Below are 72,089 nucleotides of genomic sequence, written 5' to 3'. Positions count from 1 at the left end.
TAATGTTTCACATTAGACAGTAAAATATCAGGTTTATAAGAATCAGGGTAATGTGAGATGTTATCTCATATTTGGCATTAACTTGGGTGAAAGTCAACCAGTGATCACCATTTCATACTGATAAGATTCTGCAAGAACTGGTGTTTAAACTCAGTAGCAGAACAAAAAAACCTTAATTGATTTGGTCTGCTTTATTGTTTCCCTTACTTCACTTCTGTTTAGTGCCTGATTCTGTCTCCGTTCTTGCTGAGACCTGTGCCCCGGGGAAGTGCGGTTTGGCTGTTACACACACAGGAGAGGAGAAAATGAAAGTCGAGGAAGTGCTCCTTGCACAGTTCCCTCCGGGATGCTGGTGTCTCTCACCAACCAGATAGGAAAACTCAGGAAGACCCAGCTCATCTCCGACAGCAGCAGCAGGAGGAGAAAGCTTATGGCCAGTTGGTTCAGGGGCACCTAATCTCACCAGCCTGGACTTGACTTCAAAGGTCCACTCTAGAACCTCCCTCCATCAAAGAGAAAAAGTAAATCAAGAAAGCAGGGGAATGTACAGTGGGTTTTAGAGCTCTGCTCATCTTGTACTACAGCCTGCTGAACCCCAGTAGGATTTGTTCCCCTTTAGGCTCGGCTGCTGTCTTAGCACCTGAACATTTAGTTTTAGAAAGTGTGGTCAGGACAAGAGTATGACTGAAACTCATGCCGGGCGACCTTGTCATCAAGAACAACTGATCTCCACCTTGCCACGAGCCTAGTCACCCCAGGTCTCAGTCCACAGCCCTTACTCACCGTTCGGAAATCCCCAAATCTTTGAAAACCATAAGATTTCACATAACTCACGTGGCAGCCAAGGCTGACCTGAACCAACGTGAGGTCTTCATTTCTCACGTGGAGACTTCTCAGACTTCCCTCCCACCTGAAGGTGTCATTCAAACACAGTTTCTGATCTGATAGGGCAGGGTTGGGTCAAGAATTTGCATTTCTAACCTGTTCCTAAGTGAGGTTGCTGCTGCTCATCCAGGGATCACATTTTGAAAACTGGTCTAAAGCAAGATCACTTATGAGACTATTGCAAAAATTTAGAACCTCGTTAGTAAACGTGTAGGCTGGGGACCGACAGCACAGGCATCACCGAGGAGCTTATTAGAAAGGCAGGATATTGGGTCCATCCTAGCGTTTTGGCAACCGAATATTCATTTAGATTCCCAGGTGATTCTTAGGATCATTAAAGTGTGAGAACAATGATCCGGAAAACACATCAGGATTTGAGCCAGGAGAATGGCAGGTGAAACAAAACGAATTTGAAATATTGCAGATGTAAAATCAGCAGCACTTGACGACTCCTGGGTGAATGGAGGAGGGACCTAAAAATTCCTCTGAAATGTGAAGCCTGGGTGACCAGAAACCCCACAGTGGAAAACTCATTCATAAGAAGGAAGAAGAATCTTCCTAGTAAGGGGGAAAAACACCTGATTTTGTACGTGTTAGTTAGAGATTCTGATGGGAAATCCAATGTTGTAGCAGGCAGCTGTAAATGCCAATGGGATCCTGAATTTGAGACATAAAATTGGTCTTCATCGTATTGGGGCTGACAGTTGAAAAGTAGATGTCCATGAAGATGTCCATGGAGAAGAGGATATAGAGAGAAGAGAGTCCTGGGATGGTGGAGGCCAAGGGGAGGCAACTGCTACAGAAGAGGAGACTGGAGGTGGAACTAAAGCAAGACCAGAAGAGAGCAAGACCAAGGTGCTGCCATGAAAAGCCAGGTGAGGAGTGAATTTCGCACAGGAAATGACAAGGAGGAAGACGTCTGAGAAAAAGACTTGGAACATAGAATGCGGAGACCGTTCAGGGCTTTGAGGATAGTTCCAATAGCAGGTGAGGGTGTGCCAACGAGGTGAGGAGAGTCTGCTCTCACAAGAAGCTCGATATTGGGCAGACTTGAGATGCATTCATGGCCCAAGACAATCACAAATAGAATGAAGAATTATTTTAGGGCAGCACAATAGACTTGTAAACCCAGAAGAACGTGCCACAAAGAGTTCAAAGACGATGCCTTCTATTTGTACAACATTTTATTGCTTTCATAGTGCTTTAACACTTGTTTTCCTTTTCCTGATCACTACTCCTTAGGCAGCTATTGTAATCAGTCACGTCCTTGAGATGAGAGAAATAAGGTACCATGAGATTGCATAGCTAGCAAATTTTGCTGCTGGAAGTAAAATTGAGTCTTTTCAACTCCAGACCATAATACTGGGATGCTTCCTGCAGAGATGCAGATGGTTGAGCAGTGTCTTTTGAGATGACTAGGAGTCTGCAAGCAAAGGGGCCAAGGGGGTAAGAAAAGCCTAGTTCCCAGGGTCCCACACTTTACTCTGCACCATGACATATAGGGCAGCATGGAACATATTGAATCCTTAGGTGATGGGACCTCAAACCCAGCAAGGATGGGTGTCTGTATGCTGGTTCTTCAGAGAAGTCTGCTTGCTCATTGAACATTCTATGTAACCAGTACTTGCCACATCAGTTGTTCTTGCCTGATTTCTCTTCTGCATTGTATTAGTTTCCTAGAGCTGCTGTAACAACATGCCACAAACTTGGTGGCTTGAAACAAGAGAAGTTGATTCTCTCATAGTCTAGAGGATAGAAGATCAAAATTAAGGCAGGGCCACATTCCCTCTGGAGGCATGCCTCTCTACCAACTTCTGGGAGCCTCAGGTGTTCCTTGGCTTGTAGACACATAACTCCAATCTCCTCATCTGTCTTCATATGGGCTTCACCCTTCTGTGTGTCTCTATTCTGTGTGTATCCTATAAGGACATTTATTGTTGGATATAGGGTCCACCTGGATAATTCGTATGAGCTCATCTTGAGACTTAATCACATGGGCACAGACTTTCCTTTCTAAGTAGGGTTGCACTCACAGTTTCCAGACATGGACATACCTTTCTGGGGGCCACCATTCGTCCTCAATACCCCATCATACCCCCATCGGCTCCAGGCTGCTTATCCTCGTTTCTTGTATGTCCATTGCACCCAAAGCCTGACCTCGAGGGAGCCAACATTGGGCTTCTGTTTGGGAAGTTCTTGGCCAGAGGCATGTCCACACCATTGCCACAGCCTCGCTTAGTTATGAGCTCAGCAGAGAAGCCATTTCCAAATAGGGCCAATGAGTCTTCACACTCTCAAAATTGAGAGCAGACATGTACGAGATCATCACACATTTAAGTTACAAAGTAGAGGAAAATGAACTGGACTTTTGGGGAGTTAAACCCAAATCACTGGCCATGTTAACTGTTGTATTTGAACCATCTGAGTTAGCCTGTCACCAATGAAAAGTTAATCACAATACCACTCTCTTCATGTATACAACTAACTCTAATTCTCAATGATAGAGTTGAAGTTCAGCCCAACAATTTTTTCTTAAATTAGACTCACTCTGATTACATATTGCTATGTAACAAACCACTTCAAAAGTTAGAGTTTTGTTGTGTTTTTTTTTTAAGTAATCTTTTGGCTCAAGAATTTGCAACCTGGGCTGGACCCTGCGCAGACTGTGAGCTCAGTTCTGCTCCACTCAGCATCAGCTGGGGAGACTCGAAGGGAGGCTGGAAGCTGGAGTCGGCTGAAGGATGGATCATTTCAAAGGGGCTGGGAAGACCCAACAAGCTGGGGCCTGGACCAGCCGGGAAACCTCAGGCGTCCTGGTGTGGGCTCTGCACACTTTCCAGTGGGGAGGCTTCGTGATGACTGAGCCTTTTATCCGTCATCTCAAGGCTGCCGAGTGTGCGTCAGAAGACAGGAACAAAGGTCCAGAGATGTTCTATTAGTCAAGGCTGTCACAAAATACCATTCAGTTTCGGGGGGTGGGGAATAGACTCCATTTCTCTCCATTCAAGATTCTGGAAGAGGCTGAGAGATTGGAAAAACTATCATTGGCCTTTTTTATTCTTTTTTAAATACAATCTACCACAACACCGATAACATTTTGCTCCAATAGGTTCAGATTCCTCTTTCAAACTTTTAGCCAACATTTCTTTTAAATGGCAAAAATGATGAGCTTTACTATAAGAAGTTTTAAAAGAACAAATAATACCACTAACAAAAACAAGAGAAAAGTGTGTGTTATGTCAGAAGGAAAGGCTTGGGGCCTTGGACTGTTTTCCCCCCAGCTGTATGTGAACAGGAAAGCATATTGTGACTGCGGTTCCTGACAGTCATTTTTTTTAAATTAAACTCAGTTTTACTGAGAAATATTCACATACCATACGTGTACATCCATGGTGTACAATCAACTGTTCATAGTACCGTCATATAGTTATGCATTCATCACCCCAATCTATTTTTGAACATTTTCCTTGCACCAGAAAGAATAAGAATAAAAAATGAAAGTAAAAAAGAGCACCCAAATCATTCACCCCTCCCACCCTATTTTTCATTTAGTTTCTTGTCCCCATTCTTCTACTCATCCATCCATACACTGGATAAAGGGAGGGTGATCCACAAGGTTTTCACAATCACACTGTCACCCCTTGTAAGCTACATTGTTATACTATCATCTTCAAGAATCAAGGCTACTGGATTGGAGTTTGGTAGTTTCGGGTATTTACTTCTAGCTATTCCAATACATTGAAACCTAAAAAGTGTTATCTATATAGTGCATAAGAATGCCCACCAGAGTGACCTCTCGACTCCATTTGGAATCTCTCAGCCACTGAAACTTTATTTCAGTTCATTTTACATCCACTGTTGGGCCAAGAAGATGTTCTCAATCCCATGATGCCAGGTCTAGGTTCATTCCTGGGAGTCATATCCTGTGTTGCCAGGGAGATTTACACTTCTGGGAGTCAGGTCCCATGTAGGGGGGAGGGCAGTGAGTTCACCCACTGAGTTGGCTTAGCTAGAGAGAGGGCCACATCTGAGCAACAAAGAGGTACTCAGGGGGAGACTCGTAAGCACAATTATAAGCAGGTTTAGCCTCTCCTTTGCAGTAATGGGCTTCATAAGAGCAAGTCCTATGATAGAGGGCTTGGCACATCAAACCACCAGTCCTCAATGTTTGTGAGAACATCTGCAACAATCCAGGTGAGGAAGCCCGACACCTCTGCACCTTCCCCCAGCTCCTCAGGGGGGTCCTGCATATGTATGTTTATTCTCTGCCCAAATTACTTTCGGATGTGTTACTATTTCACACCAACCTATATAAACCTACCATATCTCACTTCCCATTCAAAGTTCCACGTAATTGTGGTGCTTGAACAAACTGACTGTAGAAGTTATATTGTTTAGAAAATAAAGATCCTGCACCAAATAATTATCTCTTCCCTTGGTCTCACGTGGAAGGTGAAGTTTTAAAACACAGTCGGTTTCAACCTTTACCCTTCGGCCCATTTGCCCTAGTCTTAACCAGATCTGCTTCTTTCATATCTCTAATTGAAGTCTGGACTCTATTTCAGCTTTTTTTTTTTTTTTTTAACAGTTGCTGTATGTGCTAATACTGACATTCATATCAGCTGAGCTCTAGCTCTGAGTTTCAGGTGTCACACAGATACCCAGCTTTCCAGAGACCAATCAGGTTATACACAAAGGGATCAACAACTCAGATTTTGGGGACAGCCATTACAATTCAGGAATAGATTTGACTGCTGTTAAGAGCTTACAATCTAGGGACCATTACAATAATTGTTCTCCTGATAGGCTGTTCCTGGCAGTCATTTTATGACCATGATGTGGCCCAGAATAGACTGAAGCCAAAACTGAGGACAGCAGAGCAGAGAAAAAAAGAACCCAGGTCCTCAATGACTTTCTTTTTTTTTTATTTTGAAATAAATTCAAAGTTATAGGAAGAGTTGCAAAAACAATACTAACCCCATACACAGAATTCCATCATACCCTGACCCCCCTCCCCCGATAGCTCAATCCACCAACTTTAACATGCTGTCACATCGCTCTTTCTTTCCTTCCCTCCCTCCCCCCATCTATCATCCATCATCTATTGCTCTGTCTTCTGAACATATGAGAGCTAGCTGCACACATCCTTGAACATACACTATAATTCACATATACACTTCCCATGAACAAGAACATTCTTTTATGCAATCCCATTAAGTGCAGCTAAGAAGTACAAGAAATTCAACGATATGAAGGTTATGTTCTATATTTCCTTTTCCGTATGTCTCAACTGTGTCCCTTTGAGCCACCTGTCCTCTATCCTCCAATCCCATCCAAGTTCATCCTTGGCATTCAATTGTCATCTATTTAGACTATTTTTTTTTTTCAATTGTGGAGACATATATACAGCCTAAATCTTCCCATTCCACCCCCTCCCTAGCCTTCCATTAGTGGGATTAATCACCTTTAGAATGTTGTAATGCTCTTTCCCACCATCCATTACTAGAAATTTCCCTTCACCTCAGACAGCAACCCTACACTCATTTCTTAACTCCCCATTGCCCCTTCCCCCATTTCTCTTAATCCAAACTCTACTTTTCTACCTCTATGGTTATATTCTCTGATAATTTCTTTGTGTTTACTGTGGGGCTTAAAATTAACCTCTTAATCCATAACAATCTTGTTTTTCTTTGATACCACCTTCACTTCAATAGGACACATAAACTATGTTCCTATACTCCTCCATTCCCCCACCTTTATATAGTTGTATAAAATTACATATTTTACATTGAGTTAAAAACCACTGATTTGTCATTAGAGTTTGTGTATTTATATCATGTAGGAAGTAAATAGTGGAGTTACAGTTCAAAAATTATTGACTTCTATTTGTATTCCATTGTGGTTGGAGAATGTGCTTCAAGTATATTCCATTTTTTTTTTTTTATTCCTTGAGGCTTGTTTTATGTCCCAGCTTGTGGTCCTTTCTGGAGAAAGATCTGTGATCACTGGAGAAAAATGAGTGTCCTGGTGATTTGGGATGTAAGGTACTATATATGTCTGTTAAAATTCTCTATATCTCTTTCTCCTTTCTTTGTTTCTCTGTTGATAGGGCTCCCTTTAGAATCTGAAGTAGGGCAGGTCTTTTATTGGCAAAGTCTCTCAGCATTTGTTTGTCTGTGAAAAATTTAAGCTCTCCCTCGAATTTGAAGGAGAGTTTTGCTGGATAAAGTATCCTTGGTTGGAAATTTTTCTCTCTCAGAATTTTAAATATGTCATGCCACTGCCTTCTTGCCTCCATGGTGGCCGCTGAGTAGTCACAACTTAGTCTTATGTTGTTTCCTTTGTATGTGGTGAATTGCTTTTCTCTTGCTGCTTTCAGAACTTGCTCCTTCTCTTCAGTATTTGAGAGTCTGATCAGAATATGTCTTGGAGTGGGTTTATTTGGATTTATTCTATTTGGAGTTCGCTGGGCATTTATGTTTTGTGTATTTATATTGTGTAGAAGGTTGGGGAAGTTTTCCCCAACAATTTCTTTGAATACTCTTTCTAGACCTTTACCCTTCTCTTCCCCTTCTGGGACACCAATGAGTCTTAAGTTTGGACGTTTTATTTTATCTATCGTATCCCTGAGATCCATTTTGATTTTTTTGATTTTTTTCTCCATTCTTTCTTTTGTTCTTTTGTTTTCTTTTCTGTGGACTTCTAGGACACTGAGATGTTGTTCAGCTTCCTCTAGTCTTGTATTGTGGATATCCAGAGTCTTTTTAATTTGGCCAATAGTTTCTTTTATTTCCATAAGATATTCTATTTTTTTATTTACTCTTGCAATGTCTTCTTTATGCTCTTCTAGGGTCTTCTTTATGTCGCTTATATCCTGGGCCATAGTCTTCTTGATGTCCTTTAAATCCTTTGCCATGTTTTCATGCCTCGATTGTAGTTCTTTGATTAATTGTGCGAGGTACTTTGTCTCTTCTGATATCTTGATTTGTGTGTTTGGAGTTGGATTCTCCATGTTGTCTGGTTTTATCATACGCATTAAGATTTTCTGTTGTTTTTGGCCTCTTGGCATTTGCTTTGTTTGATAGTGTTCTTTCGAGTTGTCAAAAAAAAAACCTATCTAATTTTTCAGAAACACAGTTTGGTGGCGTACACTTTCTGTAACTACCCAGCAGATGGTGTCTGTGAGTCACCTATACCCCTCAAGTCAGTTCTCCACCTTGTCCCTGTGGTGTGTGGGGAAATGATTCTTGTGGGGTTCAGTTGGAGAACTCAGTTTGGGTGTGTTGCTGGAGCCGTCTGCCCTGAAGGTGGGGTGTGTGTATGGGTGGCCAGGGAGGAAGGACAGTTTTAATATTCAAATCCCCCAGGTTCCCAGGGATTCAAGGCCACTGCAAGAGTCTAAGCCTTCATTTCATTTCAGCCCCAGCCCTTCTCTCTCTCTGTCCCACAAACCACTGGACTTGGCGTAGTGTCCCTGGGTTCTCTGAGCAGGTCTCCCCGCCCAGCTGCGATCCTCCAGGACCTCTGCCTAGGGAATGCCGTGCTACGTCACCAGTGCATGCTGTCCCTCAAGGGAAGCCCCGGGCCGCTGGGCCGTGCTGGGGCACTTTCAGCCTGATGCAAAGATGGCCGAACGGGGCATCTCCACACCCCCCTCCTTGCACAGTTCCTCCTTCCCAGCTCCGGGACAACTGGTGGGGCTCTGGGCTGTGGGCACGGCCCCAGGCAGGAGTTTATCCAGCCCTCCGGGAGGCCAGCTGCTAGCCACAGGGTTTCTTTCTGCTTCCGGCTCTCCCCTCCATTCCCCCGGCCCCGAGGGTATCTGCAGCAGACTATCTTCCAGGCCAGACACCGAGAGGCCAGCCCAGCCCCCTCTTGCTGTGTTTTACTGCGTGGTTCCCACTATTGCAGCTGCAGCCATTCCTGGGTTTTTCCCTTTTTTTTTTTTTTTTTTAAAAGAGCCCATCGGTCTCCAAACACCAAACCCTGGCTTTCCCAGACCGCCACGCGGCTGCGGGTCTTCCAGCCAGCTTACTCACTCATTTCAGAATGCAGACTCTCGGTTTCACTAAGTATATGGCCTCTGTGGAACTAGAAGACCTCGCCCAGCTGGCACATTGCTGTAACCGGTATTCTGGGTCACTTTCTAGTTTCTATCTAGTGTTTTTCATGGAGGTGTATTTTTGCCCTGTCTCACCTAGCCACCATCTTTGTTTCTCTCCTCAGTGACTTTCTTGAGCTCAAAGCCAGCCTACTTCTTGACTTCCAGGGATGTGAAACCAAATCCCCTACTGTTCAAGATGTTCTAGGAATTTACTTTTACCAATGGCACTCAAAGAGCATCAAATCCTCCAGATTATTCCATAAGACACAACTGTTAAGTACTCACGCCACATTCTAGGCACTCCTTCTTCCCTCTCCTGGAAAGTAATAGACAATTATCAACTTGGCCAAACTGATGAAAGCAACCCCAAGGTAAAGAGTCAAATATTCACATCATCATTTCCTTATAACATGAGCATACTTTTATGAAGAGTTAGGAAAATAGAATTATTTCTTAAAATGCCAGTACCTATTTTGGTAAGCAAAAATAAGTTTCATATAAACTATAAACTTTTATATGGTCATAATTTTAATATACTAAATTCTTCCAACCACCGGTAACATCTGCTATGAATTCATAACTGAATGGGCCTGAAATTGTTTTACTGCCTCAATACACTATCAATCTGAGAGTAATTTTAGGTTCTTAAGCAATTCCCTTCTCTATGGTTCACAATGTATTACCAATGAGAACAAATTCAAGATGATTAAAGGATTGAAAAACCAAGAAGTTAACCAGGTCTGGAGTATTGAGCACTGATACAGCTTTCTTCTGAGTCAGGTCATTTTGGGGAATAAGTTTGTTCAGAATGAGAATGTCTCCAAATTACATGGCCCTCTATTGCTCTCTCTTCTGCTAACATGCAGCACCTAAATTTTCAATGTAAGGCAATTACTGATGTCTCTGTTTCCACAACTTCCAGCCCCACACCTTCCACAGATACTAGAAGCCTCTGGCCACTGTTCCCTGGGGCCCGTCAAGACGAAGGGCATTTGCAGCCATGGAGCATTGCTACAAGCAGAAGCCACCAGCTTCCAATCGCCAGATACCCAAAGACTAGCACTGTCATCATCCTGCAAAAAACTGCTTTCCTGGTCCACACTCATTCCAGAGCAACATTCAAAAAATATTACAACCAGATTTTTTGCTCACCCAAGACCCAAATTGACTCTGAAAGGCAGCTTGTCTTACTTTCCTAAGAATTTTATACATTCAAAAAATAAAGGTCATTGGCAAAGACAGAACTGCTACCAGAGCATGCTGGTGACATTGAGTGGATGCTATTAGGGCCATTTCTAGCTACCTGGGAGAAAAATGACTATGGTCAACTGCATGCAAAAGTGGACACGAAAGGACAAGGAAAACTGCTTTAAATGGTTCCAATTTTTTTTATTTTGGTAACATAGACATAAAGTTTCCCATTTTAACCATTCTAAAGTGTACAATTCAGTGGCATTAATTATATTCTCAGTGTTGTGCTACCATCAGCACATCCATTACCAAAACTTTTTATCACCCCAAACAATTTCTGTACCAATTAAGCAAATAACTCCCCATTCTCCCCACCCCACAGCCCCTGGTAACTTCTAATCTGCTTTCTGTCTCAATCAAGTTGCCTATACTAGAGGTTACATAAAAGTGGAATCATTCAATGTCTTTCATTTTGTCTGACTTATTTCACTTGGCACAATGTTTTCAAGGTTCACCCATGTGGTAGCATGCATCAGAACTTCATTGTTACTTACAGCTGAATCATATCCTATTGTCTGTATACCCCACATGTGTTTAGCCATTCATCTATTTAAATGGTTCTGTTTTGTCTTATACTTTTTCAGAGAAGTCTAGAAAGTCAGAGGGGGCTTGGCAGTCCCCTTTAAGTAGAAGCTTAGTCAGCTCAAAGTCACTAGCCCAGTCTACTAGGTAATGGTAAGCAATAGTATGCAATTAATTTTGACCCTAGCAAAGGTTTGTAAGAAAGAACTTAGTAGAATAAGTGGGGGGGCGGGGGGAGAGTTCCTTCCGGAATCAACAGAAAAGAAGCAGTGGAGCCAAAGGGAGAGATGGGAAAAGACATGGAAAATGAAACAATTAAAAAAAGGAATTTCAAGTTTTCTTCAAGTAAAATAAAATGTGTAAGAAATACAAGCAAATAGATAAAAATTTAAGTGAGCAATTAAGGCCACTAGAACAATTCACAAAGCAGTAACTACATGATACCACTGGGTTCTTAAGCAATTACCTTCAGCTGCAGTCCCTAGAAACTGCAGGAAAGCAATGCAGAAAGGAACAAACTTAAGGTTTACCCTAAACAACTAGTAAATCTGAGTCAGCCTACAGGTGTGCAGTCTCCCCATCGTCTCTCCTTAACTTCTTTCTACCTCAATAAATGCCTTCCCCCTCTTTTCCCCAGACGTCCACCCCTCCTGGATGAAGCCCTGTGATTGACACAAAACTGAACCATCCCAGGAAGTGGATCCTGACTAGTCAAATCTAAACCAATCCTCACAATACTTGTCCTCTAGCCAGTATCAGTTAGGAAAGGGATGTAATCCTGGTCAGTGGGACACAGGGGAAAGCTTCCATAACTTAAAAAAAAAAAAAAAAAAAAAGATATTTCCTCTGGAGGTTGTCATTCTGGAGTGTGTCTGAATGAGGCCAGAGATGCAGCAGCCATTTTGTGACCATGAGGTAAATGAGCCGAAAGATGAAGCTGACACAGAACGGACCACAGAGCAGAGAAATGAAAAGAATTTGGATCCTTGATCATGTCATAGAGCCAAAGAGGTTTCCAACCGTGAAGCTTCTCTGCCTCTGAACTCCACAGTGTGATAATAAATTTCCTTATTTTTGAGTAGGATTTTCTGTTACTTGTAGCTGGAGACATCCTAATGAATAAAGTGATAAATAACACTTCAAATATATGGAGCAGCATCTATCTATGCTAAGCATTAATTTTCAAAAACTTTTGAGTAAACAAATTTAGTAGGAGTATAGTAGGAAATCTCTTTTGTCAATTTGTGTCAATTTGTAAGCAATATGTCAAATTTTTTGAAAATTTTTTCAATTTGTGTTTAATTAAGGTTGCTAGATTCAGAAAAAAAAATTCAGGTAAAAAACAAAAACGGTGGAACAACCAGTAACTTTTTAGTATAAATATGTCCCATGCAATATTAAGTACATACTTACACTAAAAAATTATTCATGCTTTATCTGAAATTCAAATTTAACTGAGTGGCCTGTATTTTGTCTAGCAGCCCTAAATTAATTTATATTTCTGCTATTATTTTTCTAAAGAGTAATGCCTTACAGAAAAAAATAAAAATAAGTTCTAGACAATTGTGTTAATTCATCACATATTATTAATCACAATTACTCTCAATTATCTATTAAAGATGTGGCAAAAATATAATGGTGGAATGTGGAGGTAGGACTCAGAAGCTCTCTTAGGGTAAGCTATTTAACTTCCAGGTATCTATTTCCTTATTAGTAAAATGGAGGTAATAATGTCCTGCTTCCACCTTAGAGTTTTTGTGATGATCAAATGAGGCTTACAACTGGTGACATGCTGGTGAATGTTTACCAGCTGGCTCTGCATCATCATCATCATCATCATCATCATCATTGTCATCCCAATGCAGCACTTGCTGACTTCCATGACACATGTGGACCCACCAAGACCAAGTGCAAGCTGCCAATAAGAAGTCACTGAACACAGAGTTGGGAAAAGATGCTCAGTGGCAGAGCAGACCATTTTATTATCACCAGGAGACAGATAAGGCAGATGCAAATAATCTCAAGAGTACAGATAACAGAGATAGTAAAATAATTAGGGTGATGGGTTCTGCGTATTTATTACCTTTGTCTTTAATATAATCCATTAAATTATAAGTTTGCATAATTCAATATTTTTAAGTGGCTCTATTTAACAACTGGCTTGTAAAATTCTTGAAAACCTAACAGTCGGCGCTTGTGAGCCAGCAAGAGCCGGCTACAGCACGCCACAGCTATGACAGTGTAAAGCGCTTTACAAATACGTTACTATCATTCATTCATTCCACCACTATATACTGATGTCCCTGGGTAAGGGGCACTACACGCAAATTCTTGGCAAACAGATGTAACAAGGCACAAAAGCTGTTAACAGCCTCCCACCCCTAGCTTTCTAAGATGGTCCGGACACCTGAAGTTGCTTGTGCTTTCTGAGGGGTGGACAGGGGGACATCTCTCGCTGATGGAGCAGTGCAGGGAGCACCAAGTGGCTCTGCCAGAGGCATAGATGGATGTCAGAGGGATGAAAGGCGGGAGATCTTGGAGTGGGGAAAAGAGCAGTCAGCAGGGTTGTAGGGGGTGTGGAGGAAGGGGGCAGGCAGGGGGCCAGGTTGGAGCCTGTAAGAGAGTTTGGAAAAGGAGACTTGAGAAGAGGGTTTATCAAGTGGGAGATGACACCACATCCTCCAGCCTCTCCCCACCCAGATCCAGACCAGGGCCATCAGCTGCTAGAACCAAGACAGATTAAGAACCCGACCTGCCCCTTTCTCTGTAAACCTCGGACAAAAATGACAGGTATTGCATTTCTCGCTTCAGAAAAATAGATATGACGTTGTTTGCATGTTGGGCATGTTGAAGCAACTGTACTCATTACCCTCTGATAATATTGCTGTTACTTCTGGCTGCTTGAGATACGAAAAATTAATTACCCTGGCTTTTTCTATAGCATCACTGATGGAATTCCATGCACTTAAGAGCCTTAAAATAGCTTCTTGCTATTTCAGTAACTAAATTGCTAAAATAGTCTAGCTGGTTTTAAATTCAGCTCAGTCACTAGAGGTCCCTCATATTTTAAGTCCCATACCCAGAAACAGGCTTACTTACAACCTGAGCTGCCAACTGCAGAGTCAGATGAAAGTTTCGGTGTCGCTGGAAGTCAGGGTGTAAATGCTCTGAAGGGGGTCCCTGAAGACTGGGATTCTCTAAGGAAAGATGGAAAGCAGCTGTCATTGCAGTGTCCAGCTGTTACCCCTCAGCAGACCTGCAAGTCCACGCAGACTCTGAATTGAATCAAAATTTTGAGGTCTCAGCCTGACTTTGCGTCCGGACCCTGCCACTAAAGTCTTAATGCTTCCTTGAAAAAGGATCATAAGTCTCGGGGAGAGAAATGTACCTGCAAAGACTTCTAGTTCCCAGAGTCAAAGGACCCCCTGATAAAGAAAAAGCTTCCAATTTCTTCTTATCCTTCAAACCCGAAGGGCACAAAAATGTAAAAGGATCAAAGGCCACTGAAGTCATCCACCTTGTTGAAACATTTTAAATCAAACATTGCCTCAAGCATCCAATCTTAGTCTTGGATGAGGTTCTGGCCTTGCAAAGTGTATTTACAAGTAGTACGGAGGTCACTCGGGAGGCAAGAAGCAGCTCTCCCACTTTCCCAAACTCTGCTTCCAGATGCTTCCCCAAATGTCACAGCATTTCCTGGTTCCAGCAAGTGATCCCAGCTAGGAAAGAGGCCACTGCAGGTCACCGATGTCCTCCAGCTCCAGCCAGGGCCCACCCCAAGTGGGTGCTGAGCAGTCGGAACCCCTTTCTCTTCTGTTCACCCTCCGCTCGGCCTTGAGCAAACCCTGCGAGCAGGCCTCAGCCTCATTACACTTGTGCATTCCCTGGGGACCCCACCTCTCTCTGCAGGTTCTCTCCAGTCCCATTTGGGAAGGCAATAAACCAGTAAAGTGATCAATGGCGTAAGGAATGTGATTTTTTAAATATGATAAAGAAGTGCCTTAACTTGGTTTAGGTGAGATTAGATCCACAGGGGGAAAAATCTCCTCTGGGAAAATGCCCATATTGAATAACTGACATCTACAGAAACAAATAAGATCTTAAAGCCTTCCTCAGCCTCTTGATCACCAACGCCTGCATTTGAGTCAATGGGCAGACTAAGCTGTCTCCCGGCTTCCGAGTTCACCAGAAGAATCTCCAGAGGCCACTCAGACAGCGGCCGCCAGAAAGAGCCAGAAAGGAGACTCCAGTGATTTTGTTCAGTGATGGCACCATAGGTTCAGTGTCATTTAGCTTCAGCCTTAGCCCAACTGTGTAGCAGGTTTTCACAAGGTTAACTTAATTAACAAGCGATGATGGCACAATGTGACCTAAAAAAGGAGGATGTGCTCTGTAAATCTACAATGTAGACTGTCCATTGTGGCTAAGCATTTGTCATCTTTTCTGGTTCTCTTCCAACTCTTTTGCTTGCCGTGAGACCCAGGCATGGCTCTCACCCCCACAGGACAGATGCTGAATTAAATTTGGAGGCATTTTTGGTATACGTTACTGATTAGGCACTGGGCACCTAGAGGGGGCTCTGAAGAAGAAGCAGCTGTGGTTTTAAAAGTGTAGTCTCTAAGCTGGATGTTGCCAAAACTAACAAGTAAATTTTCAGATCACCATATTATTGAAGTAGGAAAGCTGCAGCTACCCTAGGCTCTAAGCATAGATGGAAAAGTTTAGAAGCCAGGCGGGCTTCAGGCACAGCTTGATTCAGGGACCAAGTCATCTCCGGCTGTCCTAGCTTTCATCTCTGGGCTCAGCTGTACAGACACCTCCAAGAAGTATATTCTGTCAGCCTGAAGACCATCAAACAAAAGTAAGTCCAAGAAGCCTCAACAAAAGTCTCAGGCACCTCATTCTTTGTTATGAGTTACATGCTCATCATTGAATGAGTTATTACAGATGGAAGAATGGAAAGATCTGAAGACAAGTGTTTTTTTAAAAAACTATCATGTTATCCCTTTTTAGTCTTTAGTGTATTAGAATAGCAAGAAGGAAATACCTGAAACTGTTGAACTGAAACCCAGTAACCTTGATTCTTGAAGATGATTGTATAACTATATAGCTTATACTGTGTGACCGTGTGATGGTGAAAACCTTGTGGCTCACACTCCCTTTATCCAGGGAATGGAGAGATGAGTGGGAAAATGGAGACAAAAAGTTAATGAATAGTAGGAAAGGATGGGGGGTATGGGATGTTCTGGATGTTCTTTTTTACTTTTCTTTTTATTCTCTTTTTTTTGGAGTAATGAATGTATTCAAGGGCTGGTTGTGGTGATGAATGCATAACTATATGATGATACTGTGAACAACTGATTGTACACTGTGGATGATTGTATGGTATGTGAATATATCTCAGTAAAATTTGGGGGAGGGGGGAACTATCATGTGCCAAACACCATAGTGAAAACTTTGATGTTCATTTGTTAAATTGATTTTTAAAATTACCCTGAGAGATATAGTTGATCTTCCTGATCTTATAGCCAAGGAAAGAGAGGCTCAGAGAGGTGAAATAACTTGCCTAAGGTTGCACAGTAAGTGGTGGGATTTGGAGAGTGATGCTGGGCTTTGGACTCAGACACACAATGCTGGAGCGGAGCTTAGGGCCAGCTAGTCCCAAGCAGAGGCACGTCCGCAGCATCCCCGCAGAGGCTCCCCCAGGCTGTTTGTGACTTCCCAGGGATACCCACCACGTTAAAGCATCCCAGTCTGGTACTTACAATAAGTAGCAAGGCAGTTCCCTCGTATACTGAACTGGCATTTCTTGCCCCTACAAGCTCCTCTCATAGGTCTCTTGGGCACTGTGTTAGATTGCTGTGGCCGCCATAACAAATTACCGTAAACTGGGTGGCTTAAAACCACAGAAATGTATTCTTTTGCCATTCATGAGGCCAGAAGTCTGAAATTGAGGTGTTGGCAGGGTTGGCTTCTTCTGGGGGGTGTGGGGGCAAATCCGTCCCCTGCCTCTCTCCTAGCTTCTGGTGTTTGCCAGCATTCCTTGTTGTTCCTTGGCTTGTAGACGCGTCACTCCAGTCTCTGCTCCTGTCATCACACAGCCTGCTTCTCTGTGTGTCTGTCTCCAAATCTCCCCTCCTTCTGAGGACACCAGTCACTGGATTTAGCCCCATATCCCCAGTCCAGGATGACCTCATCTTAACTGGATTCCATCTGCGAGGGCCCCCCTTTTTCCAAATAAGGTCATGTTCACAGGTATCTGGGGTTAGGACTTCAATTTATCTTTTTTAGAGGTTACGGGGGGAAACACAATTCAACCAACTACAGACACCACGCTTGGACACCGTATGATTATTCAGCCTAGACTTCTTTTAATTTGCTCGACAGTCGCATCACATTCTTGGTGCCTCCCGAGCCCCAGTCAACTAGATCTTTTTGTTGCTTTTGTTTGGTTGGTTGTTTTTGCTTTTGAATTGCTTTCTCATGCTCCTCTCCTCTTGCATCTATGCATTTGATCTTTTCAGTTGCACTTGAATTGCATCTTGTGTGTTTCACCCCTGCCTTCTTGACTTTTTGCATCTCGATTCAGCATCGAGGTATTGCCGAAGAATAACCAGACCTCTGTAGAGCTTCATTCGTGCCCTGTGTTGAATAGGAGAGTACCTATTCAGGGACATAGAAACTCAGGAAACTTCTCAAACAATTTAATCAGCAGGTACTGCAACTCAGTATGCTGCTTGCAGCATGAAGAAGCCCAGGAGTCAGGGATGAGGGAGCTCCTTGGCTCGAAAATAGCCCCCAGATTTGTAATCATCACAATGGCCACATTAGACAGGTATTAACATCTCCGTCTTAAAATTGTCACAGTATTCTCTCCTCTTTGGGGCAGCCCTCTAAAGTTGCACTCTCTTGCTGTCTGTAAGAGTGGCCTTAGGCAGGTCATTTTCTCATGTGGGTCTCAGTTTCCCCCATTGGCAAATGGGAGTGTTGGACCAGATGGTCATCCAAGGTCCTCCAACAACATTTGTCTTCTGAGATCTACAGTTTCACTGCTCACACAGCAAAGAGCTCAAAGAAGCTTTCACTTCTTCTTCTAAGAGCTTGATTTTTTTAAATTAAACTCAGTTTTATTGAAATATATTCACATACCATACAATCATCCATGGTGTACAATCAACTGTTCACAGTACCATCATATAGTTGTGCATTCATCACCCCTATCTATTTTTGAAAATTTTCCTTACACCGGAAAGAATAAAAAAATAAAAGTAAAGAAGAACACCCAAATCATCCCCAATCCCACCCTATTTTTCATTTAGGTTTTGTCCCCATTTTTCTACTCATCCATCCATACACTGGATAAAGGGAGTGCAATCCACAGGGTTTTCACAATCACACTCTCACCCCTTGTAATCTACATTGTTATACAATCATCTTCAAGAGTCAAGGCTACTGGGTTGGAGTTTGATGGTTTCAGGTATTTATTTCTACCTATACCAATGCATTAAATCCTAAAAAGTGTTATGTATATAGTACGTAAGAAAGTCCACCAGAGTGACCTCTCGACTCCATTTGAAATCTCTCAGCCAGTGGTAATTTCTTGCCTTTCCATAAATTCTCAACAAGGAATTACAGTCATGAGTGAAGACTATCCCATGAACATTTGGATGCACACTTCTCTAAACAAGTCCCACCAGAAACTCCAAGTAATAAGCTTTCAATTACAGGCCAGGAAGAGGTTATTTTCTGTCAAAAAGACAAGTCACTGGTACTCTATTAAAACAGCATTTCCTATCTTCCATGACCTCATCTTGTCTAGTTTGGTTCCTGGGAGCTGTTTCCTCTACTAGTGTCAAGGTTCAGCTGGACAGACTTAAGAGTCTGTCAAGATTCCCACTATAACCCACCAGCACCCATCCTGCTTTGAAAGGTTGTACATTTACCCATAAAAGAGGCCCTGGTCTCTACCTATTCAAAAGAATGAATTACAAATATAGTGGGTACATGTTTGCCTTAGGAATGTAAAAGAACAAAAAGTCATAAAATTAATAAAACAAGATGCTATTTCCAAATCTCCTATCAGAGAAATCATTTTTCAACTTAATGCATCCTATACCTTGATCACAGATGCCTTTCTACGGAAATACTGATAAAGCCTGGAAAATGGTTCAGAAAATATTTGATGTATAGTGCTGACCCAGGTCATTAAACACCCAAACGCAATCACTAAACTAACAGAAGATTTTATTTGAAAAGAAAAAATATTATAGTTGACAATAAGGAGAGATAAGACCTGAAATAATTAATGGTTTGTGTGTGTGTGTGTGTGTGTGTGTGTGTGTGTGTGTGTGTGTGTTTCAGATCTTCAGCCTCAGTCCATGCCATACATAGAGGGCATATAAGAATTTACTAGGAAGATGTTTAAGTTTAGCTTGTATTTGATAAAGTTATACCCTATTTTTCAGTTACATCTTTGGTTATTATCTGCTAGTCAGTCAAATAATAACACAATCACTTTCCATCTGCAATACACTCGATTCTCATTATCCACAGTAGTTATGTTCTATAAAGTCACTGTGATGCTGAATTAGGAAATTCTGAACTGTTGCTTCTAAGGGAAATGCAGTTAGTCTCCTGCCAGCCTTTTGTCACAACTCTTTGCCAACAGATCAATACCTGACCTTGTTTTATGAATGTTTCTGTTTAAAGATGCCTTATTTAATATATATTATTGATTCATTAACATTAAACTCACAGCCAACAGCGGTGTAAACCCTGCCTGAATGAAGCTTGTCTGACACACGTATTTTCTCTATAAAGCACATCACAGCCTCTTGGGCTTGGGAAGGCACCAGACAGCACCACATGTGGGGGTCATTTTAAACAGCAAAATCACCAGCAAAAAAGCACAAAAGCATGTAAAACATGGCAGTAAGTATGCCGCGAAAAGGCCCCTTGTCTGCAGTCCGAGAGCTGCAACGAGAAAGCAAGAGTGTCACCTTCTTGGACCTGGGAACGTGTACGTCGAGTGACTCAAATCTTTCACTCTTCTTTCCTTCCCCGTGATTAGCCACAAAAATGCCACGAGTATTAATTTGGGGGTTACAAATAAGTTTTAGGAAGTAGGTGAATTCACAAATATGGAATCTGCAAGTAATGAGGATGGAGCATACCTCGTGGCAGAGCCTGATTGGTCAAGCCCAGGTCACGTGCCTGCATCCTCACCGTGAAGGATGGAGATGGGAATATCTGGTTTCTTCCTCAGGAAGGCTGGACTTAGAGCATATCAGAGCCAAGATGTCTTAATGGTGCCACATCCCCAGAAAACACAGCAAACATCCTCAGGAATTGAAGTCACATTTCACCCACCAACATTCCCCAGAGAACAAACAGCAGCAGGCGGGGAGACCCCCAGCAGTTTGGACTCTGTAGCCCAGCAGATTCTCCTGCTTCTTCTACCCAACTGGTAGCTCCTCCAGGGCCTCTCTCCAATCCAAACCGATCAATTCATTATCAAGTTCTACTGGGGATGTCAGACACGCCTAGGGGCCATCTCCCAGCCCTCCTGCCTCCTTTCCTATTGTGTGCGGGTGTTTCAGTCTGTTTCCACTCTACACCTTGGGGTAGATGGTAGGTCTAATGAAAAGGCTTGACCATACCTCCAGCTGCTTAGGAGGACAGGAATTGTCAATGTCAGGACCCCTCCCCCTGGGTGGTATAAAGACCCTGAACGCAGACAGCTCGGATTTGTCTCTCCTCTCCCACAGACCGCAAAGTGGGGTTTGGGGAGCTGCCATCCCCAGCCCTAACCCCAGACCAGCCACAGTGGGATCTCCTCCCCTGCCCCTTTGGACCTTAAATGCTGTGTAAGTAATAAAGCGGGCATTGGCTGAAAGATTTTCTGTGCCTGAGCCTGTGATCCCACAATGCACCACACCATATAGCTACTCGTGCCACAATGTCCAGCGCCAATATGGCATAATGGAGGCCAGATTTGCCCTTCCACCTTGAACAATTAGAAAACTGGACAAAATATCTGCAACAAGCTATGGCAAGGGCTGCGCGGGTTTATGATCCTTGAGAGGAAGGAAACATTGGCAGGGAGGGGCCCCCAAACAGATCCTGGCTGACTTGAATGGACAAGGCTCAAAGTTTGAGGAGGCCAAGGAGGCTTGCATTTGTGGGACAGAGGCCTGAGAGGAGGAAGCTGCACAGAGGGAAGCCGAACAGGTCCCTTCTCTCATCGACACCGAAAAGTTCTTGCCCTTCGTCCTCCATCCTAGACTCCGCCTAGATCAACATCCTTATTTTCACAGCTTATTAGATACAGATTATTAGGCTGCAAATTACTTGGTTAGCACCATCTGGTCCAAATACAGTGCACCTTTTTAAATTTGAATAAGGGTGTTTCCCAAGCATCCTAAGATATATATTAAAAAGGATCATCCCTTGAGTTACTTCTGCAAAGTTATACATTTAAACTAAAATGGTTTACTAACCAGCTCTTCTGCACCAAATATTGTGCTAACTGATGAAGACGCTGAGAGCAAGTTTTTGTCCTTAAGGAAAATCATCTAATGAAGAACAGAGGGTTTATTCACACCCTATGAGGTGAGTTTTTGCAGGACAAATTTTCAGAGTGTAACCTTCACACCATGTCCTGGGGGCATTTACTGTCTGTAGCATTTGCTATAATAACTACAGATATCTTGACTAGCTGCCTCACTAATCCATGTAGAATTTTCTATAACAACTTTGTACTCATCTATAAAATAAAATTTCTTTAAATATATGGAGACCAAGACACATCTGAATGATTTCCTCTCAGCTGCAGAGGACGTTTGTTGTGTTCTGGTCATAAAGCACCTAATCACTCTGCTTCTGGTAATAATGCCACAGTTTTACTTGTGTGAACCACAAAGCCACCTGAATGAGTGGAGTTGGCCCTATCCCCCCACCCTCACCTCAGGAATAAGTTTATGACTCAGATTTGACCAATCAGAGGCCAGCCTTCCCCTGGTCACTGTGATTGGTTCAGGGATGATCACGCCAGCCAGTCAGAATCAGGGAAATACAGGAAGGTTTTTCTGACATTTTCCTAACTTTTCCCTAGCAGTAATGAGCTGGCTAGTACCACTTGGTAGAGTCCTGAGAGTGAAGCCAAAGAAGCAGAAGGTGAAACCATGCCCTGATGACTATGTTAGAGTTCTAGGCTAAGCCTCATTTTGAGTATTTCAGTAAATGAACCAACAATTCCTTTTTCTGCTTACATTTGAGTTTTCTATAACTTGTGTTTGAAGGACTGAGCACCACCTGAAGCAGATCTACTCTTGAATTTTGACAAATGAACCAATAATTTCCCTTCTGCCTAAGTTTTAGTGGAATTTTCTCACACTTGCTATTGAAAGCCTCCTAAATGATACTCCAGCTGAGTAATTGCTTTCTTTCACTGTTTGCAGACTCTCTCCCCGAGATGCTTTATGGCCTGCCCGTCACTGAGGAAGACAGCTCATCTTTAAAGATCTTTCCTTTTCAGTGTGGTCTCAGGATGCCCAGATTCTCTGAACAATATGAAGGGAAATACTGCATTAAGCAATATTAGACAAGTTATTTGGGGTATTTTGTTTCCACATATGCCAATGTGCATTACACATTTCCAATGGTTATTTGGCAACTGAATATATATTTCATGTGGCAATGATTAACATACTTGGAAACTTGTGCTCTAGAGGCTATACTTTGGAAAATTCTAGTTAAAGCATTGTGTTTCCACTCATCCCAGAGAAGATAGCAGAATAAGGTACTTTAGCAACAACCAATTATTAGATTTAGGATAACTGACAGGAACCTGATGACATTCCTTTCAAGAAAAGATCTTTGGGGCTTCATGGAAGATGCTGGAATCAAGTAGCAGGGTAAGGAGGGTATGCCCAAGTGAGGCTCTGCATGAGGGGTCTCTAAAGAGTCTGGAAACTAGATAACAGCATTGGGCACAAGGTAAAGTGAGGATTGTGGATGAGAAAAGAGGAAGGAAAGGTGAGGATCAGAAACACTTCATAATTGGGCTTAGAACAAGCTTTGGGATAACAGATGAGTGGAGACCTAAATGTTCTTTAAAAAATGTTCTTGGTAATGAGACAAGTGTCTCTCTATTTGCATATAATGATTTTTTCAAACTTTTATTAATGGAGGTCTTTTTCCTACCAATAGAAACTCTCACAAATGAATTGATATCTTCAAGCAATCACCAGGGGAAGAAATTTTCCCAGCACCAGGCATTTGTAGGATTTCAGAAGTGATTGTTGTTCAACTGGGCCAGAACATTTATACAATTCACCAAAAGATGCGAGAAACAAGAAGGATAACTGAGAAGTCAGTTAATTTATCAATAAACTTGCAGATAGTTACACAATTTGCTATCGCTTTTTCAATATATTTGTAGGACTCATTTGCCTGTTGGAATTATAACTTTTTTTGGTTTTACTTGTAACATTAAATACACTATTTGAATAGATGCAACTTTTAAACATAAAAATCAATGAAATGCATTTGCTCTGGGACTGTGATGGAGACACTGTGTTGTGTTACTTATCGTGGCTGCTCCCAAGTGTGCAATGGGGTGTTTCTCAGGCTGCCACAATCACTTTTATCCTCCCCTGTGTTGCATCATGACTCATCTAGAAATGCAAATTCATGTCATCATATACAGACTCTACAATTCCTTGATATATTAAAAGTCTCATTATTACTGCTTCATTCCTTTTAAAATGACTAGGAACAGGGTATACGGAAAAGAAAAGCTGGGGGTGGAGAGACATGCAAAATGTGGAACATCAGGGAAAACAGGATGGAATGTGAGAATAAAGTAAGTCGGGCCTTCTGGACACAGAAAACAGAGCCCGAAGGCCTCCTTCCAGTTGGGTACCCTTTGTCCCAAAGACACTGTGGGTGGCTAAGTAATGGTCCTCAAAAATGCCTACATCCTAGTGCCCAGAACCTGTAAATATGTTATCTTACACATGGTAGATGTGAGTATATTCAGGATCTTGAGATGGGGAGATTTATCCTGGATTACCCAGAAGGACTAAATGTAATCACAAGCATCATTATAAGGAGGGCCAGGGTCGGAGAAGGAGAAGTGAACACGGAGGCAGAGTTCAGAGTGATGCAGTTGCTGGCTGGAAGGGGCCACGAGCCAAGGAATGGAGGCAGCCTCTTGATGCTGCAAAAAGAAGGACAGAATTTTCCCCAAAGCCTCCAGGAAGGAACACAGCCCTGCCACCACCATGATTTTAGTCCTGTAAGATTCACTTGAGACTTCTGACCCCAGAACTGTGAGAATAAAACTGTGTTATTTTAAGTCACTGTGGTAATTAGTGGTAATTTGTTACAGCAGCAAGAGGGAACTAATACAGATGCCATCCCATCTAGGCCCATTAGACTACCTTCTCTCATGTGTGCCTATTTTAATTAATTATTTGCTGAGAGGATACTAAAACACACTAAATAATAATGGGAAATGTTTTAACATCTCTATTTCAAATACCCACTATGTTTGGGTTAGATAGTTTAAAGGGTAAGCTTTCTGAAAAGGATGGCACTATCTCTAAAATAAGACCTCTGAAGCCAGCTAGTTTACATATCAAAAAATGATGCATTACAATGATGAGAGATGACATTATGCATTTTTTAATATATCCAATAGGAGAGAGAACTTTATAACAATAAGTGAAATTTGTGTGAGACTCCTTTCTTACTGCAAAAATACCCTTACAGAATGTTCATATAAACCAGCATATCTTAGCTTATGATTTTATTTTCCAATTTCTGTTGGGTTTGAAGATGAACCAGTGGGCAGAGAAAAAGTTCAAATCTTGGGCGAGCCAATAAGCCATTTCCCTGAGAAGTCATAAGCAATCAGCTTGTCAATATATATTTATTGGTCATTTCCCATTGAGAGGGTTTTGTAAGCACATAGTAGTAAAAGAATAGTTCTTGCTCTGAAGAAGTTTTAAACATAATGAAATCAGAGCTCCCTGATATAGTAAAGGTTGAGGCAAAGGAAAGCAAAAGGAATATTACAAGGATACAGACACTGGAAAAGCTGGTTTAGGGTAGTTCGATAAAAGACAAGTGCTGAGGGGTAAGATCATTTCAGGGTGAATTGATTCTTCTTAAACTTGTGTGAAAACAGGTATCATGTTGAACAGTGATTGAGAAAAGTTATATGTTGAGTAGAAAAGGTATCTAACTGTACCTGAGTGTTTTATTTATTCACATTTCTCTAAAATGTGCACAATGCCTTTTTAAAAAAAAAAAAGTATTGATGATCAGAAATTTGCCCCCGTAGAAGGTAATTTTAACTATTTCCAAAGCCTGAGAAGAAAGAGTCTTTCTTCAGGATGTAGAACCAAAAGACATATGTTGTCTGGCTCCGTCTAATCATTATGTCTCTAGGGGGAAGAGTCCCTCTTTACAGGGAATGTTAACCAAATTAGAGACTGGTACAGGGGAAGGAAATATTTCATTCTTCTTGAGGTACTGGCATGAGAAAAGGAGATGAAGCTGGCAGCAGTGGGAAGAGGGGATGGATCTGGGGTGTAAAGTGAGGATTCTGGAACAATTGTGGTCCTCCCTCCATCTCCCTGACGACTCCTTTCATGGTGCTGCCTTGGAGTCATCTCTCTCTGTTCATTCCCTAGACTTGATCTTCCTCTGTCCTCTCTTCTCGTTCTCTGCTCTTCCCTCACGCAATCAATGGCTCTTTGCTGAGTACCCGCAAGTCCTTATATGCAGTTCTACACCTTCTTCTTCTTCCCACTGGCTCTGCATTATTCAGACGCTTATTCTCACCTGGATTACCACAACAGAATCCTCAATGGCTTCCTTTTCTCTAGAATGATCCCTCTCCATGCTAGCTTGCACACTTCTGCAAGATCTATGCCTCTGCAACATAAATCCAATCATATCGGTGCCCTGCTTCAATTCCTACCCAAGAATGTTTAAGGATAAAATTTAAACCTCTAAACCCTTCACCACCAAGATGTGTCCCCACAGTATCTCCTGCAACTTCCTGCCCCTCCATCCATCCCTGACTATTGGTCATTACGCAAAGTCTTCATGAACTGCTAGCCTCTCATCTGGAATGCACACCTCCCCCAATTTAACTCCTAAACATCTCTCAAGATTCAGGCTGTGTACCGTTTTGTGCCCTGATCACACTGTACTGTAATCACTTATTGGTTTGCTTTGCAGTCTTCTCAAAGAGAACAATAACCTGAGAGCCACCTGCAGCATCTTCATGTCTCAAGCTCATTGAACAAGTCCTGGCACACAATGGGTGCTCAATAAATGTGGGAGCATAAGCACGTGCTGTGTAATTATGGGGAGGGGTTGTAGTAATTGAAATAATGGTCTGGCGACACAAGAATAACGAGGTCCATTGATGTTCAGAAATTATCTCACACTTGGGAAAGACTTGTGCATTTCAAAGGATCAAATGAGCAAAGAATTTTATTATTGTACTGAGAGGGGATTTTTGTAGGATTTGGGGAAGAGAAGCAGCATTTGGAAATTCTTCCAGGAAAAAGTCAGGTGACAGTTCTTGGGACCCTAAAATAGGAGAGACTTTAAATGAGGTAAATGGTCTGAAACAATGATGACTTAATTACTTCGGTTAATTTCTTTTGGCGCATTCTTCATTTTACTCAGACCATCTATCAGAAATCATATGCAGAGGAAGCACCAGTAAAAATGGCCTCTATTCTATGAATTGGATGTTTTATAAGAGTCAATAAAGTAATAAATAAATCTTACATAAAGTGTCCTCAAATAAGTCCAAAATATTACTATGGAGGACACAAACTTCTTCAAAGACACAAAATCCTATTTAGTATAGACCATTGAACACTTCCATTTTTTTAGTTTCCCAATTTATAAGCTCTTGTCATCCATAAAATCAGTACTTGCTCTTACATAAGCACTCACTCAAGAATATCTCAATACCTGAACTTTGAAGAGACCGAAAAACACGATGGATTGTGGGTTCCTATACAAGTTCAGCGGTTTAACTGTTTCTCACTTAATAAAAAACTCACAAACCTTTCATCCTTAAGGGACATTTTTCAAACTCCAATAACCACCAGGATGTCAAAGCCATTTCCTTAATCAACTGGGTAACCTCACTCATAAGAACAGAAGTGTTCAGACATTAAAACACCATTAAGATGACTTTGGTTGCAAGATTCCCACAGGTCAGCACATCTGGCTTAATTACTGCTGCCTTGAAAAGATGATCTTCTGAAGTTGCTTACAGGAAGGTCTTGCACAATTTAAAAAAGAAAATCAACAGTGAGACAGTGAACGACTTGAACTTAATTAAAAAATAGCTCCTGGTAAGAAAAGTAAAATGTTCTCAGGACTGCTGATATTAGAAGCATTGAAATTATCAGGTGGCCTGATAATTAAACAATCAAAACTCTTCAGAAACCCCGTCTTCTTTCCCTACAATACTGGAGAGTTATGAACTTCCCTTAAAAGAAAAATAAAAAAGAAAGAAAGAACATGACCACATGGAAACGAGTCTGGGACAGGAGGAGTGGCCAGAGAAAGGACCCATGGAAGAAATGTGTGGCACTTTTCCGAGGAAACCCCAACAATTTAGTTCCCCTTAAACCAATGGCTCTTCATCTTGGGTCTCTGTCAGTCCCAGAAGCTCTCTCTTCTCTTTCTTTCCATCCTCTTTCTACCCTTCACTTTTGTACCCATCTATCCCTTGATTCATTCTTCATTCTCTTCCTTCTTCCAACACTGTCTGTGACACAAATTAGAAGTTTGGGGGATGTGGTGCAGCAGACACTGAATGTACATTTCTGAACATAAAGGTCTCTTGAGTAGAACAGTGTTGAGAGAGTCCTGATAGAAGCAATTCCATCTCCTTGTACTTGAAGTTCATTAGCACTTTGACCTGAAATTACATTGGCTGTAGAAAAACAGTCCAAAAGACATTTTAATATTTATTATTTCAAACCACCATGAACCCACATCTACCAAATGCCTCTCATTTAATTAAGGGCTAGGAGAGCTTACAGATTTGGGAGAACACACAACCCTTGTGTGATGATCGGTTGCTGGGCCCCTCCTTCTCCCTTTCTCAAGGGGTAGTCTTCACTAAAGAAAGTTTCCCATCTTCTTTCTCTAGCCCCTGAGCCTCCTCCAGATCTCCCCTGTGGTGGATCTCAGAGCTGTTGCAATAGCCACGTGAGTTCACAGTGTAACCCACCCAAGAGGCCAGCACCCTCCAGTCCGTTCTCTCCTAGAACCAGGAAGGACAGTGCATTGTAGAAGGCCTGTTCCTCCATGAGCCACCCAACTCCCAAAGCCAACACACCAGACTACCAAGTGCCTAGAGAAGGGATGTCATTAATCCATAAGCTCAGGTACTCAAAACTGTACCTGTTTTTCTACATCCAACCTAATTTCAGTTCAAAGTGCTTGTGCCAGTTTGGATTATTTTGTTCCCCAAAATGCCATTATCTTTGATATGGCAGATATAATAGTGTTGATTAGATTTTAATTGTTTGATTGAGTCTTTCCATGGAGATGTGACCCACCCAACTGTAGGTGATAACTCTGATTAGATAATTTCCATGGAGGTGTGGCCCTGCCCATTCAGTGTGGGCCTTCATTAGTTATTGGAGCCCTATATAAGCTCAGACAGGAGAAGTGAGCTTGCTACAGCCAAGAGGGACACTTTGAAGAATCCACAGGAGCTGAGAGAGGAACTGCAGTTTACAGAGACATTTTGGAGACAGCCTTTGAAAGCAGACTCTCGCTCCGGAGAAGCCAAGAGAAGACAAACTCCCCAAGAGCAATTAAGAGTGACATTTTGAAGAGAAGCTGAAGCATAGAGAGGAATGTGCTTGGAGAAAGCCATTTTGAAACCAGAACTCTGGTGCAGATGCCAGCCACGTGCCTTCGCAGCTAACAGAGGTTTTCTGGACACCATTAACCATCCTCCAGTGAAGGTACTCAATTGTTGCATTGCCTTAGACAGTTTATGGCCTTAAGACTGTAACTGTGTAACCAAATAAACCCCCTTTTATAACAGCCAATCCATTTCTGGTGTTTCGCATTCCGGCAGCATTAGCAAACTAGAACAGTGCCCTTAGTTCCTCATTGCCAAGGGAGCTACGGAGCTTGGGGTGGGGGTGGCGGGGTGAATGGAGAAGAAGTTCAGAATTCAGGCTGCAGAATGACTCTGTTCTCTGCTCCATCCTGGGAAGAGGTGGAATCAGAGGCAGTTGTCGGGGAAAGAAGAGTTCTCAGGTCTGGTTCTGACTCCCCAGGGCTGCGAACTGCCCTCTGGTTCGTCACCCACACTGGGTGATCTGAAGGAAGAAGACCCTGCAGACTAGACCAAGGTTTCAACACGGACAGCAGTCTGAGCCTGGCTACACCTCGAGGGATGGTTCAGGGGAGCATTGGCCACAGGTGAAGAATAATGTCACTAAGGGGAAAAAATATAACTCAGAGGTAGAAGGATAGGGGGTCTCAGTGCCTGGCTCAGATACCATCAGGACTGAGGAATTCATCATGCGCTGTGTGTCCACGTTGTCTCACCAGCCGACTCCAGCATCACTGCTTGGGGAGGAAGGCCGAGAAATCGGGGGACATCAGGCAATCTGGACAGTAGGCTGCTCCAAGACTCTTGCCACCCTCACATCATCACAGGGCCTGAGAGTGAAACAATAATTAGCATAGAGGCTAAACAAGTTCTTTTTTCATTTTGATAAGGAAACAAAATTGTAACTTGCTACAGGAGCATTGGATCAGTTCCTTCATTACTTTTCCTCTCCAAGCCTCAGTTTCTTCATCTACATCCTAGATAAAAGGGAGTGATTAATGTAAAGCACCTAGCATCAAATGCATAGTAAGTACTCAATAAATAAATTATAATTATCCTCAATAAATAAGAAACATTTGAAGTAAAAAAAATACGGACACCACAATTTGTTCTTTTAAATTTCACTTCATTGATGTATAATTGATATACAGTAAAATATCCATTTTAACTGTATAGTTGAATGACTTTCAACAAATGTATACACTGATGTAACCACTGCTCCAACCAAGATATAAAATATACCTCTGCAAGCTCCCTCCTATCCCACACCCACTGCCATCTGCTTTTGGTCACTATAGATTAGTTTTGCCTATTCTAGAATTTCATGTAAGCCATAAAGATTACAGTAGGTATCCTTGACTCTGATGTCCTTTCCTCAGCCTAGTGTTTTTGAGACCCATTCATGTTGTTATGTGTATAAAGACTTCATCCTTTTTGTTGCTGAGTGGTATTCCACTGTACGGATACACAATTTGTCTATCCATCTACCTGTTGATGGGTATTTGGGTTGATCCCAGTTGGAAGGTGTTATGAATAAAATGTTTATGAACATTATGGACTAGGGTTTGGGGGAAGTTTGGGGGTAGGACACAAATTTTCTTTGCTTTGGGGTAGAACCTAGGAGTGGCATTTCAGGATCGTATAGTAAGTAGATGAGAAACTTCATAAGAAATTGCCAAAGTACTTTCCAAAGAGGTTGTTGCTGGCATGAATGCCCACCAGCAATAAGTGCAAGTTCTGATTACTCCACATCTTCATGAGCATTTGATACTATCGGTTTTCAAATTTTAGCCTTTTTAGTGTGTGAATAGTTGTGCTGGCTTGGATTTGTTATGTATCTCAGAAAAGCCATGTTCTTTTAATCCGATCTTGTGGGGGCAGACCTATTGTGGGTGGGAACTTTAGGTTGCTTCCATGGAGATGTGACTCCACCCATTCAAGGTGGGTCTTAATCCTTTACTGGAGTCATTTAAGAGAGCTCACAGAGAGAGAGTCCAGGGAAGCTAAGAGAGGCATTTTAGAGAGAAGCTAAGATATGTAATCCAGAGTTTGCCCCCGGGAGAAGCTGAGAGAAGCTAAGACAAAAGCCCAGAGATGCTTAGAGACAGAAGCCCAGAGACGTTTTGGAGAAGGCAACAGAAACCAGAAGCTAAACCAGGGAAAGAAGGTTCAGCAGAGCCAGCCAGGTGCCTTCTCATGTGACAGAGGAACCCCAGGTGCCAATGGCCTTTCTTCAGAGAAGCTATCATCCTGTTGATGCCTTAATTGGGACATTTTCATGGCCTTAGAACAGTAAATTTGTGAACTAACAAATCCCCATTGTAAAAGACAACCCATTCCTGGTAAATTGCACTCTGGCAGCTGTAGCAAACAAAAACAGTAGCAAAATCTCATTGTAGTGTTGATTCATTTTTCCCTGATGAATAATAATGGTGAGTAAATTTTCATGTACTTATTGACAATCTCAATATCTTTTTACTTTTTTTTTTGAAGAGAATGATCAAATATTTTGACTCATTTTATTGGGTAGTTTGTTTTCTTGTTATAGAGTTGCAAGGGTACTTTATAAATTCTGGATACAAGTCCTTTGCAACATATATGTTTTACAAGTATTGTTTTCATGTTTGTGATTTAATCTTTTCATTTTTAATAGTCTTTTGAAGAACAAAATTTTAAAAATTTGATGAAATTGAATTTATCAAAATTTGTTTCTTTTGAGATTAGTGGGGTTTTTTGTCGTATGTAAGAAATCTTTGCCTACCCCTAGTCTGTGGAGATTTTCCCCGGTTTCTTCTTGATGGTTTACAGATATAGCAATTATATTTAGGTCTTTGATCTATTTCAAGTTGATATTTTTTAGCATGGTGGAAGGTGGAGGTCAAAGTTCATCTTTTTCCTTATGGATATTCAGGTGTTCCAGCAACATTTGTTGAAAAGACTATGCTTTTTCCATCGAATTATGTTGGTACTAAGGACTTCTACTTCTAACCATGATGGCATAATAGGGAATAGATTTTCCCTTAAAAAAAAATTAGGAAACTGGACAAAACAAATGAAACAACAGATAATAGACCCTCCAGAATAGTGATCCATGGGAGAAGGAAAACGAATGAGGTGATCCCTACAATTGTGCCAGCTAACAGCCAGGAGAAAGTTTCCAGACTTCAATAGAAGAAGGAGAAACCCAAATAGAGCCCAACAGTCTCACTGAGTTGAGAAGACAGAGGTTGGAATCCAAGGAGGCCAGGACAGCAAGAATTTAGAGAGCAAATAACCTGAGGGGTGAAGATGCTGAGGTATTGAGCCTCCATCCTCATTCAATATTAGCTTACCCTTTCCCACCTGCTGCAGGTAAGCCAAGAGAAAGTTTTCAGTCTATAAGGTGCAGGTGCTTAGGGAGGAGGGTGTCATTGGGGTGTTTTGGAATGGTGAGTATAGAGGCAACAGGGCAGGAAGCCAACATTTTCTACATCAAGTGTCTTGATGGGACCAATTTAAAAAGCTTCGAGAGACTCTGGTCCTAAGGAAAACCTCTTTGGGAGAGAAATGTTTCCCACCCACCCACCAATCCACCCACCTCTGCAAGGAAACTAACCCCATTTGCATGGCTTGATGGTGGAAACTTTAGGAATACACAGAGCCTCTCTGCTCCTTCCTCTTGACAAGGACTGAGGTGGGGCCAGAGTGGGGCTTTCCCCAGGAACTTGGTGGGTCACGGTGAGGGTAGCTGGGAGCCGAGAGCAGGGCAGGAAAGGAAGTACAGGATGGAAATGTGTAGGCATTGCTGTTGAAAACCTGTGTGGATACATGAGGAGCACAAAAACAGAATTAGGGAATTGTTCTCAGAATTTGCTGTGGAGACTTAGAGGCAATAACTACAGGCCCACTACTACAAAAAGCCAAAGCCACAAAGCCAGTTAGCAAGTGAGTCTACATGCCAGCAGACTAGAGTCCGAGTTCCCTGGCCCAGCATATAGTTGTCTTATCTGGACCCCACAGTCCTACCCCCTTCCACTCCCAACATTGTAATTTTAAGGGCTCATTCCCCAAAACCTTATCTATAGTATATGTGGTAGGCTGAATAATGCCCTCCCCCAAAAGATATCCAAAGGATGTGATTAGGCTAAGGCCATTCAGACATGGGGATTATTTTGGATTCTCCAGGGGGGGTGGGGCAGTGGAATCCCAGGGGAGATGATGCAGGTGGAGTCTGAGTCAGAGAGAATGCCTTGGGACGTCAGAGCAGAAATTGGAGTGATGAGCTTTGAAGATAGAGGAAGGGGTCACAATCCAAAGAATGTTTGCAGTCTCTGGAAGCTGAAAAAGGCAGGGAAATGGATTGTCCCCAAGCAACTCTAGCAGGACCCAGGCCTCCCGACACCTTGGCTTTAGCCCAATGGGACTGGTATCAGACTTCTGATCTCCAGAATTGTAAGAAAATAAATTTGTGTTGTTTTAAGCCACCTAGTTGTGGTATTTTGTTACAATAGCCACAGGAAGCTAATACAAATGCCTTATGAATTAATGAGTGGAGGTGTTCAAATGAGATGGGGGAGCCAGAAAAGAAAAAAATACTAAATACGTAGACAGTGTACACAAAAAATAGACCCTCACATCTAAGGCCAATTGATTTTTGACAAGGGTTCCAAGTCCACTTGGTTGGAAAACATTAGTCTTTTCAACATATGATTCTGGGAAAACTGGATCTCCACATGCAAAAGAATGAAGGTGGACCCCTGCTTCACATCATATCCAAAAATTAATTCAAAATACATCAAAGACCTAAATATAAGAACCAATAGTGTAGAAGAAAACCCAGGGAGACAATCCTCAGGACTTTTTGTTAGGCAATTGTTTCTTAAACTTTACACTAAAAGAACAAACAACAGAAGAAAAAAATAGATAAATGGGACCTCATCAAAGTTAAAAACTTTTATGCGTCAAAGGACTTCATCATGCAAGTGAAAGACAAACTACAGAATCAGGCAAATATTTGGAAATCACGTATCTGACAAGGTGTCAGTATCCAGAATCTATGAAGACATCCTACAACTTAAACACAAAAAGACCAACATCTCTATTAAAAATGGGCAAAAGACTTGGATAGGCATTTCTCCAAAGAAGATAAACAAATGGTCAGCAAGCCCGTGAAAAGATATTCAAAATCATTAGCCATTAGGAAAATGCAAATGAAAACCAAAATAGGTGGTTTTCTTTTAGTTTGGAAATCAGTTTGGAGATCATTAAGTTTGGAGATCTCATCAGCTAAATATCCCAGCTCATTTTCAAATTCACACATGCCAGAATGGCTACTATTATAAAAATGGGAAAAAAACAGGTCTTGGAGAGGGTACGAGAAATAGGAACACTCATTCATTGCTGGTGGAAATGTAAAATGGTGCAGCCACTGTGGAAGACAGTTTGGTGGTTCCTCAGAAAGTTAAATATAGAATTACCATATGACCCAGCAATCTCACTTTTAGGCATATACCCAAAAGAAATGAAACCATGATTCAAACCGATGTTCACAGTGGAATTATTCACAATTGCCAAAAGACAGAAGCAACTTGTTCCAGTTTACTAAAGCTGCTAGAATGCAAAATACCAGAAATGGATCAGCTTTTTTTTTTTTTTTTTTTTAATCTTCATTTTATTGAGATATATTCACATACCACGCAGTCATACAAAACAAATCGTACTTTCGATTGTTTACAGTACCATTACATAGTGGTACATTCATCACCCAAATCAATCCCTGACACCTTCATTAGCACACACACAAAAATAACAAGAATAATAATTACAGTGAAAAAGAGCAATTGAAGTGAAAAAGAACACTGGGTACCTTTGTCTGTTTGTTTCCTTCCCCTATTTTTCTACTCATCCATCCATAAACTAGACAAAGTGGAGTGTGGTCCTTATGGCTTTCCCAATCCCATTGTCACCCCTCATAAGCTACATTTTTATACAACTGTCTTCGAGATTCATGGGTTCTGGGTTGTAGTTTGATACTTTCAGGTATCCACCACCAGCTACCCCAAATCTTTAGAACCTAAAAAGGGTTGTCTGAAGTGTGCATAAGAATGCCCACCAGAGTGACCTCTCGGCTCCTTTTGGAATCTCTCTGCAACTGAAGCTTATTTCATTTCCTTTCACATCCCCCTTTTGGTCAAGAAGATGTTCTCCATCCCACGATGCCAGGTCTACATTCCTCACCGGGAGTCATATTCCACGTTGCCAGGGAGATTCACTCCCCTGGGTGACTGATCCCACGTAGGGGGGAGGGCAGTGATTTCACCTTTCAAGTTGGCTTAGCTAGAGAGACAGGGCCACATCTGATTAACAAAGAGGCATTCAGGAGGAGGCTCTTAGGCACAACCATAGGGAGGCCTAGCCTCTCCTTTGCAGCAACCGTCTTCCCAAGGGTAAAACCTGTGGTAGAGGGCTCAACCCATCCAACCACCAGTCCCCTATGTCTGTGGTCATGTTAGCAACCATGGAGGTGGGGTAGGCGAATACCCCTGCATTCTCCACAGGCTCCTCAAGGGGGCACTACATCTTTTTTTTTCCTTGTTTTTTTTTTTTTTTTTTTTTTTTTTAACTTTCCCTTCTTTTTTAAATCAACTATATGAAAAAAAAGTTAAAAAGAAAACAAACATACAATAAAAGAACATTTCAAAGAGACCATAACAAGGGAGTAAGAAAAAGACAACCAACCTAAGATAACTGCTTAACTTCCAACATGTTCCTACTTTACCCCAAGAAAGTTACCTAATATAGCAACATTTCTGTGAACTTGCTCCTACTATATCCATCAGAAATTAACAGACCATGCGGTCGGGGTTACTGCTTCTAGGGGGAGTGGCGGCCGGTAGCCGAGCCCTCAGCTCTCGGGGCTGCTTAAAGGTTACCGGCGGCGGGGGCTCTTTCCCGGAGGCGAGGGCGAGGCGGAGGACGTGGCCAGAGTCCTCGGCGAGAGGCGTACAAGGAGGGCGGCGATAAGGACAAAAACACTCTTCATCCAGTAGGGGTATGCGCCAAAGAGATTTATTCAGGGGTGATTACAGGTTATATAGGCTGGTAAGAGGGGCAGGGCTGGAAAGGAGGTGAAGTAGCCTAAAATGGCAATATTGAAGGGAGAGGGGCTAGGATTGGTTCTGAGAGGATTCAGGAGCCGTTGCAGCGGGCGGGGGGTTGTTCTGGCCACGGTGCATGCGCGCTGGCGGTGGCAGGAGCGGCCTTGGCACCAGGGAGTGTGTGGGTAAGATAAGGAAGTGGGGAAAGGGCAGTTGGGAGAAAGGCGGTTTCCTCCGGCAAGCCTCCCCTGCCAGTGGCATTTTGGGTGAGGAAAAGGGAGCTGCCTTGACCTCGCTCCTCAGGCTCGGGGGGGCTGCAGAGGGCACTCACGCCCGTACCTACTACCCTCCCCAGGGGGTGATCAGGTCCCCTGGCCCAGGCCTGGTAAGTCGAGGCACAAGCTCAGTCCCCGCAATTCCCCTTTCTTTTCTAATTAGAGGAAGAGGCTTTACCGGAGAGGCCGCTAAGGGTGAGGGAAGGGGGAGGTAAGGGAAGGGAAAAAGGGGTTGACGGTGGCTCAGCGAGGCTGGAGCTCAGTGTTGGTGTGGTGCCCGGGCGCTTGACAATGGCATCGCTGCAGCGGGCTGGGCGAAGGTGAGGGGTTTAAAGTTCAGGGGTTTAAAGTTCAGGGGTTCAGAGAAGCTGGAACTCGAGGCGAGAGCGATGTTCAGGTGATTGAGAAGGGCCTCGCGGTCGGCGGGTTGACCGGTGGCGTTGAGGTCGCGGAGGGTTGGCTGTCATCTTGGAGTGGGGGGCGTCAGAGGTGGCGAGTCGCTGATACTGGATTTGCACGAACGAGGAAAAAATGGCATCCGTTTGTTTTCTTACAAGCTGGACAATTTTGCGTATGATGCAGGGTCCTAAGATGAGAGCTAGAATAATTATTAATAGGGGGCCAAGAAAAGGAAGGATGTATGGGAGGATGGGAGTGAAAAAACTGGACCAATAACTGGTGGCTTCACGATCTCTTTTACGCTTTTCCAGTCCTTCTCGGACCCTTTTCAGGCTGTCCTCGACGAGACCTGTGGAATTGGCATAAACACAGCACTCTTCTCCTAGGGCGGCGCAGAGGCCTCCTTCTTTGAGGAGGAGAAGGTCAAGACCTCGGCGGTTTTGGAGCACGACTTCAGAGAGGGAATTGACAGAATTTTTTAGATGGTAAATAGCGTTTTGTAAGTGACGAATGTCCTCGTCAACAGCCGCCCTGAGGTGAGTTAGGGCGGAGCCTTGACTGGCTAACGCAGCGATTCCGGTGCCAGCGCCGGCAAGACCTAGGAGGGAGGCAATTGTAAGGACGGTGATGGGCTCTCGCTTTTGCAGAAGGGCAGGAGCTGCAGTTCTTTCCAGACGGAGGAAGAAGTCTTCTTCGCTATGATATAAGACCCTAGGGATAAGGACAATTAGGAGGCAAGTTTCTTTATATTCACTGATGATATTCGTGCTGAGACAGGGGGTAAGTCCTGTAGAGGAGCAGAGCCATTGGGAGGAGTTATGAGGAATGAGAAATTTTGCCGAGCTACTGGGAGATGAGTAGCTGGCACAGGCAGTGAGGTCGGGAGAGTTACTGGAGCGAGGACGGACGCACTTTCCCGTATAGGAGACTGAATGAAAGGTTAGGGGGACGGCAGAGGTATTCCAACTGCATTCCGAGGGGCTGTCTTCTGTGCTTTCTGAAAAGGAGAGGTTGGAGGCAACGGGCTCGTACAGTGAGGAAGAGGTGGAGAGGCAGAGCCAGCAGGAGGAGGTAAAATTGGGGTTGGAGGAGTTCACTGAGGCAAAGGCGGCTTGGATGAGGCTGAGGAGGGGAGAGGAATAACGAGAAGGGGGGTAGAAAAGGTTGGGGTGGTGGGGTTGGCGATGCGTTGTTTGCAGCTGAGGTGCGGCTGGAGAGCTGTGGAAAAAAGGGGGTTAAGGACTTGGTTGGGACCTATGCCAGAGGGTGTTTTTAATGCAGTATTTTGGCCTGGTTGGTTTACAGCCTCCTTTTTTATTAGAATAAGTGATCCTCGGTCGGTTCCTTTTTCATAGATTCTGAAACCTCAAGTTTGACCGAGTAACCAGGAGGGATCAGTGGGTAGCTGCACTGTAAGATTAAGATGTGTGCAGGATCCCTTACTTTCTTGGCCGAGCCAGTTAACTGTAGGGAGTTTGCACCCTGTAGGGGCCCACTTTAAGGTAAGGTAATGATCAGGAACAGGAGGCTTCCAATTAGTGGCTAATGTTTCACACCCCCAGTATGCACAGTAGTACTCGTTGGGGGAATTACAGTACGATTTTCCAGGATTTGAGGATGGGCACATGTAATATTGGGCCTGGGGATCACTTACCTTTCGAGCGCAGGTTTCTTCGACTCTGGAGACAAAGGTGGCGAAAGGCTTACTCGGCTCCTGGAAGAGCTTGGTAAATTTGTTAGGCCGACGGGCAGAGCAATTGGCAAACGCGCGTAAGGCGATGCTTCTGAGGACAGTCCAGAAGGCAGCAGGGACATTAATATAAGTAGACGCATTTAGAAACGCTTCAGTGCCCAAATAGGCTTCGGGGGGATGATAGACTCCAATGGCTGCATCTTGCTCACTTTGCTTAGCTGCTTCTGCCTGGAAGTGAGCACGCCAGTCAACAAACTGGCCGGGGTTAAAAATTGAACGGGCAAGCGAGGCCCAGTCTTGGGGGATGCAATAGTTCATGGCGAGATCCTGTAGTATTTGGGAAGCATATGGGCTACCTAACCCGTCCTCCTTGACGGCCTTGCGAAGCTGCTTGATAGTATCTAAGTCAATGGGATACCAGTCATGCGGCCTCTGTGGGGTGGGGGCAAGGTTAAGAGGAAAGCAGCGAAAAGCACGAGAGAAAGGAGGACGCGCTTGCAGAGGACTTGGCGCGGGAGTGGGGGTAGGGGGAGCGTTGCCCCAAGGGTTGCCTTGAGGTGTAGAAGGCAGCCAGGGGTTGTTAGTCGGCAGGGTGGAAGGAGCGGCGGCAGCTGCCGGTAGCGGCTCCGAGGGGGAGCTCGCCGGAGGGAGAGGCGGGAGTGGGAGGCCCCAAGCGTCGCAAGATGGCGGCGCGGTAGGCGTGGCTAAGACACAAGATGGTGGATCAGCTCCGCCCTGTGAAAGGGTGGGGTTCAAGGCATAAGATGGCGGACTAGCTCCGCCCTGTGGAAGGGCGGGGTAAAGCATATGCGGTTTCCGGCCCAGCTTAGGGCTGATGTCATCACCGGAGCAATTCCTCCCCTCGATGGAAGAAGAAGGAGGAAGTTCGCCATCTTGGCGTGGCGCAGTGTTATTTTGCTTTTTGGGAGTCACCTCGAGCGCGTTGTTAATCTGCTCGACTAAGGACTCCGTGTCCGAGTCATGATTTGAATTAGTATCGCTATCTGAATCTGTTGGCTGGGTTGATAGGGCCTCTTTGGATTTAACGGGGCCTCTATCAGGGGGGAGGGAGCCTTGAAGGCAGGAGCGGATGGTTATTAAGGTGGGGAGCAAGCCGGGAGGGAAGCGCTTGCTCTCATGTTCCATGGCGTTAGTGACTCGATCAATAAGGCGATCATAAGTAACAGGGTCCCAAAGATGGCAAGTGGTGAGCCATGGGTTAAAGGGCAGCAGGAGATCCCAGTATATCTGCAGCTGCCGGACAGACACTTTACAGTGATGCGTGTCTAGGAGACCCGCTAGAGCACGAACTTGAGGTGCCTGACATGTAGATATACGATTACCCATAGCTGAGGGGAGAGGAGGGGGAGTTGTTCCCGAGCCGGGCCGGCCGGCTGGCGGGGAGGAGGAGGAGGAGTAGTTTACCGAGCAGAGAGAATGAGATAAACTGTGGCTGCAAGGCCGAAGGAGACGGCGAGAGCAGAAAGCAGTGCCCTTTGGCAACGAGAGCAGTCAGGGGGGGCGGTTGCAAAGAGGCACACGGCACCAAATGAGGAAATAAAGATACAAAGAACTGCAGCAAAGTAATGGAGGGGAAGAGGGAGAGCGTTAGGAGGAACGGGGGTCATAGAAGTGCGCATACAAGAGGACGAAGAGAGCGTGGGGGAAGGGAGGAGTTCCTACTGGATGAAGAGAGCGTGGGGGAAGGGATGAGCGGCTTCGGAGCAAGGAACCTCCCACGGCTCCGGAAGCGGCGAGGGAGAGGCGGCCCTTACCTTGCAGGCGAGGAAATGGGAAGCTGGAGGGGCGTCCGGGCGAGCGGGTGACCTGCCAAACTGTCGTGTGGAGACGTTCCTCACACGGGGCACCAGTTGCGGTCGGGGTTACTGCTTCTAGGGGGAGTGGCGGCCGGTAGCCGAGCCCTCAGCTCTCGGGGCTGCTTAAAGGTTACCGGCGGCGGGGGCTCTTTCCCGGAGGCGAGGGCGAGGCGGAGGACGTGGCCAGAGTCCTCGGCGAGAGGCGTACAAGGAGGGCGGCGATAAGGACAAAAACACTCTTCATCCAGTAGGGGTATGCGCCAAAGAGATTTATTCAGGGGTGATTACAGGTTATATAGGCTGGTAAGAGGGGCAGGGCTGGAAAGGAGGTGAAGTAGCCTAAAATGGCAATATTGAAGGGAGAGGGGCTAGGATTGGTTCTGAGAGGATTCAGGAGCCGTTGCAGCGGGCGGGGGTTGTTCTGGCCACGGTGCATGCGCGCTGGCGGTGGCAGGAGCGGCCTTGGCACCAGGGAGTGTGTGGGTAAGATAAGGAAGTGGGGAAAGGGCAGTTGGGAGAAAGGCGGTTTCCTCCGGCAAGCCTCCCCTGCCAGTGGCATTTTGGGTGAGGAAAAGGGAGCTGCCTTGACCTCGCTCCTCAGGCTCGGGGGGGCTGCAGAGGGCACTCACGCCCGTACCTACTACCCTCCCCAGGGGGTGATCAGGTCCCCTGGCCCAGGCCTGGTAAGTCGAGGCACAAGCTCAGTCCCCGCAAGACCATAGTCATTCCTGGGCATCCCCAGAACGTTAAATAGCTTATCTGTTCTTCTTGGATTATTGTTCCCCCTTCCTTAATTGCTCTCTATTGCTAGTTCCCCTACATTCTACATTATAAACCATTTGTTTTACATTTTTCAAAGTTCACATTAGTGGCAGCATATAATATTTCTCTTTTTGTGTCTGGCTTATTTCGCTCAGCATTATGTCTTCAAGGTTCATCCATGTTGTCATATGTTTCACGAGATCGTTCCTTCTTACTGCCGCGTAGTATTCCATCGTGTGTATATACCACATTTTATTTATCCACTCATCTGTTGAAGGACATTTGGGTTGTTTCCATCTCTTGGCAATTGTGAATAATGCTGCTATGAACATTGGCATGCAGATATCTGTTCGTGTCACTGCTTTCCGATCTTCCGGGTATATACCGAGAAGTGCAATCGCTGGATCGAATGGTAACTCTATATCTAGTTTTCTAAGGAACTGCCAGACTGACTTCCAGAGTGGCTGAACCATTACACAGTCCCACCAACAATGAATAAGAGTTCCAGTTTCTCCACATCCCCTCCAGCATTTGTAGTTTCCTGTTTGTTTAATGGCAGCCATTCTAACTGGTGTTAGATGGTATCTCATTGTGGTCTTAATTTGCATCTCTCTAATAGCTAGTGAAGCTGAACATTTTTTCATGTGTTTCTTGGCCATTTGTATTTCCTCTTCAGAGAACTGTCTTTTCATATCTTTTGCCCATTTTATAATTGGGCCGACTGTACTACTGTCATTGAGTTGTAGGATTTCTTTATATATGCAAGATATCAGTCTTTTGTCAGATACATGGTTTCCAAAAATTTTTTCCCATTGAGTTGGCTGCCTCTTTACCTTTTTGAGAAATTCCTTTGAGGTGCAGAAACTTCTAAGCTTCAGGAGTTCCCATTTATCTATTTTCTCTTTTGTTGCTTGTGCTTTGGGTGTAAAGTCTAGGAAGTGGCCGCCTAATACAAGGTCTTGAAGATGTTTTCCTACATTATCTTCTAGGAGTTTTATGGTACTTTCTTTTATATTGAGATCTTTGGTCCAATTTAAGTTAATTTTTGTGTAGGGGGTGACGTAGGGGTCCTCTTTCATTCTTTTGGATATGGATATCCAACTCTCCCAGCCCCATTTGTTGAAAAGACCATTATGACTCAGTTCAGTGACTTTGGGGGCCTTATCAAAGATCAGTCGGCCATAGATCTGAGGGTCTATCTCTGAATTCTCAATTCGATTCCATTGATCTATATGTCTATCTTTGTGCCAGTACCATGCTGTTTTGGCAACTGTGGCTTTATAATAAGCTTCAAAGTCAGGGAGTGTAAGTCCTCCCACTTCGTTTTTCTTTTTTAGAGTGTCTTTAGCAATTCAAGGAATCTTCCATTTCCAAATAAATTTGATAACTAGCTTTTCCAAGTCTGCAAAGTAGGTTGTTGGAATTTTGATTGGGATTGCATTGAATCTGTAGATGAGTTTGGGTAGAATTGACATCTTAATGACATTTAGTCTTCCTATCCATGAACATGGAATATTTTTCCATCTTTTAAGGTCCCCTTCTATTTCTTTTAGTAGAGTTATGTAGTTTTCTTTGTATAGGTCTTTTACATCTTTGGTTAAGTTTATTCCTAGGTACTTGATTTTTTTAGTTGCTATTGAAAATGGTATCTTTTTCTTGAGTGTCCCTTCAGTTTGTTCATTTCTAGCATATAGAAACATTACTGACTTGTGTGCATTAACCTTGTATCCCGCTACTTTGCTAAATTTGTTTATTAGCTCTAGTAGCTGTATCGTTGATTTCTCAGGGTTTTCTAGATATAAGATCATATCATCTGCAAACAATGACAGTTTTACTTCTTCTTTTCCAATTTGGATGCCTTTTATTTCTTTGTCTTGCCGGATTGCCCTGGCTAGCACTTTCAGCACAATGTTGAATAACAGTGGTGACAGCGGGCATCCTTGTCTTGTTCCTGATCTTAGAGGGAAGGCTTTCAGTCTCTCACCATTGAGTACTATGCTGGCTGTGGGTTTTTCATATATGCTCTTTATCATGTTGAGGAAGTTTCCTTCAATTCCTACCTTTTGAAGTGTTTTTATCAAAAACGGATGTTGGATTTTGTCAAATGCTTTTTCAGCATCTATTGAGATGATCAATTGATTTTTCCCTTTTGACTTGTAAATGTGTTGTAATACATTGATTGATTTTCTTATGTTGAACCATCCTTGCATGCCTGGAATGAACCCCACTTGGTCATGGTGTATGATTTTTTTAATGTGTCTTTGGATTCGATTTGCAAGTATTTTGTTGAGGATTTTTGCATCTATATTCATTAGGGAGATTGGCCGGTAGTTTTCCTTTTTTGTAGCATCTTTGCCTGGTTTTGGTATTAGATTGATGTTAGCTTCATAAAATGAGTTAGGTAGTGTTCCATTTTCTTCAATGTTTTGAAAGAGTTTGAGTAAGATTGGTGTCAGTTCTTTCTGGAAAGTTTGGTAGAATTCCCCTTTGAAGCCATCTGGCCCTGGGCATTTATTTGTGGGAAGATTTTTGATGACTGATTGGATGTCTTTGCTTGTGATGGGTTGGTTGAGGTCTTCTATTTCTTGTCTGGTCAGTCTAGGTTGTTCATATGTTTCCAGGAAATTGTCCATTTCCTCTACATTATCCAGTTTGTTGCCATACAGTTGTTCATAGCATCCTCTTATAATTTTTTTAATTTCTTCAGGATCTGCAGTTATGTCACCTTTTTCATTCATTATTTTGTTTATATGGGTCTTCTCTCTTTTTGATTTTGTCAGTCTAGCTAGGGGCTTGTCAATCTTGTTGATCTTCTCAAAGAACCAACTTTTGGTGATATTTATCCTCTCTATTGTTTTTTTGTTCTCTATGTCATTTATTTCTGCTTTAATCCTTGTTATTTCTTTTCTTCTACTTGGTTTAGGATTGGTTTGCTGTTCATTTTCTAGCTTCTTCCGTTGATCCATTAGTTCTTTGATTTTGGCTCTTTCTTCCTTTTTAATACATGCGTTTAGTGCTATAAATTTCACCCTTAGCACTGCTTTTGCTGCATCCCATAGGTTTTGGTATGTTGTGTTCTCATTTTCATTCGTCTCTATATATTTAGCAATTTCTCTTGCTATTTCTTCTTTAACCCACTGATTGTTTAGGAGTGTGTTGTTTAACCTCCAGGTATTTGTGAATTTTCTAAGTCTCTGATGGTTATTGACTTCTAATTGTATTCCATTGTGGTCAGAGAATGTGCTTTGAATAATTTCAATCTTTTTAAATTTATTGAGGCTTGTTTTATGTCCCAGCATATGATCTATTCTGGAGAAAGTTCCATGAGCACTAGAAAAGTATGTGTATCCTGGTGATTTGGGATGTAATGTCCTGTATATGTCTGTTAAATCTAATTCATTTATCAGATTGTTTAGGTTTTCAATTTCCTTATTGGTCTTCTGTCTGGTTGATCTATCTATAGGAGAGAGTGATGTGTTGAAGTCTCCCACAATTATTGTGGAAACATCAATTGCTTCCTTTAGTTTTGCCAATGTTTCTCTCATGTATTTTGTGGCCCCTTGATTGGGTGAATAGACAATTATGATTGTTATTTCTTCTTGCTGAATTGCCCCTTTTATTAGTATGTAGTGGCCTTCTTTGTCTCTCAAAACATCCCTGCATTTGAAGTCTATTTTATCTGAGATTAATATTGCTACATCTGCTTTCTTTTGGTTGTAGCTTGCAAGAAATATTTTTTCCATCCTTTCACTTTCAGTTTCTTTGTGTCCCTGTGTCTAAGATGAGTCTCTTGTATGCAACATATTGATGGTTCATTTTTTTTGATCCATTCTGCGAATCTATATCTTTTAATTGGGGAGTTTAATCCATTTACATTCAACGTTATAACCGTGAAGGCATTTCTTGAATCAGCCATCTTATCCTTTGGTTTATGTTTGTCATATTTTTCCCCTCTCTCTATTAATACCATTTATTGTACCCATACCAAATCTCTTTAGTACTGAACCTTTCTCCAGGTCTCTCTGTCCTTTCTTTGTTTCTCTGTCTGTAGGGCTCCCTTGAGTATCTCCAGTAGGGCAGGTCTCTTGTTAGCAAATTCTCTCAGCATTTGTTTGTCTGTGAAAAATTTAAGCTCTCCCTCAAATTTGAAGGAGAGCTTTGCTGGATAAAGTATTCTTGGCTGGAAATTTTTCTCACTCAGAATTTTAAATATATCGTGCCACTGCCTTCTCGCCTCCATGGTGGCTGCTAAGTAGTCACTACTTAGTCTTATGCTGTTTCCTTTGTATGTGGTGAATTGCTTTTCTGTTGCTGCTTTCAGAACTTGCTCCTTCTCTTCTGTGTTTGACAGTGTGATCAGTATATGTCTCGGAGTGGGTTTATTTGGATTTATTCTATTTGGGGTTCGCTGAGCATTTATGATTTGTGTATTTATGTTGTTTAGAAGATTTGGGAAGTTTTCCCCAACAATTTCTTTGAATACTCTTCCTAGACCTTTACCCTTTTCTTCCCCTTCTGGGACACCAATGAGTCTTATATTTGGACATTTCATATTATCTATCATATCCCTGAGGTCCATTTAGATTTTTTCAATTTTTTTCCCCATTCTTTCTTTTATGCTTTCATTTTCCATTCTGTCATCTTCGAGGTCACTGATTCATTGTTCAACTTCCTCTAGTGTTGTACTATGAGTGTCCAGAATCTTTTTAATTTGGTCAACAGTTTCTTTAATTTCCATAAGATCATCCATTTTTTTATTTAGTCTTGCAATGTCTTCTTTATGCTCTTCTAGGGTCTTCTTGATTTCCTTTGTCTCCCGTACTATGGTCTCATTGTTCATCTTTAGTTCTTTGAGTAGCTGCTCTAGGTGCTGTGTCTCTTCTGATCTTTTGATTTGGGTGCTTGGGCTTGGGTTACCCATATCGTCTGGTTTTTTCATATGTTTTATAATTTTCTGTTGTTTTTGTCCTCGTGGCATTTGCTGAACTTGATAGGGTTCTTTTAGGATTTGTAGACCAATTGAAGTCCTTATCTCTAATTTATCAGATCTACAGCTTCGTGGAGTACACTTTCTCTAACCAGCAGGTGGCGTCCACGAGCCACCTGTTCTCCACAAGCCAGTTCTCCCCTGCTTAGCCTTTTTGGTGAGTGGGGGAGTGAGTCTTGTGGGGTCCAATTGGTGTACCAAGCTTTCGTGTGTAGTTGGTGTTGCCTGCCCTGTATATGGGGCGTGTTTCTGGGCAGTCAGGGAGGGGGGGGTGGCTCTAACAATCAAATCTCCCTGGTGATCCTAGAGTTTTAAAGCTGCTGGAATAGTCTAATCCTTCAGTTCAATCCTGCCACAGTTTGTCTCTGCCACTGACCCTCAAGTCCTTGCTATTGGCGTATGGCTCCTGAGACTTGCAAGTGGGCCCCTCTTCCAGGCTGTGCACCCCGGGTCCTCTGTTGAGGGATGACTGTGCTATGTCACAGGTGAGTGCCATCCCCCCAGGGCAGTTCTGGGCTGCTGGGCTGTGTAGGGAGGCTCCCAGTCTGCTGAAATGATGGCTGAATGGGGCTTTGTTAATTCACACTGCTCTACCTTCCCAACTCTGGGACAATCAGCTGAGGTTGCAGGGAAGGCTAATGTCCACGCCCAGTTTTGTGGTATGTGCCTGTTATTTGAAGCACTTCTGTCACACTGGGTTGTCTGGGGCAGTTCTGGGCTATGGGGATGGCGATGGACAGGAGTGTTTCCTGTCCACCAGGATGATGGCTGTGAGTGGACACCCCCCTTTTCTTGGGAAGTTGTGGTGTTTAGTGAATTTTCTCAGCCACTGGATTATTGCGTTTTGTCTCAGAGCTCTCCTAGTTCTGCTCTTGACTTGACCTGCCCAAATTGCAAGTCTTTGAAGCTTTCTGTATTGGGCTTCTTAGAGTAATTGTTTTAGAAAAAGAAAAAAGGATTAAAAAAAAAAAAAAAAGGGCCCTCCTCAGAGATCTAATGGGTTATTGAAATGCTAAGAGACAAAGCAACCAGGGCCATTAAGGAAAGGTCCACAGGGCAGAGAGATCAGCTTTTCTTTGGGATTTGCATATGCGCCTCAGGGCCCTTCCCCTTTCTATGTTCACCAGAACTCCAAAAATCCTCCGCTTTTATTTTGGAGTTTTTCGTGTTGTTTTTTCTCTATGCCTGTCTCCTCTCTGCTGGGCTGGCTGCTCTCAAATTCTCTGGTGTCTGGTCTCAGTCTATCTATGGTTGGAGTTTGGATCAGTAGAATGAGTTTCCGATAAGGGCTGCCACTGCAGTTCTCCCTTCTCCTTCCCAGAGCTGACAGCCCCTCCTCCCACGGGACTGAGCCTGGCAGGGAGGGGCGCGGGTCCCCTGGCCGCAAAAACTTACAGATTTCGCTGATCTCAGCAGTTCCATGTTTTCATGAGTGTTGTATGAAGTATGCCCAAAGTCAGATTGCTCTGTGGTATCCAGTCCACGGAGTTCCTGGCTTTCTACCTACTTTCCTGGAGGAGTAACTAAAACATACAGCTCACCAGTCTGCCATCTTGCCCCGCCTCCCCTGGATCAGCTTTTATAAATAGGGTTTATTATGTTAGAAATTTACAGTTCTAAGGCTATGAAAGTGTCCAAACTAAGGCATCAACAAGAGGATACTTTCAATGAAAGAAGGCCAATTGTGTCCAGTACACGTCTGTCAGCTGGGAAGGCAAGTGACTGGTGTCTGCTGGTCCTTTGCTTCTGGGTTGTGTTTCAAAATGGCTTTCTCAAAACTCTCTCTGGGCTTCTGTCCCTCTTAGCTTCTCTCAGCTCTCTGCTTGGTTTTCCCGAGGTGTTTCTCTCTAAGCATCTGGGGATCCTCTCTCAGCTTCTCCAGGGCAAACTCTGTGCTTCATCTCTTAGCTTAGCTCTCCAAACATCCTTCTGTCTACGTCTCCCAGTGTCTCCAAGTGCCTGGGTCTGTGTGGGCAATCAGTTCTCTTAAGGACTCCAGGGATCTAATTAAGACCCACCCCAAATGGGCAGGGTCACATCTCCATGGAAGTAATCTAATCAAAGTTCCCACCCCACAAGATAATAAAAGGAATAAAAGAACGTGGCTTTTTGGGGTCCATAATAGCTTCAAACCAGCACATTCCCCCTTTTGGATCCCAAAAAGCCATGTTCTTTCCATATGAAAAATACATTCATTCCATCATAATATCACCAAAGCTGTAAACCATTTCAGTACAATATTAAGTACAAAGTCTTATCAAAATCAGTTACAGGCATGGTTTGTCCTAAGGCAACATTTCTGCTGGCTGTGGCCCTCTGAAACTCAGACCAAGGTACCTGCTGCCAATATACAAAGGAGGGACAGTCATAGGATAAATGTTCCCACTGCCATAGGAAGAAATTGAAAAGAAAACAGGGTTCAAGGGACCAAAACAAATTCTAAAACCCACAGGGCAAACTTCACTAGATTTTAAAGTCTGGAAGTCATTTATAGAATGTCATTTTATTCTCCGACTTGAGAAAGTGGCAGTCCACCCTTTCCAAAGGCTTATGCAGTGGCCTTGCTCTCTCCAAACACTGGAGTGATTGCTCCAACATATCCAAGTATTGAGGAGACCACCTTGTTCTCAGCTCCACCCTTCTCAAACATCTGGGTGGCACCCATACACTCTGCCATCTCCAGGGCACACACTCAACCCCTTCAGAACAGTGGGGTGGTGGCTATGCTCTCCTCAATACCCAGGGAATATGCTCCATCCTCTCTGAGGCCTGGGGTGGCAGCACTCTTACTGAGCATTGAGGCAGAAGCCACCCTCTGCCTCGAGGGTAAACTCACCCTTTCCACATTTATGGGTGAGTCCACTCTCCTGGCCTGAGGCTTCTTGACTCAGCTTCTCTGGTTCTGCCTCTGAAGTCATCCTTCCTTCAATATGTCCCTTTTCTGTCCCTGTTACTCCAGAATGACAGTGGTTCCATTTATACAGATCTCGCAAAAAATTTGTTGGCTTTGCATGCAGCATGCAGGGGTCAAAACTGTCAGCCATTAGGACTTTCCACAGATCCTTCCTGGATAACTCCATCTCCAAGCCTGGCTTGTGCTGAAATGGCCAACAGGTTCAGTTCGCAGCTTATCCTTTCCTCTTGCATTTTACTATATGCTGTAAGGAGAAGCCAGGCTGCATTTTCCACATTTAGTTTGGAGATCTCTTCAACTATGTATCCCAGCTCATTTTCAAATTCTGCCTTCTATCCAATGCCAGGACTCAATATTGCCAAATTCTCTGCCTCTTTAAAACAAGGCTCTCCTTTCTCCCAGTTAACACATTCATCATTTCTGTCTAATGCCTCATCAGAAGTAATTTTAGTATCCATATTTCCTCAGTCTCTTCAAAACAATCTAGGCCTTTTTTTTTTTTCAAACTCCTCATAATTCTTCCAGAATCTTCCCCTTTTCCATTTATAAAGCTGTTCCAACAAGTTTGGTATTTGCAAACTCAGCAGCATCTCACTTCTCGGTACCAAAATCTGTTCCTGTTTGCTAAAGCTGCCAGAAGGCAAAATACCAGAAATGGATTGGCTTTTATAAATGGGGTTTATTAGGTTACAAATTTATGGTTCTAAGGCCATAAAAGTGTCCCAACTAAGGCATCAAGAGGATACCTTTGCTGGAGTAAGTCTAATGGTGCCCAGAAAACAACTCATATGTCCATCAACTGATGAATGGATAAACAAAATGTGGTATATACAAACAATAAAATATTACTGAGCTATGAAAAGGAATTAAGTCCAGATGCATGCACAACATGATAAACCTTAGAGGCATCGTGTTGAGTGAAATAAACCAGGCACAAAAGGACAAATACTGTATGATTTCACTGTTATTAAACAATTAGAATAAGCCAACTCACAGAGTCAGAAACTAGAGTATAGGTATAGGGGCTGGGGTGGGGGTAAGGAATGGGGAGTTAATACTTAAATTGTACCAAGTTTCTTTTGAGGTGATGGGAACATTTCAGTATTGGATGGTGGTGAGGGAAGCTGAACATTGTGAATATAATTAACACCTCTGAATTACATATTTGAATGTGGTTAAAAGGGGAAAATTTTAAGTGGTATATATAGGTTACTAGAATAATGTTAAAGAAACAAGAACATAGGGCTATTTAACACAAACAGTGAACCCTAATGTAAATTATGGACTATAGGTAATAGTATAATTATAATAATATTGTTTCATCAATTACAACAAAGATACCACACTCATGTAAAGTGCTCATAATGGGGAAAGCTGTGCCTGTAAGGGGGAGGTGGGTGGGTGGGTATCAGGATTTTGTCTTTTCTGCATGATTTTTCTGCACACTTACAACTTCTCTAATTAAAAAATGGAATAATAGGGCTGGAAAATATTCTGAAAAATCATGAGATCAATTCTCTTTTCTTCAGATGGGTCCATCTTTAACCTCCCTGAGCAGAGGATGTGACTCTATTACTTTTAGAGACTTTCAGAAAGTATGCACCACCACTCGCTTCAGGCACTTTATAGTTGGGAAAGTAGTTCTCATGTCAAAGTCAAGCTCAACCATCTCTTCTGGTGCTGCCCTCTCTGGTTTGGGCACATAAGAGCTCACCCTCAGGAAGACTTCAAATTCTTCCAAACTAAAGACATTCATTCTCATGTATTGGAGACATTTGTCATTTGAACATTTGTCTGATGACATGGTTCAGAATCATATATACTGTGGTCCAAATCCCAGCTTCCTACACATAAGAATTCCAGAACAATCCTAATGTAAAGTCATTGCCCAGAGTCCCAGTGGGGAAGCATAAACTTCAGCCTGCCACTTCAGAATCAGCTTTTACACAAGAATGAAGGGAAAATAGCATGAAGTCTGGTGACTGGTGCACAAATTTCCAGGTATAAGATATAATATAATATAATATAATATAATATAATATAATATAATAGTATAGTATAGTAATAGTATAATATAATAAATAATATGAGATTACATCATCACAACTATGAGAATAAAGTCCTTTAAGACCAGAAACAACCAGGAAGGTCACCTCTTCCTTTTACCAACCTTCTAGTTTGACTGTCCCTACCCACCTCTAACCGATGACTCCATGGGACCTTTCTAAATAGCTCCAGAGTAGCATTCCCCTTTGGCAAGGCAAAGCCACTCTTTTTTTTTTTCTTCCAAAAAAAACAGGTGAAGATTTCTTTAAATTTAACCTAAACTCTCATAACTTCATGTCATGATTTCTTTTGATCCTGAAATCAATGAATCAACTGCTCTAACTGATCATTACAGATCTTATCTTCTATTCATACAGGCAATTTTCTCAGGCATATTTTTAAATCAGCATTTGTGGTTCACTGCGCAATTTGGAAAAGATTTTGTAAAACTAATAATCGTTTTTGCCTTGGCTGAGCCATTTAGCACAGCTCGCCTTGTCCCCTACAAACCCTCCCTGATTGCCCAGTCAGCTTACATGCTGCTCTGCTCCAATCCTCCCCTCTCCACGCCCCCCCAACCCCCCATAACTAGAAAGGACCATTGGCCACCTGGCTGACAAGCCTTTGATGGCTCTGTCCAGATGTGGGCAAGAAGTGGAAGTGCCTTGCAAAGTTCTTTATCCCCAGCCCTTCACCTCTCCATCCCTCGCCCCACTCTTCTTCTTCCCAGATGCATCAAAAACTAAACGTTGCCCTAGGGCCTTATGGTAATTCTTCTTTCCAGTCCTTTTCATATGCCACAGCTTCTGCCTAGAATTTTCTTTCTTGAACTTGAGGCCTTGGCTAAGCTGTCATTTTCTCCAGGCATCCATCCTCCACCACAGCACTAGCCAACATTGTTCACATTGTGGTGCCCAAAGGAAATGATAACATGTGAATAACACCAAGTGAGGGATGGGTTGAGGTGAACCAAGAGGCCACCTGAGGCTTCTCTGGTCAGAGCCAGACAACACTGCTCCCACAGGTCCTCCGTGCCCCGCCCGGCTGCTCAGAGGCGGGAAATCAGGGTCTCCGTGCATCTCTGCTCCACAGACCTCCAAATGGACTGGGTGCTCCTCGTATGTGCTTCTGCTCCTCCCCTATCAGTTTTGCATTCAGTTGTGTCCCCCAAAATGACACATTCAAGTCCTAAACCCACAGTCCTGTGAGGGGAACTTCATTTGTAAATAGGATATTTGAGGATGTTATTAGTTGAGATGAATTCAGTATGACTGTGTCCTTATAAAGAGAGGAAATATGGACAGAGACACAGACCACAGATGCAGAGAGAGAGAGAGAGACATGGCCATGCAATGGAGGTAGAGATTGAGTACTGGACTGTGGCAAGCCACCGCCCGAACCCTGCAGGCTTTGAGGCAGTGTGAGCCAGCCAGCACCTTAGTGTTGGACATCCGGCCTCCAGAACCAAGAGATAATAAATTCCTGTTGTTTAAACCAACTAGTCTAGGGTAGTCTGTCACAGCAGCCCTGGCAAACCAAGACACCTATCATTAAACTCATCACACAAAGTGAAACTGTTCAATTATCTGACAGTTCTGTACCATCTGTGAAGGCAGCGGTTGTAAACTTCGTGGGCACCACAGATGCCCCAGGACCTTACATAGTGCCCTGTTGGTTCTCAGCATGTGTTGACAGCTTTACCAGCACAAACAAACGCAGCAGGTAAAGAGGCCCATGCATTTAGGTGTGACTGCACATACACATGTGACCAGGGGGGACAGCTTAGCAAAGCAAACCTTATAGCCGATTACCCTGATTATTGATCAACCAATTATTTGCCTGGCTGGTATACTGGACCTGGAAGAATTCTAAAGGTCAATATCGAATGCATAAACAGCATTTCCATTACCTGGTAAATATGAGCGTTAGCCAACTCCCAGAGGAATTGATTTTGTCCACCCTTTTATAAAGTTCCCTGATTTTGAAGAGTTGTCTGCCAATTGCCAAAACTGGTTGTGATGAAGATTTTTCCAAGATGACAAGGCAGTCACGCAATTCCAAATCCCTTCTTGGGATATCCAATTCCACTGGGTTCTGTCTGGGAACCGGTAATCAGAATGTCATGCAGATTTCAAAATGAAATACAGCACCATTGTAATTATAGAGAAATAGCAATATAATACATTGCCATGGTATGTTCTGTCTCATTTATCTTACTGAAAAGTACTTTTTGTGCTCTAAGTACCACTGAGCAGACATCCTTACAATACTGCCCTCATTTCATCTTGGGCTTGTTTTTCCTGAGAGGTTTAATTTAAGAGTTAATATCAAGGAGCTTTACCTAGTTCCATGCAACCTCAGGACATCTGAATAACAAAACTGAGAAGAGCTTGCAAAGCACAAAAAAACAAAAAAATCCAGCATGTATTCAGAAGCAACAGATGGTTAATCTTTTTTAACTTACCTTGAACTGAACACTATTTTCAGAGCTAAAATTACAGAATTGCTTTGCTGCAAGCCAGAGGAGCAAACCCAAACAACAGTTCTCCTGGCAGCCCCAAAGCAAACCCACTTGACCCCAAGTACTTGAAAATTCCATGAGCTGTCATCCTTGCTCCTCTCTCCATAAAGAAGTAAATTTTGGAAAGGACAAAACTTAGGCAAGTAAATCGTGTCATTAATTTTGTTCTTCAATTTTTTAATAGAATGTTTTCCTCGGTCTGTTGAAAACTACATGCCCACTTATTGGAATCCTTTCATTAATGTGAAGCATTAAGTCTGACCAGTTAATCCATTTGTCCATTTTTAAGAACTGTGTTCATTTAAAGCCTGTTCTCATTGTAAGGCTAACACCTATACCTCTCAATACTGTTTCATTTTGCTCAAAATCCTGGCTTAAGCTTAATGCATTTTTATTGTATCACTATAATTTATTTGAAAGCAGAGCCCATATTGCATCTAGGAGATTAATATACATGACAGCATTTTTAAGCTCTAAAGAAGAACATAAAAGTTAGCTATCTTTATCTTTATTATCCCTTCAGCACCTAATGCTTAGCAAAGATTCCATAAATGTCTGTTGGAATGAATTTAAATGTAGCCAAATAGGAAAGAATCGAGAGAAATATTTAACGAGAATGCTAAATCTAAAATATGAGTGCCCCAGGGCCATCATTACCGACCCCACAGTGTTGGCTCCTGCGGTTGGGCATGTACCCACGGACCCCACTGTGGTCCCACAGGGTCAGCTGAGGCCAGCCTGGAGTTTGTACTCCGTGCTCACATTCCTCAAAAGAAAACTGACTGTACAAGGCATTGGCAAACAATGTGGTTTTCCTGAAGGGTCCAAGGGGAGGCCTGAGGCTCTCCTATGACATACCTTCAGCCCAGTTTCCACGCAAGTTTCTCCCAGCTGCCACCCCCCAGGTATTCTATGCTGCCATCAGAGAGGTAAAAGGTGTTATACTGAAGACACATTTCAAACAGAGGGCTTTCCAGATTTAGGATGGTGACTGAGACAGAGCTAGGGAGGTATGGAGATAAAAAAGGGAGAGATATCCCAGCAAAGAAAGACCACGTGTCAAGCCTTGCCACCGAGAGGGCATCAGAAACTGGTAAAGTATTTTATAGAGGGAGATGACAGCACAGAAAAAGCCACACCATTGCCCTTTGCGCCACTCCAGAGAATCTTGATCTTATTTCAACAGGAGGAAAAGACATATGCACGAAGCTGTTCACTGAGGTATTATCAATCCAGGAAAAACAAAAGAGAGATGGAGATTGGTTGGGATGAAAAATATAGCAGCCATGTTCAGTCTAGTACAAGACGATGCATCTTCATAGCAGAATATTATTCTTCTATTTAAAAATGTAATAAAAATGACCATTAAAATAAAGAAAATGTTTATAATCATAGTAAGTGAAAAAAACTTAGAAAGTAATAAACAGACCAAGGTTATAGATTACAGTTATGTAAAAAGTATGATAGGGTTTGGACAAGGGTTTGAAAGTACTTTCAGAATTTTAAAAATGGTAATCCTACAAAAACTATTAGGTTATTAATTTTTTTTCAAAAAAAGTTGATAGTTACTTCATCAGCTTTTGAATTAAAAAAGCAAAAAATATTTGACTCCACTCAAAAAAGGATTTTTAAATTTGTTAACCATCCCTATTGCCTACCCCCCATCCCTCTTGTTTTGGTTTCCTAGGCTAATCGAGTAAATACCATGTCGGGTTAAACAATGGGAGTTCATTCACCCATGGTGTGAGGCTGGGAAAAAGTCCAAATCAAGACATCATCAAGGCAATGTTTTCTTCCTTATGTCTTTGGCATTCTGGGCTGGCTGCTAGTGAACCTTGGTCCTTAGCTTGTCACATGGCAACACACATGCAGTGTCTCCTGGTCTCTGCTTTCTCTTCTGAGTTCCATTGATATTCAGCTTCTTGCTTCCTGTGGCTTCTCGCTCTCTGTGTCTGAATTTCATTCTTCTTTAAAAGACTCCAGTAATAGGATTAAGACCTATTCTGATTGAGGTAGGCTGCACCTAACTAAAGTAACCTCAGTAAAATATCCTGCTTACAACGGGTTCACACCCACAGGAATGAATTAAATATAAGAGCATATTTTTCTGTTTAAACCACTACACCCCCCAAACAATTTTTGACACACTGTTTAAACTCTTAAATGGAGAACACTTTGACACATTAAGTCATCTCTGACTTAACATAATGGACACACAACACACAGGCACAGAAATTAACATAGGGACAAGATGTTACATATGTTCTGATATCATCGGCAAAGGAAGATCAGAGTTAATAGAGCAGCCATCTGTGATTGGTAGCCCAGAAGGAACAGGTGAAAAACTGTCTCCTGCAACCCTGGGTACCTCTTAGAATTAACTATAAAACTTTACCATCCAGTCTTCTGATCAAATAATAAATAGATCTGCACCCACATTTTCCAATCAAACCATTATTTATTTCCTTCCTCCACCAACTGCCCCAGATGTTCTAGTATGCAGAAGGTGTGGGTTTCTAAACTAATAATTAATCCAGGTAAATGGAATCAGTTTGTTTCCCAAATGCAGGTTTACCTTTAAGTCAGTGGTTCTCAAAATGTGGTCCTTAGAGCAGCAGAATCAGCATCTCCCAGGAGCTCTCCCACCCCACCCCAAACCTATTGAATCAGAAATCCTTGTTTTAGCAAATCCTCCTGCTGAGCCTGATGAACGCTGTAATGTAAGAACCGCTGGTGTAAGTTATCAGGTTTTTAAATGTGATGTGACCTGTCTAGACTCACCTGTTGAGATTGGTTGCACAGAGCTGACGTAACTGACCCCACCGTCTACTGTCTTCAAAGTGAACATACTGCCTTAGTGAATAGGAAATCATAACTGGACAATCAAAGCCTGAAGGAAAGGAGACAAAGGGATGAAAGAGAAAGGGAAGAAGGAGAAGAAGAAGAAAAAGGAGCTTTGCCTGTTGGGGAAGGTATCGAACTAGGATTAAATTAGATCAAGACAAAATGTGAATGGGCACCTGCAGTGGAGACCCCTGTGGTGCACCGATCACACAGGTGTCCCCTGAGCCTCCAGGGGTCTGGATCTGGTCAATGATCAGTTTAAACTAGAAGTTGAAATTCCACTTCTGGGTGAACACACATAAGAGCCAAATGGTAACCCTCCAGCTTCCCCCAGTGCAGCAATCCAAGAGGCCGTGTGTTAAGATAGCAGAGCTGCAGGATGGAAGCAGCTGATCACCAGGTCACTGCATTGAAGAAAACCATCCTGGAGAGTCGCATGGTTCCCAGTGGACTTGGGCTGAGCAGGATACACCTTGGTTTTGTTAAGGCACTGAGACTTAGGGAATAAATTCATTACCACAGCATAGCTTAGCCTAGCCTAACTAACCCAGCACCAGAGGAAGCTGAACAAATGAAAAAGACTTTTGCCTAAAGCAGGATGACAGCCAAAGCTTCTTGGCTGAAAGGTATGGGTGAAGAATGATGAAGAACAATTAGCTGCTGGCCCAGTGTAATCAGGCTCAGCATTACAAGAAAGTGAAATGAATGGAGTTGTGCTAAAATGCTGTAATGAATCATTGTAGAGATGGAAATGAGATGGTTAAGTAACACAGAGGGACAGTTCTATATTGTCTGAAGTTGTCTCTGTGATCGTGTCTAAAGATATGTCCATAACAAAGAGAAATTCTTCCTTCAGTGAGGTCTTGTGGGGGGTGGGAGGGTAGAATGGGGTCTCCTTGTCTGCTGTCTTACTGAGGCATCTCTGTCTCTAGGAGTAGCATTGTATGAACACATCCAGGACTTCCCCCGTCCCTGCATTACCCCTACGCCACTTAGCTCTCAGATTTGTTCTGCATCAATTCTGTAAAGCCCTGACAGTTTTGATGTGCATTTTTGGTGATCGCTCACAAGCTTTTGGAAACCAGCAGTCTGGAGCCTCTGTAGGCTCAATCCAACACCCTGACCCCTGAATTCTCACAGTGATCTCTTAGAAACAGATTTTTAACCAAGACTATGTAATACTGGGGGAAACTGGCATTATGTGTTTTCCTTAAATACTGAACAGTAGAACTGCTTTTATTGATTCAGTCTTGGTGGATTACCCCAGGGAAAAATCTGCTTATACATACATATATCTATATATACATAAGCAGATGGTTAATTACTGTTTGGACTGGAAGAACTCGGACAAAACAACTACTCTACCTTACCTAACATGTGAAAGAATCTGCTTCTGTGTTCATGTCATCAGAAGCTTGAAATTTCAAAGGGCTACTCAGAAGAGGAAAATTATATATTCCTCTGTCAAAATGAATAGCCCAATAACCTTGCTTGACAACTTCATCACACCCTCAGGCTCTCCAGGGGAAAGAGCTTTGGGTATCTTTTCAAAAATCCTACCGGTGTACAGAGAAAGCTCTGGCTGGAATAGAAGACTGATGATCCACAGGCTTCATTCCCCTCCAGACCACTTCTGCTGTGGGTTTGGGCACATGCAGCAGAGAGCACGGAGGAGAAAGCATGTTTGGGGTTGGCTGTAGTTTACTGATGCTCGCATTAAGCAAACTTCCTGGACAACAACCAGCACATTAGTTATTTGGTGTATATTAAAAGCTTACCGAGGAAAAAGAATTCCATAGAAAATCTGCACCCAAATCCAAAGACTAGTGGAAAAAAAAAAGAAAATGCCCTGCTTTACTATTCATCTCCTCCATTGTGGCCTTCATTCCCATGAGTTCTGCCATTTGTTTTTTTAAGTTTATGAATTCTTCTTTATGGTCAGCCAGTGTCTTCTTTATATCCTTCAGCTCTTTTGCTATATCTTCCTTCATTTCATCAAATTTATTTAGCATTAGTTGCCTCCACTCCTGTGTCTCAGCTGAGCTATTAGTTTGTTCCTTTGGCTGGTCCATGTTTTCGTGTTTCCTGGTATGGCTTGTTATCTTAAGTTGTCTAGGCATCTGATTCTCTTGATTAGTTTATTTTGGAGCTTGTGTTCTGTCTTTTACCTAGTGGTTTTCTTGTTGGTTGGCTTTGTTCTCTGGCCTCTGTTATTCAGTTCAACTTATTCTAGACCTCTAACTTAGGTTCTATTTAGTTGATCAGAATTTTTCCCCTCTTGTTTTTTCTGTTTCTTGCTCTGCCTCTATGCAACCTTTTTGTGAGTGGGTCTCCTCAGATATGGTCGACGCTAGTCAGATTTTCCCAGTCTAGTGAGGCCCAGGTCTCATTGGGAGGGTATGGAGTTTTCCTGAGAATGAGACCCTCCTATGAGGCCTTTAGAATTGGTGCTTTTCCTCTCCTGTCCAGCAGGTGGCGCTGGCCGGCCCACAGCTCCCCCACCAGTGTAAGGAGGTGTGGAGCCTTTAGTTCTCCTGGTGACTCTGATCCTGTCAGGGGCGTGGCTGACTGAAGCTGGAATCTGAATTCCAGCCCCTGGGGTCTGAATTCCCAGAAGGAGGACTGCCAGTTGAGCTGGACCTCCCTCCACTCTCCCAATCCTCAGAACTCCAGTTGTCTCTCAGGGGCACTATTCCCTTCTCCCCTCTCCTCTTTGGGGCCTCTCCAGGTAGATTCCTTGGTCAGCCTGAGTTGCCAATTAAAGACGGGGCTGGAGGCCTTCAGTAGTGAATACGGAACTCAAAGACACTGTGGGTACTCTGTCTCCCCTCAAGCCCAGCCTAGTCCCTCAACCTGGGCTTTCCAATAGAAAATAACCACATATATTACTTTTATATTTAAAAAAAAAAAAAAAAAAAAAAGTAGAAAAGAAATCAAGAAAAAGAAAAAAGGAAAAAAAAAAAAGGAGTCTCTTTTAAATGTCTTTCCCCAGCCTGGAAGTTTTGTCAGTGTCAGAATAGAGCATTTAAAGATATGCTTTGGGCTATTGTCTGATAATTACTCTCCAACGGCTTCAGTTCCACCCCTGCCTGGGGCTATTAAAATGCAAAAAGATAAGGGATCAGTGAGAAGCCAGAAGGGACAAACTGTAAGGGAAAAAAAAATGGCTTTTTTGGAGTCTGGGAATGGGTGCCTGCTTTTACGTGCCCCCACTTCTTGGAGCCCAGCCCTTCTTTAGCACCCCAGCTCCCAAAGTTAGTTAATTAATTTGTTAATTAATTCTGCAGTTGAGGCTGGGTTGAGCCTCCCTTCTTGCCCTCAGCAGATTGCTGTTTTTTTGTGTTTTTTTCCCCCGTTTCAGGGAGCCGGCAGCAAGACAGTCTGTGAGGTCTGGGTGGGGAGGGGCGCCAGACCCCTGGTCCGGGGAACTTACAATGTTCGCTGCGATCTCAGCTTTTCCTCCAATTCCAAACTTGCGTCCGATGTGTGACTGGTTACTGGAGACCCTGAAAACACTGTTTCATATAGTTCTTGGGTAATTGCCAGCTGCTCTAGGGGAGAGACAAAATTCTGCTCCTCACCACTCCGCCATCTTGCCCCCAGTCCTCGCCCTGCTTTACTATTATTTAGTATTTATGAAGCATCAGGTTTTGAAAATGGGGAAAGAATATTGTTTATCCATTTCATCATCTCCTCTCACTTATGATTCAGAGGGAATCATAAGTTCCGAATTAAAAATGGGGGAAATAAAAGAGTGAAAAGTTATGGACTCAGTAGCAGCACTAGAAAAGTTTAATCTGGTTCACAGGCTTCCTGGCTCTCAATTCCAAGGAACTTTTCATTGGTTGATGCTGCCCATGGGCCAAACAGATTTTAGAAATGAGAACTACAGCTGTCTAAGCCGATGCAGGCACATCAGTTCCTGAAATCCAGGTGCAGAGAAATGGATCCTTGAATCGTCTTTGCAATTTTATATCATGTATGAACGACTATACCATTTATGGAGATGTAAGCCTCTCATTCTAGCACTGTCTCAGCATGTCACAAATACATCACTACTTCCACACCTGCTTCCTTTCTTTAAATATATTTTTTATTAGAGAAGTTGTGGGTTTACAGAACAATCTTGCATAAAATACAGGATTCCCATATACCACCGTATTATTAATACCTTGCATTGGTGCATTGGTATGGTGCATTGTTACAATTGATGAAAGTACATTTTAGGGGAGGGGGATTTGGAAGAAGTTTAATACTTGACATGGATATCTGTAAAGAGCTATGGTCTCCTTTTCTACATTTTCTTCACAGTTAACATGCATTTAAGAGTGGGGGAATTTTGATGGTTGTTTCACCTAACAGTGATAAATACTCTCAAAAATGTAAGCAGTATTTAATAACATTTTTTAGTTGTACAGTTAACAGGCAAAAGAATCATCAATAGCTTTAAACCAAAAGGTAGAAGGGTGTACATCTGAATTTTATAATGCTTGAGTTTTAGTTTCTACCACTGTCCTAATGAAAGTAATACAATTACTCGTTTATTTACCAAATCAGGTACTAGTTTGAGTTCTCAGAGAAAAACCAAAATAAGAAGTGCCACCCCTTTTTCCTCTCAGGCCTTTTTAGAAGACAGACCATAATTCTAAGTTATTCAAGATTCCTGCAGAGCTGTGCTATTTTTCTGCATGTAATTGTCTTGGGAACAAACCAAAGAGGCAGCAGCTTGATGTTTTATCAAACCTCCTAAAGCTGCAGGAGACCTGACTTGGGAGTGTCCTGTTAGGAAATGGGAACATTGCAAGGCAGTTCGGAGTCAGAGTTGTTTTTATACACACCATGGACACTGCTTTGTGCCAACTCTTATGGCAAAGTATTTTCTGGCGGGTTATGCTTGACAATGTCTGCTTCCAGGTCCTCCTGTGGAGCTTTCTCCAGCTGAAAGGAAACCCTTCTATAGAAAGTCAGCAGCGTCTGTGAACCTGAGGAGAAGACAGTGCCTCTCTGAATGCCTTTAAGTTTCTGCTCAAATTGCAAGTCCCTGTTGGGGGGGGAAGTGCATCAAAACAACTCGAAGTTCTCTTATTGGCAATGTAAAATGTAAAGTATTTCATTTTAGAACTTCTAAAATATGAAAACAAGATGCCATACATTGAATAATACAGTTTTGCACAGCTGAATGTGCTCATTTGGAGCTCAGTTTTTTCTGCTTGAAACACAAAAACAACTCCCTACAACATTTAGGTGGGAACATCACTGTTCTGAAAATCTGTGATTTGATGACCGGTTAATCTCGCTTGGTGACATCCCCTCCTTCCGTGTTTTGTTTTTTTTCTTTTGCTTCGGTGTAAGGGTAAAAAATTCTAGAATAGATGCATCTGCCAGGCTTCCACCAACAAGTTCTTTCCCAATGTCTCCTGAGAGGCATAGACCACCTACGGGCAGTCATCTTCATCCTTCTCACGCTCATACACCAGAAATCCACGTGGAGAGGCTGGCCATGCTGTGTCTGTCCCCAGAAGGAAGGCTCACTCAGCCCTCAGCTGCAGGTGCCTTCTAATTATTTTGATTAATTCACTCATGGTGACATGATCTGGCACAAGGAACTTGGTTTTATCCAGTACAGGAAGTTGCTTCTCACCCTTGTATCTTCCCATTATCACCAGGATTTTGGTAGGATGGTGCTCTTGTTAGACATCTTCTACTTAAAGGTCTTCTCCGACGGCGTGACCAAGTGGAGGGCAGCTCTCTCACAGAGGGGCAGGGCTAGCGGTCACCAAGGCCACCATGGGGGCAGGGAGAGTACATTTTTATAATTGTATTATTAACTACAGTCCATGGTTTATCTTAGGATTCACTATTTGTGTTGTGCAGGTCCATGGATTTTTTAAAAGTGTTTATTGTAGTAACACATATTCAACATAAAATTCCCCCTTTTAGCCACATTCAAAAGTGCAATTCAGTGCCATTAAATACGTTCACATGTTGTGATGCCATCACCCCCATCCATTACCAAAACTTTTCCGCAGACACAAATAGAAGCTCTGTACCTTATATACATCTGTTTTCTTTTTCTTTTTTTTCTTTTCTGACTCTCTATGCCCACTTGATCAGAGCCACAGTTTTCGAGTTTAGAGGTAATAGGCAGAGCATTTGCTTGGCAGGCTATTCAGTGAGCAACAGTAAACCACTGCAATCTTCGCCTGAATCTCATTTTCAATAAACAGCATAGCAGGATTTTAATTGTTTTAATTGTTTTCCTCTCTACTGGCAAACATATCATTGGCAGTAAGAGCTGGCCTTGCGTTATTATTGGAAATTTAATCTATGGCATGAACTGTGTACAAAATTCCCTCATTTCCTACCTGGTACAATGTGTTAACCTCCAGAATTACAAACTCAGCATGAGCCTGGGTACATATTCTTCCACTTCCTTCCTTGCCGGGGAGATGTGAGAACAACATGTTCAGGTGACAGCTGGTGGACTAGCACCTGGCAACTCTCTGGCATCATGTCAACAATGATAACATGTTGCCGTATCAGGAAAAAGGGGAAAAAACCTGAATGACTAAAATAGGTGCAGAGAGGGGGTGAAGTGCATCTCTACTTAAATGGTCACATCTCTGAACACGTATTATTTTGCCATATAATTCTAATGAGAAAAAAAAATTGGTTAGTCTTAGAAAAAAGAGAAAAATGTAGGTGTTGGTATGAGATGGGGGACGGGGTGGGTTTTGCCATCCAGCCACGGTCTGGGGTTTGCCAGTGCCTTCACTCCTGGGATGAAGCACTGTCTTTGTGTAGCCAATGGTGGGGCCCCTGCAGCTCACAGGAGACCAGCCTCTTCAGTGAGCTCAGCTTGGTAAGAAACAAAATGGAATGTCACATTTCCTGTTAGAAACATTAAAATTGCTGTAAAAATCCAGGGTGGACATGATTCTTAGGCATGTACTCCGCTCTTCTAATGTGGTACCAGATGGCGACATTTATCAACACAACTGTCATTTGATAAACTTCTCTGGAAGTGTGTGTAGCAGATTGAGTAATGTCCCCCAAGAAAGATGTGGCCAAGTTCTAACTCCAGATACCTGTGAGTGTGGAAAATATGGAAATATAGTCTTTGCAGGTGTAGTGAAGTTGAGGATCTTGGGATGAGATCCTTCTGAATATAGGTTGGCCCCTAAATCCCATGATGGGTGTCCTTATGAGAATGCCCTGCAACAGCAGAGCTAGAGATGGAAATGATGCACCCACAAGTCAAAGAATGCCAAGGATTGCCAATGCCACCAGAATCCCGGATAGAGGCAGGGAACAGATTCTTCCTCGGAGCCTCGAGAGGGAACCAGTCCGGAGCACACCTTGATTCTGGACCTCTGGCCTCCAGAACTGCGAGAGAATACATTTATGCTGTTTTAAGCTCCCCAGTTGATGGTCATTAGGTACAACAGCCCTAGGAAACAAATGCAGTGTGATTCTAAAGATTCAGATTTCTTTTTCAATATTCGGTCCAGAGAGCTATGCAATACCCATACATTGAAACCATCTACAGTAATTATGAAAAGAAAAATGCATGTGTATCTCACCAAAGAGAAATTAATAATACGTCTCCATTCTCTGATTCACAAAAGCAACATGCATCTGAAATAATTTAAACAAACAGGGCGGCTGGCACCGACACCATCACTGCGGCAACACCATGCCCAGTGGATATGAACAACCCGTAACATCCTCGTGTCCTTCTCACATCTATTACACCAGCGTGATGCGTGCTCCACGTACCCCACAGGGTCACAGTGAGGATAAATGTTGGAAAACCCTATGCGACATAAGAAGAGTCTTCTTAGATAGCTGACAAGGAGAAGGAGGACTTGGAGGATTTTATTACTCAATCCTATCTGTCCTACTACCTTGTAACATCAGGGGTCCTGTATCCCTAAAATGCTATTATACTCAATTACCAGGAAATAATTTCCTGGGTAAAGAGGATCTGGCCAATATTGCACAAAACAAGAAAATTCCACAGTGATGTATTGTATGTATTCCACGACCAAGTTCCATGGTTTTCCTACTTGGTGTTCCACCCCGCCTCTAGGACTTTACTGCACTATCTTCAAAGACCTTGTGGGACGCAGTCTTCAAGAAGCCCCCAATGCTCCCCACTTCCTGGTATGCACACCCACTTTGTACCGGGGTTGGTCTGTGTGCAGAAGGCTCCTACGTCCCTGCCAAGATTAGATTGTTCAAGACTTGGGAGCCGTCTCCCTCACTTGCTTACTGTCTTTTCTCTGACCACTCATTCTGGAGGAAGCCAGCTGCTGTGTAGAGAGGACACTTCCGGCAGCCTATGGAGAGGCCCATGCAATGAGGAATGGAGGCCTCCAGCCAACAGCCAGTGGGGAACTGAGGCCTGGAGACCTCCAAGCGAGTGAGCTGGGAAGTGGGCTCTCCAGCCCCAGGGGGACCTTGAGCGACTGCAGTCTCATGGGAGACCCTGAGCCAGAAACACCCACCTCTGCCGCTCCTTGATTCCTGACCTTTGGGAACTGATTGAAATAATAACTGTTTATTGTTTTAAGCAGCTAATTTTGAGAGTAATTTGTTATGCAGAATTAGGTAACTAATAGTCAGTGAAAAGATCCACCCTTGTAAAAACTGCTATACTATAGGAAAAAAACAAAACAGTAACCTTTGAGACTGGAAAGCTACTATTAAATTTAGTCAATATTCAGATGGGTGGAACAGAAGAAAAAAAGCAAAGATGAAGAGAAAGGGAAGAAAAGCAGAGGAAATGATAGAATAAAGAGAAAGGGAAAATGGAAAATCAAAGTAGAGGAAGGTATACACAGTCTTACGCTACAAAGTACGGTTTGTGTGGAAGTCTCCATCCATCCACAGACCACTCATAACCCTGTGTGTGTTAAGATTTCCTTGGTAAATGAGGTGAAGCACATTTTTTTTCACTGCAGAGCTTCTCAGAGCCTTAAATATGGTAATGTGTACTATGACTTTCCATGTGGGAGAGGCAGCATTTCCCAACTTATTTTCCTACAGGCCCTTTTCCAAAGGTGCATCTGACAAGGTGGAGTGACCCATTAACCAGTCCAGAAATTGTTGATATAGAGAAGATGGCCGATAGCTGCCTCCCAGCCTTGAGTTTGCTGCTGTAACTATTCCCATTCTGATTTTATTACCCTTCCTACTGACATTTTCCATTCAGAAATTGACCTTAATTCTGGTGCTACCATTCAGGAATGAAGCCACGTACCTTTCTTTCTCTCGCATTAGGCTCCATAAATTGGCCCTATCTGCACACTGACTCCCACCTCCGCGAAGAGCATTAAATGTGATTCCCTGCCCCTTCAAAGACCTTATCACTGCTAATGTGTCCGTCTGCTCTCCGGGTACTTTGCCTGGCTTTGTGATCAAGCATTTCCCCCTACTTTGTGAATCAGTGGAGCACCTCGTGTAAACAGTCAGATTTTGCAGGTTGGCCGGTTCTTTATCACGTGGCTGCTGTCTGACCTTCAGTACTATTGTGTTCTCTGATTTCATGCAGCTCCTCTGGTTTTAGACTCGTGGATATACTTTGAGTCCTGTTTCTGAGCTTCCCTAGGACATGTCTGGTGCCCAGGCCTTCTTGTCCTTTCTAATTTGTAGTAAAGTCCTGTATAATCTACCCTTCAGGATATATTCAAGATAAATTTAAATTCCATTATTATTGTCCACCCTGTAACTCTGAAAAGGCGCAGCAAGGCCTGTCTGTCATGATCGTTTGCCAAACCAGTACAGCCTCAGAGAAACACACTTTGTGGCAGCCTCTGGAGCCTGGTCAACAATTAGAAGAATCTAAGGTGGTGAACAGGTGGCACCACAGGTTCATAAGCAGCTTAACTCATTGAAGCGGGACTTTTAAATTACAGAATTAGTATATCACATTGAAAGAAATTCACACAACAAAAAAACATATAAAGGAAAAATGTCCTTATGTTCTTTTTTGGATATCTTCTAGAATAGTATATCTATGGACTTAGGACACTTTTATGGTAGCAAGAACATTTAAGAACATTGTTGACTTTCTGGATTATATATTGAAGAATAGGATAAATGATTCCACTGATCAACATGTACTGTGTGCCTTACGGTGGAAGGTCCCATATCTATTGGGGCGCGGGGTACTCAGATTCCTTGGCTCTGCAGGAATCCCTAACAGGGGAATTGTGTTAGGGATATGGAAATCCTGTATGGGAGCAGTTGGAAGAAACTAAGTTTATCCTGGATAAGAATGGAATAAAGATGAATATGGTAACTTTTAAAGTATTTGATGGGTTGATATGTACAAGAGAGAGTAGACTTGTTTCACGTGATTCTTGAAGCTCAGAAAAAATCAACTGGTGGAATTTTCAGACAATTAGAGATCTAGGGCAAGTCACTATATTCAAATGTAAAAAGCTTGTCAGTGGTGTAATGAGTTGTCCCAGAAGTTAATTGTCTTTCTTTCCCTTTACTGCGTAGTCATCACTTTAATGTCTAAAATCCATTTCTCTTAGTTTGCCAGGCTGCTATGACAAATAACATGCAAAGGGTTGGCTTGAACAATAGGAATTTATTGGCTCATGGTTTTGAGGCTGGGAGAGGTCCAAAATAAAGATTTCAACAAGGCTTGCTTTCTCCCCCGACACTGCAGCATTCTGGCACTGGCTGCCGGCAATCCCAGAAGTTCCTTGGCTTTTAGCTTTGCCCCCCAATCACACAGCAATGTCCTCTCCTTTCTCGCTTCTGTAATGCACTGGTTCCCTCTATAAGGCCTCCATGAATCCTGATTAAGACCCTACTCATTCAGTTCGACCACACCTTAACTACAAATTGTACCTTCAAGAGAACCTATCTACAATCGGTTCATGCCCACAATGGATTAAGATTAAGATCTTAAACCACAAGGGTTAACTTTGATCTGGTCCTAATGTCACAGGGGAAACTAGAATCAAAAGCGGCAAATATTGGGAAGGAGATTTCAAATCAAATTAAGAATACCCTTTCATTTTAATTTAGTTTGAACTAACTTTTAGATATAAAAAGAAAATTCAGATAATATATACTCCAAATATCATAATTCTGGCATAGCATTTATTTCAAGTCTTGATTTTCCCTTACAATCTATATATTCACACACCCATAGTGTGACACATTTGTAATCTTTTCAGTGGCAGACTGTGAATGGACCCCTTTTTTTTCTGAAACTTTGACTACCTGTATTGGAAAGAAACTGCTGTTAGTTAAAATGCCAGAAATCTATTTCCTATGTCGCTAAGGGTAAAATATGTAATTTGCTCTTGGGAATGGCTCTTGTGCCGGTTTGAATGTATTATGTCCCCCAGAAAAAACCATATTCTTTGATGCAATCTTGTGGGGCAGACATAATAGTGGGGATTAAGTTGGAACGTTTGGATTAGGTTGTCTGCATGGAGACACACCCCACCCAACTGTAGATGATAACTGGTGGGATATTTCCATGGAGGTGTGGCCCCACCCATTGAGGGTGGGCCTTGATCAGTGGAGCCATATAAATGAGCTGACTCAAAGAGAAGGAACTCAGTGCAGCTGTGGGTGATGTTTTGAAGAGGAGCAAGCTTGCTAGAGAGGAGCGTCCTGGGAGAAAGCCATTTTGAAACCGGAGCTTTGGAGCAGATGCCAGCCACGTGCTTTCCCAGCTAACAGAGGTTTTCCGGACGCCATTGGCCATCTCCAGTGAAGGTACCCGATTACTGATGTGTTACCTTGGACACTTTATGGCCTTAAGACTGTAACTGTGTAGCCAAATAAACCCCCTTTTTAAAAAAGCCAATCCATCCCTGATGTTTTGCATTCTGCAGCATGGGCAAACTAGAACAGCTCTCTTTTTCAATTCTATGATATAGTATAGTCTTGAAGTTTTAAGTCAAGTACCTATTTGTTATCCTTGTATAGGCCTTGAACTTCAGGAAATATTCCAAATGCAAATACTTCAAAGTGAGATGTTAATTTTTTCCTTATTAACATAAAAGACTTATTTTCATATGGGTATATTTAGAGATTTTTATAATGGAGGTGGGTGGAGAGACAGAGATGGTTAACTGTGGCCCCTGGAACTCAGGGAGAAGAGAAGATGTCAAAGTGGACATGGGACCGATGAGTCCAGCAAAACGGCTGCACATGCGAGCAATGCAGGGAGACAGCCCGCCTTGGGCTGAGGGAGAAGACCTGGGGTCTTCAGGCTATAGGAGTAGGGAGCTATGGCATCTGATTTTAAGCGTTTCCTTCCTGCATGCTAATTCCCTTATACTGTACTCAAATGTTCTTCAGTAAGTTTTGTTAAACATCACAGCCTTGTTTATTCTATGCCTTGGGGACTAAGGGAAGAATCAGTGCTCAACACGAGGTGGAATGAAACAAAGAGAGCTAGACCAGCGTGGAGAGAAGCACCAAAGTGGCCCCTAAAAATGGCGGACAATGTCTGAAGCAGGCATGTATGTAGAAAGTGAGAGTGACAACCACAAGAATCTGAGCACTCCTGGTATTCCTCAGAAGTATTTAAAAAAGGGATGGGATTCCTGCATTCAGGGTTTTGTTTTTAGGGGGAGAGATGGCCCCTGGAAGGCTAAAGACCTTGGAAACACTAGAGCACCCCTTAGACTATCATTGCATATTTTCTTAGGTTTAATAGCCGCAAAGTTCTCCCTATCAACAATGGACAGATGACCTCAGCAAGAAAGAGGTTCTCTTCAGTGGTGGTCAGGAAGAAGTTAGATGACTCCTGATGCTGAGGAACGACTTCCTACTTCAGTGAGGAGATTTCCCTGGTAAGCCAGTTAGGTCTTGTGTGCTCAACATTAATAGAATTCTAAGCTTTTAAACTGAACTGCAGCTACGTATTTCTGAAAAATGGAAAGAGTTCAACTCTGTGTTTTAAGGCAGGCTTCCTGAGGGAGACATCCAGCTTTCTCCTTCTTGTGACTTGGGGATACCTTCAGCCCAAGGCTGATCCCCAGTGGCATTTGGCGTAAAGAACAAATAATGGTGAATATGTCAGGGAAAAGGGCAAGAAGACAGGACAACAGGGCGACTATTGTTCTCTGCGTAAACAGGACCCAGCAGCAGTCATGTGCCCAGAAAATGTTGCGGTATTAGTCAGGGTTCTCTAGGGAAACAGAACTGAGAGGAGATATCTGTAAATACTAGGAGATTTTTATAACAATTATCTCATGCAACTGTGGGGATGCATAAGTTATAGATTCTGTAGGCAGGCTGCAAGCCGGAAACACCAATGACAGTCCTCAATGAATTCCCCAGGAGGAGATGGCTGGCTGAATACAGTACACATGGAAATTCTCCCTTCTGACTGCTGAAATCATAACTTCCCCTTTTAAAACCTTCAACTGATTGGATGAGACCTCTCTCATTGTTGAAGGCAGTCTCCTCATTTGACTGTAGATGTCATCAGCCATAGATGTGATCAACTCACTGATAATGGAAGTCCATGAACTGTCCTCATGGTAACAAGCCAGTGCTTGCTTAACCAAACAAAAGGACAACATCACCTGGCCAAGTTGACACATGGACCTACCATCACAGCTGCTATGAGGGAGAAGCTGATAAAAAGGAGATGTCACAGCTTTTTGCACGAATGCATCCTGAGGAAATATGGTGGAAAGTGGAAACTGGTAAAGCCTGGAAAAGCAATTGTATTTCTCCAAATATAAAATTTTGTCTATTTCAAGACAAATCCTGATTTCAGAGATGATATTTTTTTTTAATTAATCCATCTTTAAATCACTGCTTCCAATGACCTAACCTATAGTTTGGGAAAAACAAGCACCAACTGAGTTGCTATTAATGGAAAGAAAATTTACCTATCAACGACTACATTATTGAAATGCACAGCCCTGATTTTCTAAAATTGCTTATCAGAAGATAAGGGCTCTCTATTTTAGCTTTTTGCTTGGTGCTGCTTATGCTTGCTCTTCGTGATTTTTCAGCTATTAGTATGGCCCATAAAGCCCCTTATTTCAATCTGGCATTACAATATAGCTCTGGTATATTTTACGAAATAAATTGCCAACCTGCATGAGATTACTTCTAGAAGGGCTGATTTAGCTACACGGAACTGTTAAAATTGAGGACTATACTCCAAAAAGGAATTTTATCAGCCCTTTATTTTAAGCAAAAAAAGAAATTTATTTCTTTCTACTGGCCCATGGTAGACTAATGACTGGTCATTTCCGTGGAACTAAAAAGGCCCTTTGGTGGTTCTCCCGCAGTGGTATGCCCAAAGCCAAACAAATGTCGAGGGTAACTATTTGCCAATGTCGTTTTCAGCCTCCATAACGAATTACTTCATCTGACATCTAAACTAGGGAATAGTTAAGTCAGCCCCCCTCTCCTGTCATCCTACCTCATTCCAGTAACTAGCCAGCCCTGGAAAAGTTGTGAAATAGATGACTTTTGTCTCATTGTGGCTTTTCTTCCTCTTTTGTCAAATATTCCCTGTCTTTAGCCTTGACTGTCGCCTTGGTGTCCTGGGCCCCCGACAGCCTGCATTTCCCACTGATTCTCTCCTGTCCCCTTCTCATCAACCACAACCTCCCAATCCAAGCTGTAGACTCATCTTCTGCTGGATGCTTCCAGCAAAGGTGTTAATGATTTTGAAGACTTCCACTGACGTCATGCATTTCTTCTGCCAGAAAATGTTTCTGCTCAGTGGAAGAGATTAATGGAATAACCCAGTAGTTCTCAACCCACCTGCACATTTGAATTGTCTGAAACATTTTTTTAAAACTACACATACTCAGGCCCCATCTGGAGATATTCTGATGTAATAGGTCCAAGTTGGGACCCAGATATAGTATTATTAAATATCCTCTCCAGATGAGTGATGCACAGCCAGCCATGGGAAATCACTACCTATTCCGAGACTGGAGAACCGGGATAATGGCAGGCCCTGCACTGAGCCAGAAAGGAGACCAGAACAGGAGATGCTTCAAACCTCACCCTCTTGGCAAGTGGCTACTTCAGCTAAACAAAGAGTTATTCATATACTCGTTTCCTACAGGTCACAGCTAATGATGAAACATCAAATAGTTCTGCAAAAATTCTCTTGCCCTGGTCACCTGTCTGAACTAAGATCTTTGAGTTGGCAGAAATGTGGCTCATCCCCCTTGGCACCTCCTAAGAGTTCTGTCTCTTCCAAGATTCTAGCCGTTCCTCCTCTCATCTTCCAAGGAACACAGACCTCTTTATCTTCTGGGAACCTGAAAAAAGCAAATTTTAAATGTTTTGGGCCATTTCTCCTTATTCCCCATCCCCCCAACCCCCCAAAAAAGTTGTAAAGGCAAACACTTGTTCAGAGTAAGAAAGACTAGTGGGTCTCAACTGGCACCCCTTGAAAGGAATGCAACATGACAAAAAGGTGTGATAGAAGAAAAAGACAGGTAACTGTCTAGCATCTCTGTTTCCAGTGGGCATCTTCCAACATGTGTAAGTATATTCACCCTTCTCTCAAGCATTTGTCACATATGCCATCAATCTGATTAATTCTTATAAAGGAGACGCCTATGGATTTTTCTTTCCATTCTCTATGTCAGCAATACTATCACAAATATGTGAAAGGAAAACTTGGCAATACTTACAAGAGATAAAGCTGAATTATTTTTCACATGATCTTAAGATGTCTTTCTTAATGTTATTATTTGTATTCTATACTGGAGTCCTTTTTTATTTGGAATTATACACCAACCTGGATATCAACATGAATTGTCAGGGTTAGTGGCAGGCCTATTATGATCTTGAAATATTTCATGGTCCCTGTTCGGAAAACACAATGGGAGTAACGAATTAAGTCCAAGTTCAAAGAGCCTCTATGTGTAAACCTTAAGAAGAACTAAAAGAGTTCCTAGAAAACACATAAAGAAGGAGACTTCAAAGAAAAGCATGGAAGATTCCAAAATAGGAGGGAAGGACCACCAGCCAAGGACTGATTGCAAACCTTAACATCCTCCCCAAGCAAGCAACCAACCAAGTACTGAAGTGGAACAAAACTAAAGTACTGAATCTAT

Source organism: Choloepus didactylus, chromosome 11 (genome assembly GCF_015220235.1).
Source record: "Choloepus didactylus isolate mChoDid1 chromosome 11, mChoDid1.pri, whole genome shotgun sequence".
NCBI lineage: Eukaryota > Metazoa > Chordata > Mammalia > Pilosa > Megalonychidae > Choloepus > Choloepus didactylus.
Note: the sequence above shows the minus strand (reverse complement) of the source record.